The sequence below is a fragment of the Cryptotermes secundus genome, unplaced genomic scaffold, assembly GCF_002891405.2.
Source record: "Cryptotermes secundus unplaced genomic scaffold, Csec_1.0 scaffold131, whole genome shotgun sequence".
Lineage (NCBI taxonomy): Eukaryota > Metazoa > Arthropoda > Insecta > Blattodea > Kalotermitidae > Cryptotermes > Cryptotermes secundus.
The window spans coordinates 1137121-1199078 of record NW_019742552.1 but is presented as its reverse complement, the minus strand read 5'-3'; the positions used below and the strand labels follow the sequence as shown (position 1 = coordinate 1199078).

At 39.1% G+C, this 61958-nt stretch overlaps 1 protein-coding gene across 2 annotated transcripts; it reads left to right on the top strand.

Moving 5' to 3' along the window:
• Positions 1-1752: 1752 nt before the first annotated feature.
• Positions 1753-30428, top strand: LOC111873294 (monocyte to macrophage differentiation factor 2). 2 transcript variants are annotated; one of them, XM_023867890.2, is made up of 6 exons: positions 1753-1856; positions 10450-10602; positions 14851-14938; positions 16714-16871; positions 26846-27098; positions 28919-30428. In XM_023867890.2, the coding sequence occupies exons 2-6, from the start codon at positions 10499-10501 to the stop codon at positions 29117-29119; spliced, it is 804 nt and encodes a 267-aa protein (XP_023723658.1). In that variant the 5' UTR covers positions 1753-1856; positions 10450-10498; the 3' UTR covers positions 29120-30428. The 2 variants fall into 2 exon arrangements, with proteins under 2 accessions (XP_023723658.1, XP_023723657.1); XM_023867889.2 differs by lacking the exon at positions 1753-1856 and adding an exon at positions 9725-9923.
• The last annotated feature ends 31530 nt before the right edge of the window (positions 30429-61958 follow it).

The window sequence follows — 61958 nt, the reverse complement described above, 5'->3', positions numbered from 1 at the left end:
ACGAGAAATTTGTTTCGGCAGGAAACCTCAATACGTCACTTGGGAGACGTAAGTCTAGACGGGAAAACAATATTAAAATTAATATTGGAGCGATAGGTTGTGAAATGTTGAATGGATTTTGGTGAGAGGAATTAATGATGGGATATTTTAACACATTGATTGATTCTTGTCCTACATGCAAGCCATATATTCAGCGATGAATTTCCGAATTCCTTAGGAAACTGAGAATTTACACTGATATATTGGGTTTTCGGACTTTATCCATCGTCCTGGTTTTTAAGATAACTAATAAAAACACGACGTTTCGGAAAATGGATCTGTTTCCGTCCTCAGGTGAAGGAAAACACATATTCTGTTGGGTCCGTTAGAAAGAGCTAGCCTCAATCACTGGATTGAGTGATTTCCTTCACCTGAGGACGGAAACAGATCCAGTTTCCGAAACGTCGTGTTTTTATTAGTTATCTTAAAAACCAGGACGATGGATAAAGTCCGAAAACCCAATATATCAGAATAAATTCTCAGTTTCCTAAGGAATTCGGAAATTCATCGCTGAATATATGGCTTGCATGTAGGACAAGAATCAATCAATGTGTTAAAATATCCCATCATTAATTCCTCTCACCAAAATCCATTCAACATTTCACAACCTATCGCTCCAATATTAATTTTAATATTGTTTTCCCGTCTAGACTTACGTCTCCCAAGTGACGTATTGAGGTTTCCTGCCGAAACAAATTTCTCGTGTCTATGCGTGCTACATTATCCGCTCAGCTCATCCTGCGTCTGTTTAATCATCTTTAACCGTCTCCTCAATAGACAAATGCAATTTATAGATCATGACGCGTGTCAGACTGCACTCATCGCTAGCAATGAAGGGGATACTATATATCGGCCTTGTATCGACGGCCGGAAGTTCGTAAAATGAAATACTTAAAATTTTATTTGATTTTAAATGACGATGTTAGCCGATCAGTATAATAAACACTCGTTATCTAATCCATGTTCTTCCAGCTATGACATTGTGGAACTCTGCATTTAGCTCACAGAGAGTACGTACTGCTTTTGTATGATCCTCAAAGTAATCAGCTATTATTTCCTTAAGCAGATTTAACCGATTAGTCTGCGTAATGCAGACAATGTGTTTTTGTTTGGTAGGAATTAACTCTTTTTTTATTTTTCTTTGGTAAGAACTTTTTTTTTTTTGCTTAGATGCACTTCAGGCTTCGACAGGTTAAACACTAGGCCTAATTAACTCCTTTTCTGATGCAGAGAGATTTGTGATCATGGTCTACTGAAGTTGCATATTAATTTCCTTCAGTTTGCAGAAATCTCGGTTATGCAGGCTAATTTACAAAGTTACGCTGCGCTGCATAGACGGCAAAAGCGTTCGAAGAAATCGCCGTTTAAGATCGATGATTCTTACATCCCTTCTCAGGCGTCAACAATTTTGTTTTGGGAATAATGCCAGATTGTTCATATAAAACAGCCCCACATTTGAATCATTCCTGGGTGGGCATATTCTAAGTTTTAGTTCATCAGTGGGCCTCTTAGTCCAGATATATGCAACTGAAGATAAAAATACCAGGTCCGATATGCAGAAAATTCTCTTAAAATGTTCACAAACACGTCCAAGATTGCAGGACGAATTCGCGAACCATGAGTTTTACCTAAGAGCGATCGTACAACAATTTGCTATGATGCAGACATTGTAATTGTTTTTTCATTGCGAATATATTCTTTTTGCAGGGATTGCAGTTTTCAAACTGAGAATAAATGGGAATTAACTCCGTGGATCAGAATCCCTCTAAACAAGCTGATAGTCATGTAGGCAGCAAGAAATTCGAAGATACTATCAGGTAGGTATACTCGTTAATGCGTGAGAGTGAGAAGAGCTAGGAGAGAGACAAGACAGATGACTCTCGTTTCTTCATGAATGGACGTTTAGTCCAGGGAACTCTACTTACATGGTGCAGTTAAAATGAGGATGAGAGTGACATATCTGTCTTAAATAAATGATCTATATGTTGACATAGACCGCATCTGTGATCTAGCGGTCAGAGTTCCTGGCTACAGATCCAGAGGTCCCGGATTCGATTCCCGGCGCTACCAGATTTTCTGAGAGATAGTGGGTCTGGAACGGGGTCCACTCAGCCTCGTGAGGATAATAGAGGACCTAGTTCAAGGAAATAGCGGCTCCGGTCTAGAAAACCGAGATTAACGGCCGTGGGGATTCTTTGCGCTGACCACGCAACACCCTCCATCCGCAAAAGTTGCCACTAACTTCGCCGACAAGCGGCGGTCGCTAGGTCGGTATATTTCGCTTGCGGACTCAAGCCACGGAGTTTGTTTGTTTGTATGTGTTGATGTAATGAATAATTGACAGATTTGATCATTAATAGGAGAGTGTTCTATCATATCTATTCATGACCTACACTGCTCCTTGATCCCATTTACATTAAATACTGGATTTCATCATTGCTTCATATTTGAGATGTGTTCAAATGAGTGTCTAAGTTATGTGGATCCCTTGTTACTACGGCATGGCGCATCCTCAGGTTGCGGGTGGACGAGGCGCCCTCCAAGTGTGGAGGGAAGCTTCGAATATATTGAATAAGCAGTCGCTGACAGTCGACAAGGGGTGGTCTCCACCTTAGGTGTTGGGCGTGCGGCTAACAACTCCTCACCGTTAAAATAAGCTTGTTATGATAGATCATAACAAGCCTCTGACCTGGACGGATTCCTTAGATAAAGGACCTAAGCAAAAGAAAATGGATGAGATTTAGTACTTGGAATATTAGAAGTATGTATAGGGCAGGTTCGCACAGAGCAGTGGCGGAAGAAATCTCAATATGTAAGTTAGATTTAGCGGGAGTACAGGAAGTCAGAAGGGACGGAGGTGGCATCGAAGAAGTAGGCGAATATACATTTTTCTATTGAAAGGGGAATGAAAATCATGAATTAGATACAGGTGTTTTCGTACATAGAAGAAACGTAGCAGCAGTTAAGGGAGTATAGTTTGTTAGTGATAGGATATCATACATAATACTACGAGGTCGCTGGTGTGAGATCGTTCTAAATGTTCATGCCCCAACAGAAGATAAAATTGACGATATGAAGTTGTACTCTATCGTAAGTAAAGAATGCGAGGTCTAATCCTTCGGAACCCTAAAATGCATTGTGCCGAAGGCGGTTGATTTTAATATGTGTCCCCCATGAACACTTCTGCATTATAAATCCTTTTCTTCTTCGGCACACTCCTTTCATTTGGCCCATTTTCTTGCAGCTAAATTTTATCATGGTGCTTCGCAAATTAGTTTCCCGCTTGAAAACATGGGAAGTTAATGTAATTATATTGTGACATGTCTGCTGAAAGCCGGAATAGCAGAACCAAAGAAGAGTCCGTTGGTAGGGAACGGCTTGGTAAACAAGCTTCCGCGGCAAAGAATACACGAACGCAACAATAGAGGAACTCTTGTTGGCGGTGTTTCATATCGGTCCGTCCGAGTTTATATAAGGAGGGAACATGAAGAAAACACGGGCGATATTTCTCCAGAAGACTTAAGGGTCCCTGACGACGTACTACAACTAAGTGGATGAGACATTCCATTTGCAAATAATGCAAAATGTCACCTTCAGCAGGAATATTACAAGGAGATACCATATCGAAAAGACTGTAGCCAAGGACTTGCCCACACATATATGAGAGCATATTCTCTTTTCAAAAGTGTGAGTTTTAGTACAAATATTAAACTTAAGCTTTATAAAGCTCTGATTAGGTCTGTTATGGCTTATGCCTGTCCCATCTGGGAGTATACGGTGGACGCTCACCTCTTGAAATTGCAGCCTCTGCAGAACAGAGCGCTCCGCACTATTCGAATTCTTGATAAATGGATACAAATCCGCTAATTACACGTGCTTTCAAAGTCCCTGCGTGTATGACTACATGACTAAATTATTCAGGACACAGACAGAAGTAATCCTAAATCATGTAAATCCAAATATACGTGGTACTGGACAAGGAGAAACAATTCATATGAAGTATAGGAGGCTTAAACTAGGCAGCGGCCTGGCCTACGACCGTTCAGCTGGCTAACTGCAGTTTCAGAGTAGTTGCATGAGACATAACCTGCTGCACAAGCCTGCATTGACAGAAACCTCTGCATATCTTATATATAAATATTACTTAGTAAAGTGCGGTGACAAAAAATGCACAGAATCCGTAGTGACTGGACGTCGTGACAGCGTGGATGTACTTGTGCTGAAACTATCGTGCAACAAATTTAACGCCTAATAGAAAGACCGACCCCTCCCGCGTCAAAGAGGAGGCCCCATTTCTACACACGTACATATCTAGGAGAGAACAAGATTCTTTGTCATTGATCTCGAGGACGCTGAATACAGGAATGACTGTGTTGGCGAAGGAGAGCAGTAATTTAACCGACCAGCCGACCGACCTACAGACAGTCTGGACCGTCTGGACTAGGAGGTCGTGAGTTACCGTTTTGGATTTGATGTGAGAGGGTCACCAGCTTCCAAGGACAGACGCTAAGAAACCTACGCTGTTTTGAGATCCGTTACCATACAAAGTCAAAGTCAAAGTCATGTTGCGACTGACAGTCAGTCAGTCTGTCTGTCTTGGTGTCGAGCCCCGGCTGGGGCTCATGACCAGATATTACTTTTTAAGAGAAAGTTACAATCCTGTCCATGTGGGGCGCCCTCTCTAACGAGAGGTCGAGTCTGTCATTTGTCAGTCATAGTCGACAGTATTAGTCCATTGTCACTATGTACACTTATTTACAATTGAAACTTAATATCTAGTACGTATATTATATACAAGGCCTCTTGTCAGTCTAGGCTCAGTACAGCACATTATGTCCTATTTCTAGTAGTATTCGCTACCACAGCAGTCTAGTCACTTGAACGGTCGTATGCCTGACCGCCGCCAAGTTTAAGCCTCTTGTATTTTATATGTCGGGCTTCGCCTTGACCAATGTTGCCATGCAGCGCATAGTGAAGATATTTTATATGCTGTTGTGAAACTTGAAGTGCTCATACTAAAGAAAGAGCTATAATTACTCCAGTTAAGAATTGTGTAAGAGTCCAATAAATCCAATTACCAATCCAAACCTCGTATCTAGACACTAAATATGTAAGAATGTAGTCACAGATGTCTGTGTTATGCGATTCGAAGAGGCTGCTCCCCACCCCCAGATATACAGAAATATCCGCAACAAAGAGAGTAACATAAGCAGAATATGAATATGCCTTATATTAAATAATCTTACATATTCGTGAATACTTCGTTATTATGCTTCTCTTTTGGTAAGCTCCATGAAAAAATTTATGAATACCCAGACAGTTCGCGAATCGCAGTTATGTTACTCATCAGCAGAGCTGGTGTGAGCCAAAATTCCACCCCAAGCGAAAAGAATGATCTCCCCTCCTCCATTTAAAAGCAGATGAACTTTCTCAATACTTTTTCACAATTAATAAGATGAAATTTCCAGACACTGTGACGAAACCCGTCATTAGTGAGGCTTGTCACATCTCATTGACCTTAATTGATGGCCACAAATTCCACAGCTGCTCGGTAGGGCACGGAGAATGTTCTCTGTCTCAAGAACATACATGTGGAGCTCAAAGATGTCATGAGGTTCGACGGACGATAGACGAAGTGACACATTCACAGCATTATTAATACATTCATCATTCAGTTTATTCCTAAACATTACACTCTTTTGTGTTTGCGGTTGCACGATTACAGTTCTATTTTACATTCGCTGGTTGTTGTCTCGAAGTCGGTTAGAGTGTGACTTTATTGTGCTATCACTACGTCATGTGGCTTGTTAAATAATTAAATTAAAGCAGAGAAATTTGAATGATTTTATTTCGGAGTTAACTATTTATAATAAAAGTTAGCAAAATCTTATTCACTGTACTAGATAATATGTAAATTCTGTGAAGGCGCGGCACGAAGCACACCTCAGCATTAAGTTCAAAGTACATTTACATTGGCAGTCGCGCAAATCACGCGTTCTTGCACTGCAGCCTGTAATTAGAGACGAATGCAGGCTCTTCGCCAGGAATTTGCATTCAATCCAGAGTCTTAATTTTCTTTTCGTAATGCCGAAATTTGGCTCTAGCTACCTGGCGATCAGGTGAGAAGACAATATCCAAACCACACTCACTCATACCACTCACTCAACATGTGTCAAGTGAGAATCAGCTGGATTTCCTTCGAATTTTGAATAAAGCAAACAAAAAAAATCCACGATTTTAGTCCGCAAGCGAACTATACCGATCGAGCGACCGCCGATTGTCGGCTAAGTTAGTGCCAACTTTTGCGGATAGAGGGTGTCGCGTGGTCATCGCAACCAATCCCCAAGGCCGATAATTTCGGTCTTCTAGACCGGAGCCGCCATTTCCCTGAAATAGCTCCTCAATTATCTTCACGAGGCTGAGTGGACCCCGTTCCAGACCCACTTCTTCTCAGAAAGAATCTGGTAACGCCGGGAATCGAATCCGGAACCTCTGGATCTGTAGCCAGGAACTCTGACCACCAGACCACAGAGGTGGTCTAACTTCGGAAACCATGTTGGAAGAACTATATCGTTATATTTTAAAACTGGAATTCACAGGCCAATATCATGTTATGTTACCCTTTACGACGCTGTCAGTATTTCAGACAATCTGCCAGACGTGACCAAATACATGGGACTCTGTAAACCACTAGTGAGGCTGGCGGAAAAATATATTTGTCATTCATTTTTTTTTACAAATGCATTAAATATAAGCAATATTTTGCATTTCAAGTAAGTATTTGAACACGGCCAATTACGACCCTCGAAATTTAAAAATTATGATATGTGGAGCCATGTTAATTGTGTTCCTTGTGAACACGGCATGGTGCGTCCTCAGGATGCAGAGGGAAGGGACGATCTCCAGATATCCGACAGTGTTTGGTCCTCCAGCTTGAGGGTTGGGTGTGAGGCTAAAAACTGCGGGGCTCGCTGTAGTGTAGTTGGTTGAGGTACTATGTTACAAGCCGGAAGGTCGCGTGTTCAAGTCTCTATGAGTACACTGGATTTTTTCAATTGACCTAATCCTTCCGGCCGCACTATGGCCCTGGGGTCGACTCAGTCTCTAACAGAAATAAGTAAGTAAAAAAAAAAAGTAAAGCTATCCCTGTAACAGGCCGTGAAGGCCCATAGGGTTGTGAGTCTTTAAGTGTCCCACATTACCTTGACAATCGGCTCAAAGATGGCGGTAAGGTTGTCAGCCTTACGCGCCGGCCGCCCTTCACTCCCCAGGAAAATTATTTAATTAATTCCTGGTACTCATTTCTGTTAGAGGCTGAGTAAACCCCAGGGCCTAGTGCGGCCGGAAGGATTAGGTCAATTGAAAAAATCCAAACGGGGCTTGAACCTGAGACCTTCCGGCTTGTAGCATAGCACCTTAACCACTACGCTACCGCGTACCCCAACAAAAATGAGTACCAGGAAATAATTAAATAATTTTCCTGGGGGGTAAAGCCGGCCGGCGCATAAGGCTGACAACCTAACCGCCATCTTTGAGCCGATTGTCTAGATAATGTGGGAACCTCAACGTCTAACAACCGTATGGGCCTTCACGTCCTGTTACAGGGATAACTTTACTTTACTTTACTTTACTTTTTTTACTTCACAGATAACAGCCTTCTACTATCCTGAAATAATCTATACATTTAGAATGTTCCAGCCTATAAACTACTATTTGGCTCTATGTCCTCTGTACATAATGAAAACTTAAAATCGGTTAAGCGGCTTCCTAGAAAACTGACAACTCACCTTTGTGCTGCTAGCGACTGTATCATTAATTTTCTGAAGATAATATTATGCAGTTTCATTTAGGGGGAAGTTTCCAAAAAAAAAAAAAAAATAATTTAATCAAAATCCCTTGAAGCTGTTTAAGAGAAGATAGCAATTTTGTGTTTGGGGCCTGCTGTGAAGGGCCCCTATTTTTGGAACAAGAATATTCATGTAAAATTTGAGGTTTTCACGGAGGTGACTATGACAAATGCAGTCCTCTGGGATGTGGCACCGTGTACATGTGGTGTTAACCGACGTTCCAGAGAAACGTATCGCCTCCATCTTCAGGGTAGAAGGAAAAATAAGAAAATCTGCACCTGTTCTCACTGTCTCTTCGCATTCGGATTTTCTTATTTTTCCTTCTACCCTGAAGTTGGAGGCGATACATTTCTCCGGAACGTCGGTTAGCACCACATCTACACGGTGCCACATCCCAGAAGACTGCTTTCTTCAGGAATATTCATGTTCACCAGGCACCGACATATGATGAACTAATTCCTAAATATCGGGGATGAATAAAGTCTGTCTAATCATTCAGGTGCTAGCATGGCACACGTACAGATTTACAGAAAGATGGCATCATAGTAAATGTAACTTTTTCCTATTCAGGGGGACTGAAATTGTGTAAATTTGTCAAAATATATTCTTCTTCTTCTCTTCCAATTCAAGAATTAGACTGATGGCCTATTCCGGTTTCTATGAATTCCACCTTATGCATAATCTACCAGGAATTTACTTCCTTTGGGGTTACACCAAAGAGCCTGCTTTGGCAGTTGTTCTACCATAACATAAATTCGTTTTGCATCCCGCACATTTCTCACTTTCACATACTACATGCCTATATCAGGAAAACACACAATGAATATACACATATTGAAACGGAATGCAAAGATATGCGATATGGTCATGTAGTATGGAAATAAGTGTAAGTAACCTAAGTAACGTATGATGGGGAGGGGGGGCGCCTTAGTTCAAGCGGTTAGTCGCTGAGATCTGTGGTGGACAAAGTGGCGCTGGGGTAGGTTTTCTCTGGGTACTTCGGTTTCCCCTGCCAATCTTCATGCCACCAAATTCTCCATCATCATAAACACCCGGGACAGGTACAACAGGCCAATCAGTGGCCACTGTGCCGAGTGGACCCAACTGGACTCACCCCCGAATTAAAAAAAAGGTATGATGAGAATGAAAGGTAATTCATTCATTCATCAGTAATGGCAGTAAAAAATATCATGAGAATATCAACTAAGGGGACACAGGGTAATAGAGCGATGAAATAAGATATTTCAAGGGGAAGGGGGTGTCAATGAAACTTCAGGTTTTGTTGGTGATAACGATGGGCTTTGTCAAACATCTTTCGTTTTTATGCAGATATTTGTTCTCCTCCCCTGATACATTAAGCATTAATTATTGAAATTTTCAAACGTTCTCTTGTATAGTATCTGAAATATTTGTTCAGGTTGTTGCTCTGGGCTGCATCCCGACACATTGATCAGTCCAGAACTGTCCTTCCAAATTAGATGTTGCTATGAGATATGATATGACAATTTAAATATATCACCTCTTGTTAAAAATCTCTGCCTAGAAATAAAATTGTAGTTATTTTGCTTGCTTCTGATGTTATGCTACAATGTTGCGATATTGTACGATAATTGCACGCTTTTGCCACCGTGTTCATCTTTTGCGCGATAATCTGCCGAATTCGATGGGTTTGCTGTGCGTGATTTGGATCTACAATCCTGGGCGCATGTCCAAACTGTTGTCAAATAAACATCTGTGTGTTACGATTTACATTTGATTTGTCGATTGGTCGGAGAAACCTAGTTGACCGCGACCCTGGCTGTCGGGCAAACTCGTAGGCCTCGTAAGCCTCGTAAGCCTCGCAAGGGTTCTGGTTATCGTGTGAGTGAGAGGGGCCGTGTGTTCGGCCTATTCCGTGATCGTCCGTGATTCCGTGCAATCCGTAACGGTCAGTAACTTCAGCGAACGTCAGTTCAGTTCTGGGGAAGGGAAGGTAGTGATCGGAAGTGAACGTGCGGTTTGAATGTGTGGTGGGGGCCGTGGGGGCTGTGGAGCTGGGTAGGTTTATTTTTATAAATATATATATATATGAAAGCATTTTAGTGGATATATTAGGAACTCTAATACGGTGTATTGTAGTACAAATTACGGTGTATCTCGAGGAATCGTCATGCATTAATATTCCGCAATGGACTGGAATCATTACGTTATCACCCTTTCGAAGGTACACCGACAATTTGGTACTATATATGACCGGTTGTTGAATAATCATGATTTTGTAAAAATTAAACACTTTTAATTTTAAGATTTCGTTGTCAAAGCTGCAATGTGTGTTAGACTTTGTAAATAAGTATTCGAATCATTAATTCGTTCATTCATAATGTTTAAGAATTAGCGTCATGACCCACATTTCCACGTCAGAAGTCAAGCTATTGACATTTCGATTACTTAACAGATGGCCGTAGAAGTAGGACAGTTGTAGTTCATAATGAACTGAATCATTTCATAAATTCTGTTGATCTGTTGAAAATATTCTTTTTGATGTATAAGATGATAAAGGGATGTTTTTCTTTTTTTACTTTAGTGAAGAGAATGGAGCCCATTTGTTTGCATGAAAGGTTCTGGAGAAAATCATGACATTTTACACACTGAACCAAGTTAAGGGCATGCCAATATCCAGAATCCAGAACTCTCTTTCTCTTCCATGCCAATGGTTAGACTGGAAGTGGCTCCAGAAGTGAGTATCTTAATTTTCAATTCCCAAGTTTTCCAATATAATCCACCTTTAATTTTGCTGGTCCTATATTCGAATATGAAGTCATGCTTATTTTACTTTTTTATACAACTGGCCATTCATGAAACAAAGCTTAGTCTCTACATAACAGGAAGATAAAGAGGTTTGTTATTTTGGATATGGGATTTAGGTTCCCATTCTGTGTAATTTGATAGGTGTCCGCCTGTGTTTTAGAAGAATGCATCCACTCCATCTTAGGGGTTGAAGATTAATCGCGCAGTAAGTCAGCAATAAGTGGGTGGGAATGCAAATAAAATATACTATCAAGAGAAAGCTCAAAGGTAATTAAATATACTCATTTCTGTTAGAGGCTGAGTTGACCCCAGAGCCATAATGCAGCTGGAAAGATTAGGTAGACTGAAAAAATCCACTTCATTGGGACTCGAACCCATGACCATCCAGCTTGTAGCATGGTGCCTCAACCAACTATGCTACCGCATGCCCCAGTGTATTGTGAATTGACTATGTAAAGCAAAGTGACACTGTAACATGACAGAAATTTGTTTGAAACATTTGATGCCCCAGGTTAAACCATATCTTTATTGCATCTAAGTTGGAATTTTGCAGCCGTTAAGGCTGGTATGAGCATTGGAAACCCAGTCACATTTGTGTGATAATAGCTTATGTAACTCATGATATAAATATCATGCAACAATACTCTTTTTTTTTATGAAGATTTTATGTGCTTTTTGTATTTTCTTATATTTTGATTTTTTTGTGTTATACTTAATTCTGTCCCACATAGTTTTTAGAAATACACTTTCATTGCATTCAGCATATTTATTGACATTACCTGATATGTGATATTTTACATGATGAACATTACCTCACATTATATTACATTGCATTGCATTGCATTGCATTCCATGTATCCAAAGTTAGTCAAATTGACTGTAGGAGTGGAATATGTCATATAAATACAAAACATATTTGGTATACATAATACATATTGTGAAATAACAGACCTGTTTTGTTGCCAAATAACTATTAGAAATCACTCTTCACCATTTCTCTAGTTTCTGTTCCTTTAATATAAATGGTCACCTGAATGACACAGTTGAGTGGGTAGCACCCTGCTTACATTCCTGCGGTTCTGAGCTTAAATTTCAAAGTGGAGATTGCCTATCCTGTCAGGATTCCCTTAGCACTCCAGGCAAAGGCTGGCATAACACCTCTAAGTAGACCATGACTAACTCCTCCCACATCCTTTCCAAGTCACTATTCACTAATCTTATAATATATTGCTATTATAATCTGAGCTATTTAAATTGTCATTAAATAAACCAGAAATAAATTAATAAAAGGTTTTAAATTGTTAAACATATTCACACGATTCATGAGAAGATGCCTTGGACATACTGTACATTTCTTTAAATTTATTATGGTTTGTAGATAACTTACATGAAGCTTATATATGCCTCATTATAACTAGAAGCAAAGAAATCTCTACAAAACCTGGTGAGAATGAGGGTGAAATAGGACTATGCATACTGTGATCTGCCCTGCTAGTATTGAAGAAAAGAAAACATCCAGTCCACACTTGAATTGCAGAACAGTGAGTAGGAGCTATAGGTCATGTGCATGCAGCCACATGCAGTGGAACAGTGTAGCTATGATGTCATCTATGATTCTTGATGTAGTGAGCCCAGTGTGCATAGGTATTTTTTATGCAATATAAGGATGTCAATCTAGCATACATTTTGTATCTTCCTATGGCTCAATAATTATTAGCAATAACTTCCTTTGAAACTGTGGCAGAGATGGTAATGGCAGTACCACATTAAAACTCTGTTATTGAGGATATGTGTAGATAAAACTGGAGAATGCTTGGTACCATTTAGTTCACAGTCCTGTTGTCATCCTATCTTTTATTAAAAACAAATTAAAATATACAAAACTATAATTTACCAGATACTCTGTATGAATATGAAACATGATATCTTACATTAAAGGAAGAAAGTAGACTGAGAACAGAGAGCTGAAGAGAATATTTGGACCTAAGAGAGAGAAAGTAACAGGAGGGTGGAAACAATTACATAATGATGAGCTTCATAAATTGTAATCTTTAAGAAACATTAAAGTAATCAAATCCAGGAAGATGAGGTGAATGAGAGACATAGAACACATGGGAGAGATGATAAATTTCACAGAATATTTGTTAGAAAACTAAGGAAAAGGGATCACCCAAACAAAAATCTGAGGATAGTATTAAAAGAAATATTAAAGAAATAGGATGTGACTGGATCCATCTAGTACAGCAAAGGCTCTAGGGTGAGCTCTTGTGAATGTGGTGATGAATCTTCAAGTTCTGTGAAGGCTGAGGAGTTTCTGGACTACCTAAGCAGTTATTAGGTTGACTGATCCATGGAGCTACATCATGTGAATTCCTACTGTAACATACTTGTTTGATGAAACCATATGCATACAGACTGTGAACTTGTATAGGTATGGACTTACGTATGCTCCTCGTGTAGATGCTTCATCTTTGCCACTACTGTGCTGCATGTTATGTCTCCTTGATGTAGATCCTTCATAAAATGTAGCCAACTTTAATCAAGCATCTAAATTAAAAGGCAAACTTCTGAGAAACAATTTATTTGAAGCTAAAAATGTTTTGGGTTTTCCCAATAAAAGCACTCCTGGCGATGGGTATTATTTGGAATTTTATGTAGAGGCATTACTAAAACTATGAGAAACATTAGTCATGGTTAAAGGTCTCCAAAATATAGAAGCATGTATCACAGTGCTTATGTAAGTTATTTTTGCTATCAGCATATTTCAGCAAACAATAGCTTATTTTAAGGATTTAAGCTAAATCTCTAATATACTTTTATTATGTAAGATTTGAGGTTTTCACGGCGAAGACTATAAAGAAAGCAGTCTTCTGGGATGTGGCACCATGTCGATGTGGTGTTAACTGACTTTTCGGAGGAGGCGATACGTTCCTCCGAAACGTCGGTTAACACCACATTTACACAGTGCCGCATCCCAGAAGACTGCTTTCTTCATACTTTTATTAGACTGAACATTTGTTTATGGTTTATTTAAAGACACTGTCAGTAGCTCAAGAGTAGAGCATTGAATTATAAGACGATTAATGAGTAACAAATTAGAAAATATGTGCAAGGAGTTTATTGTGGCTTAATTTGAGGTGGTATCCTGGCATATTTGTTGAAAGACTGAGGAAAATCATGAGAAACATAAATCAGGATATGTCTCCATTTCAGAATTTGAGCCTGAGGAATCCAGAATATGAAGCAGGACTGCAGTGCACTTGACAGGAACATTTGATGGGCTTCATACTAAAACATATATATTTTATATGGGTATACATAGCATATGAAACATTAAATTACTCAGCCATTTATTTGCAGGTTTTAGTATACATTTCAGGGATTTAATTCTGAGTAAAGGTATTAGATTTTCTCTTTTATATCACATTCACATAGCTTGAGGGCTCTGTGAAGTTGTCATTCAGACTGATAATTGATTTGGTCTGTGGCTGTAAATAGCTAGAGTGTAAATCCTTTTCTGCAGAGACCTAGTGCCCTTGTTGCTCTGCCGGCACAGTCCTGATGTGCCACAATGCCATGCTAATCTGAAGCAAGTGCCAACTCTGCTATTACCTGTAGGATATGTTCATTCAGAATACCTTCTCTTCATTTTAGTTTAGAGGATGGGATTTGTGATACATGACTCCATAGTTTATTTTCTTTACTATCTCATAGTTCTGACAGTAGATACATTAGTGAATACGTTAATATTGTACTTTTATATTCATTATGAATTATAATTGACCGCCTCTGTGGTCTAGTGGTCAGAGTTCCTGCCTATAGATCCATGGAGTTCATGAATTATAAGTAAGAAAATAATTATTTTTTGTTGCCTCAAAGATGCTGTCCTGGGAACGTTAAAGGATACGAAATATCTTAGGCAGTGTGACTGCTTTAGGGATTAGGTTCCTGCTCCCTTGAATAGAAGAAGCAGTAAATAGCTGAGATTTTATAATAGAAATAGTTCAGTGCCACTTTTCTACAGACATTTATCATTGCAGCTTTAAACAGCTCTCTTTTATTCAGGCACATATTACTTTAAGTTCAATATTTGAGGCAGGGATGTTACAGTGTCTTGGTATGAAATTCACAGATTTTGTGAGTACTTAAAGCAAAATATTCTTTGATCTGATTACAGTGTTCGATGGATGAATGAAAAGGCAAGCCCAAATCGGGCGTACATTCCGACACCCATTGAGCACATAGCAAATGTTGTGACACATGGGGTATGTAGATTTTATTGTTATCTGTTCAGATTGTATTTAATTTTTAACTCTTGGAATATAATTAAAAATTTGTAATTAGTTTCACAGATGAGCACTTGAACAAGAGATAAACAGAAGTACTTTTCTCGTAGTTGAGAAACTGAAGGAATGCCATGCCTGATAGCAATAATAGCTGTTCTGTATTTTTATATTTTATTACAATTTGTTTATGTGTTTGTAGGAAGATAGGCTTGGTAGTAAAGTGTTGCTTTTGCTGTGCTTTCCTTACAACAGCAATAACTTTGTTAGAGACAAGTGCACATGAAGTAATAAGAATTATTTCAAACTGATATATAAGATTTGAAGGGTTTGCAGCAAATAAATGTGCTAAAATCATTTAGGATGATCACCAGTGTCAGTGTTGCGTTAAAAACTAATGTTTCAGATATCTACTCCATCATCAGGGTCAGTGTGGTGAGTGACTACAGGTCACTGCTATGCACATGCACACACTCATACATGTGCAGACACACACACACACACACACATAGGCACATGCCTATTGAATCAGTGCCTTGTCCTGTTGGCACACTATGTGGCAGAAGGGCACAATCAAATTTTGTATTCACCCAGCTGATTGTAATCTGTCACCTTGTCACTTAACCTTGTGTCCCTCTTAGTAAATTATTTTGCCTTCTTTTTAGCATTCTTTTTCCTGTGTTTGTCTTCTTGGGATTTCCCTGATCTATGTGTGGTGAAGGGTTCAGACTTAGCAAAGCATAGCTTTATAATGATTATGGCAGTTTGATGTGCACTAAAATGAAAATGGCCTCACAGCTTCAAGCATAAGTGCTCCCCCCCCTCACCCTGCCTTTTAATCAAAAAAATGGTTGGAAGATACAGTTTGTGAACAGATGGGCGGAAGACAGATAGACAGACAGACATGACCTCCCACTTATCCATTCAGTATTTCCTTTTTGTGAAACATCCGTATAATAAACAGCACTACAGTATGCAATAATGTTTCTTGCTCTTTTTTATTTTTGGTGATAAGGACTGTAGACAGTCTTACATCACAGTTTTCCATCCTGTAAGAATGGTGACTAATATACTCTAACATTGTCATATTGTGTACCTTTTGATTGAAGATTTTCAAAGGGATTTGTGTTAATAACCATCACATTGAAAGGGATATTTTGAATACTGTCATAATTTTCCTCAGTAATTAAGATATTATGTAAATGTAAATGTAATGTATGTTGGTGATGTTCAAAGAACAGAGACAGTTGTTATTGACAGGGATATTCAGTAAACTTGACTACCAAACTAGAATTACAAAATGTTGATAAGACTGTTGTAAAATAATATATCAGTTAGTCAGGGAACAAATTTCTTTCAGGCAGAGAAGTAGAGCTTATATTCTAGGCACATAAATAGTGCAGTTGCATATTAATTTTTGTACATACTTTAATATTAGCTATAACTGATTTTGGATTATTTGATTGTTTTATCTGATACAAAGTGTATGTTACGCATGTGTGAATTTCAAATTTTCAAGTGCAAATAAAGAGAACATTTTTATCGAGATTTGAATGTACATCTTTCAGTCTCAGAATCAGAAAATATCTTGTTAACTGCTTTTGCTCTGTGCTCTGGTGTCTGTCATCAAAAGGGTTTGGTATAATATATAGGTAGACAGGTTCTTCTCCTTTTGAGAGTTACATAAATATGGGCCATCTTGAGTTTGAATACTGCATGTGCCTGTCAAGGTATATTAATGTTCACCCTCTTCATAGGTGTGGGTGTTCCCAAGTGTGCTGGCCAGCCTGGAACTTATAGAGAGAGCCATCAGTTGGCCACAGTATTGGTCTGCATTGGTATATGGCTCTGCTCTCATTCTTCTCTTCACAGTCTCCACATTCTTTCATTCTGTGTTCTACTGCAACTCCAATATGTAAGTTTGTACTCTCTGGACAGAATAAGGAATGCAAATGAAAATAATCAATGTTCTTGACTCTGAACATTCTGTATATCAAACACTGCAGCGCTCCTGCTCTTAAACCAGGAGGACAGATTCAATACTCAGCCTTGATGCTATTTATTTTTTGGGATTTTTCATGGTTTCCCTCAGTTCTTCCATGTTGTATTAACATAGATTGCTACCACATACTTTGATGTCCACATCATCCGCGAATCATTTTACCAGTCAAATCTACTTAACTTAGGGCATTGAAAAAGTGTTGTTAAAAATCCAAAATTCAGTCAGTCACTTAGCATGCTACTGTTCATGCAGAACTATTAAAGATAGTGGTTGACAGTTGAATTGCATATCCCTATGATAAATAAGGTATACTGTAGTTTGACAAACACAAAGAAGTCTTCTTATTAGGTATGCCAACTCTGTGATTTTAGTCCGCAAGCGAACTATACCGACCGAGTGACCGCCGCTTGTCGGCGAAGTTTAGTACCAACTTTTGCAGATAGAGGGTGTCATGTGGTCAGCGCAACAAATCCGCACGGCCGGTGATTTCGGTTTTCTAGACCGGAGCTGCTGTTTCCTTGAAATAGCTCCTCAATTATCATCATGAGGCTGAGTGCACCCCATTCCAGACCCACTACTAATGAGAAAAAATCTGGTAGCTCCGGGAATCGAACTCGGACCTCTGGATCTGTAGCCAGGAACGCTGACCACTAGACCACAGAGGCAGTCATTAGGTATGCCAACACATGAACAAATGTTTTGGTATGAGTAAATGTAAATCTGTGTGCAGAGTCATTGAAGGAAAGATTGTGAACATATAATTACATGTGTAGTTCAGACCACTGTATTTCTGAGTTGGGGGCAAAGCTGGTCGCACAGTGTTTCATGTGGCCAGGAGTGCAGAAGATTGCCACACCTGGGCACATGCTTGCCAGTCCTGCCAGTGCTCCAAAGTCTCCCGCCACACATTCACTCCCTTGGGTGACTTTACATTGCTGGCAGCATGTGTGCATAGACCTTGTAGGACTCCTTCCAACATCAGTGGGCTATACATACTGCCTCACTGCAGTTGACCGTTTCACTCAATGGCCAGAAGTCATCCCCATCCCAGATATCACGGACGACACTGTGGTACGCACCCTACTGACTGGCTAGATATCCCGCTTCAGTTGCCTGCAGACCATCACCACCAGCCAGGGACATCAGTTTGAATCTCAACTTTTCCAATCCCTGGCCAGGATGTGTGGCATTCAGCTCTTGTGGATGACCACCCACCACCCCATGGCTAACAGACTCGTGGAACGCTTCCACTGGACACTGAAGGCAGCCATCATGTGCCACATGAATCAACAGTGGACTGAGGTGCTTCCCCTAGCCCTCCTCAGAATCCGCACAGCATTCAAAGAGGACCTGCAAGCATCAGTAGCTGAACTGGTGTAGGGCGAGCCATTAAGAATACCCGGTGAGCTACTAACTCCAACTGCAGACCCAGTGAATCCAGCGCACCTCATCTCTGAGCTCCACCAACATATGGCCTGCCTCAGACACGTTCCAGCAGCACACCATGCCTCCCTGGCTACTTCATGCACAGCGACCTCGAGAAATGCACCCACACCTTTCTTTGGCAGGGCACAATGCGCCGGGCTTTGGAGCCCCCATACAGCGGCCCCTACCAGATCCTGTCATGGAGAGCAAAGACACTGCAACTCCTCGTGCACAGGAGGCACGTCAGTGTGTTAGCCGACAAGGTCAAGCCAGCCTACATCCTAAAAGAGACTGACCGCGAGAACAGCATCAACCCATCAGCTGCAGCAACAATGACCACAGGACCACCTGCCATGCTGCCACAATTCTCTATAAGAACTACATGCTCTGGTCGCCACATCCACATCCCTGCTTGCCTGAACATCTGAGCAACAATCTCCACATTGGGGGGGGGGGGGTTGGGGGAACCNCTCCCGCAATGTACCGAAAGCAGGTGATATTTATACACTACAGCTTACAGCCTGGTTGTCTGCACATCACACAAATGCTACCCAATCAGCGCTCATAACTGCAGCTCCACCACCAACTGGTCTGCCAGCCACCCAGTGGTAACAGTATAAAATTGCAGGCCTCCAACAGGCTAGTATCGGAGAAGAACCGGTGTGGAGGCGGGGTCAAATACCTCCACCGTGACCCAGTGAGTTGTAGGAGGCGACGAAAATGGAAGTCTCACATCTGAGACACTAATATATGGTCGCGAGTGCCAATGGACTTGAGCCCGAGAAAGACTGTGCTGGCAAGGGCCAGCAGCATATATAAAAGACAGACCCGTCCTCTCGTCAGAGAGGGTGCCCCACAAAAACAAGACCGTAACTGTCAAACAGTAGTAAATATCTGGTCATGGGGCTTGACACCAAGACCTATTGACTGACTGACCGACTGTCAGTTTGCAGTGTGAGTTTGACTTTGTTTGATTTGAGGCTAGTATCAGTCTTTCATCAGTCACAGCCATTGTAGCTATGCTGACTTCAAGAAATCACCGCTGCTGTAACTTTCCAGTAACAGCACTAGTAGACAGCCGACTCTGCCGGCGCACACACCGTAGGTCTGCCAGCCAGATTTACTGCTGCTCACCACTATCTGGTCAGCTTTCAATCCCGGAGCGACTGCAAGGAAGAACACCGGGCTACTACGAGGAAGACGCAGGGCAGCAAAGGAAGAACACCAGGCTGCTATAAAGAAGATGCGGCTGAACAAAAAGCCCTTTTAGGGGGCTGCACTTGGCACCATCATCGCAGAACCGGAGCAGCTGCTACAAAAAGAGTCTCTGCCGGTATTCTTTAGACACACTCCAGCTCGTTTGTAATACCCATTCTAAGCGCAACAAACATTTGTTCTTATAGTTTCAAGTGGTTGTCTCAGTGGGTATCGACATCCACACTGGTTTATAATAATCCTTAGAAGACAAGGATTTGGATTTTATATCTTATTTTTCTGAGCTTCGTGTGATGGTAGTTCCTGTCATCATGGCACTGTTGTGGCTGATGCTTCCAGCCAAGATCTTGCTGACTTGGTCTCTGTCTGTCTCAGAAGTGGTAAAAGTGTCTGTTTCTGAAGTTGGAGAAATTATGAGGCAGAGTCAGTACTGCTGTGTGGGGAGCCTTGTGTTCCTCACATTTACAAAGTTTTGCCTTTGTCAAATTTGAGGGAAAATAAAAGCATGTAAAAATATCTGGCATCTCAGTATGTAAGACTACAATTGATAAGATGTTTGCTGCCAACTCAGTTCATGGAAACAGATTCATTCACAAGGAGTATGTGTCCCCTTCCTCAAGCAAGCTCTTCTGTTTCAGCTCAGTATAATGTTCTGTTTTCAATGGGGGGGGGGGGCTACATAGGCATTAAGATGAAGTGGATGCATGTCATGACAGAGCATCTTCAGTTATCATGAATACTCTCATACAAGATTGGTTTCATATTATACTGCAATTATATAGGCTGAACAGTAGGTCAGAAAATGGATACTATAAGTTTGGAAAAGTGCAGATCATTTTAAAAATGGATTCTTTATGTCCTTAATCAGAATCTGTCTGCAATACAAATACATCACATAACCATAATATTTTTTAGTGTTCCAAGGAATATAGCCATGCTGCCATATTATGTATAGAATTTCAACATCAAATTATATAATTTAGTCGGTATAGTTCGCTTGCGGACTAAAACCATGGAGTTTGTTTTATTTCTTGTAATTATATAATTTGAAGCTGATGATGTGGATAGCAGAAGAGCAACCAGAGTACAGTATACTGTTGCTAATCTGGATTAATTAGGGGGAGAGGTCATCTGAATTAAGCGATATTCTGGATTAAAGAAGCAAAAGGTAGCCCTAAGAGACAAAAGAAAAAAAACATAAAATGAATTTAAGGGAAAATTTAATAATATCAGTAGTACTGAAGAAAATAAGTACAAAAAATCGCTGCAGTAATTAATTCCATTGTCAAGCAAATCTTTGATCATTTATTTTATATTTATTATATACTAGCTGTACCCGGCCATGCGTTGCTGTGGCAGATCGAGTGAATTGCTTCCGCTCCGCGAGTACGATGACCTAAGTTTGATCTTCTGCGAGGCATTATTTGGATGAACTAAAGCAGATCGATTGCACTGAAGAAGAAGAAAGAAAGTCATAACAAAAACATATAAAATTGCAAAACATCAAAAAAGGAAAGAACACAAACTGGAAAACAAAGAAACATAAAAAAAAAAGAAATACTAACGAAATATTTCAATTCAAATGCAGATCAATCAACACAGCTCACTCCCACCGCCAATTGCACTGAAAAATAGGGAAAACAGTTAAGAAAACGAAATGAAAAACAATGAAAAATAAACTATACTCATGAAATGAATGACGTATAACACGTTACAGTATATTAATATTGAGTACAATTAATATTTTAACAACCAACCAACCTGTCACAGGTGTGACATATGTCACACATGATTTTAACATCATAAAGTCTTAAAACACATTTTTAGTGAGTGACATATTCTTGATGTCTTTTAAATTGTTGCATTATTTATGTGTACTTTGATAATAAGAATATGTCGCGTGTTACCTATGTAACGTTGTTGTGGTCACGTGTCTCCTCAGATAACTAACACGTACGTCTCGGATTCAGCAAATAAGTTATTGAACGCTCACTTTTACACCAGCGAGTACAATTATTATCACATCCAGTATCACCAAAAAACTCTTTGGAGCTGGACTGTTATAACCTGGTTTCGGACACAATAGAGGGCACTTTCGCCCAGGGTTCGATTTCACTTGTTCTGTGCTCATTGCTGCGGTTATTCCTAGGCAACGATCTGTTGGTATTCGATGGACGACAGAACACCTTGTAGAAGTGTTTGGTTTCATCCGTTGTTATGCAACGGAACCTCTTATCCTCTCATCTCCGGGGAAACGCGTTTGTTGTTTAGGCAATTCCTATGCAACGGCCCACTGTTATTACATTTCCATGGAAGTATACTTTCCGGTTTCATCCATTGTTATGCAATGGAACCTCTTATCCTATGCAACTGTTCTAGCGTTACTATGGAAACGACTGCTGGATTCGGAACATGTGACATGTTTTTACCTGTCACAGGTGTGACATCTATATAATAGGTACATAAAAAAACGCGCGTATTCGAATGCAACGTTGTGCCAAAATTTCAAAGCAATCAGTGAAGAACTTTCGGAGATCTTCAATCAGAGACAAACGAACATTTACATTTTTGTTTATTATATATTTTCATATGTGGTTTCGGCCTTCCCAACTGCCCTTAGCCCAGTCTTAAAGTTCTCTTGCTCCTAAATCCCATGTCTCTTTTAAAGTATGTACTCAGCTATGAACACAGTTTTTAATTTTTCATATTTTGATCTGGATTAACTGTAACTGAATAATGAGGGTTTACTGTAAAAGAATAACAGGAAGTCTGTGTGCTTTGACTATTATACACAACCTATGCTTGACAATTCTGTTTGGGGATATTTTGGTTGACCCTGCTGCAGTGGCATGATATATTGTGCTGTCCACTCCACATGTTTCATCTTTGTGTAATACGAGTATGTAGCTGTTACAAATCATTGCAGTCAGGTTGCAACCACTGTTAAGACTGTGTCATGTACGGGACCGTATGTGATGATCGAGCCACAAACATTTTGCTTAGTATTGTATGGTGTGTGTTATGGTTATTGCATTTCTGCAGTGTTTGTTAATGTGTTAGTCAAAATAGAAAGTGTCATGAAGCAGTCTGATTAAAATGTAATAATTATCGCATGTAACTGTGTTCTTTTGTAAGTGCACATTGTGTAATTGTTCTCTATCTGTAACTGGTTCCTTGCTTAATGTCCACTATATTTTTTGGCAACCCCACAGAAGTTGTTTAAACTCCACATACATCAGCTTGCATGCCCGTTACATCTGCAAGTGGCTAAAATAAGTGTAAGCTTTTGCCCTGTGAGTTGTGAGGCTATTTTACTCAATTTGAATTAATAGGTTTTGACCTGGCATATTGTGATGAATAAGTGTTAGTACTTACTATATAGATTCATTACTGCCATTTATATGTATCAGATTGAACATGTGAGGCATGTGGGTAAAGCAATTTCATGAACAGCACAGTGTGTAACATAGTCTAGGATATTTTTAGATACCCATCAGAAGACTTGTTACTTGAAACTTTGCCAGTTTTTTAACTGCTGATTTATGTAATGTTTGGATCATTTTCTTATTTATTTATACTGTGCTTAAATATATAGAAGCTGAGATACATGCCTAGAGACAAAGTGTCTGAGGAGGATTGTGTGAAAATGGAACTTTTGGAATGTAGGCTATGAAGATACAGAATTGCTCAGTTGTTATGTTGACAGAATGAAATTCTGGATTCTGCAATAATAAAAAAAAAAATAACAGTAGCATACCTATCAGCTGGTCAGTACATTATTTATTTTGTGTCCAAAGTAACTGGGACATTGCTATGGAGAAAATATGTTTTTCATTAGATTACTATACTGCTTTGTAACTTATTTTCGACAGTATCATGATATGCCTTCATGCCGATATTTTCATTTCTACGTTTATTTGTTTTATTTATTCAGCATATTTTAAGAGGTTTTGTGAACTATTCTTCTTATCATATAATTTAGAATTATCTTTTTGTTCCTGTTTCAATCTCAGAACCATTCTTTATATTATGAGCGAAGAATACCAGTGAAAGATGGTCTTGTATGTCATCCAAACGAAGAACATAATTCCCAGTCTTGTTTTACATTTTAATATATAATCATCTCGTGACTATTCCATTTAATGTAGTCCTTACAGAATGATTCCTAGTAAATCAAGACATACTGATCCATTTTTTAATGATGTTCTGATATTAAGGTAGTGGGTTTTCATTCCTTATTTGGCTTGATACATAAACTTCGGAACTAATACAGAATCATAATAATTTGTAAATTGATCTGCAATCCAGAATGTTTAAGAAGTCTTTAGTTGCAAAAGTAGACACACATGAACTTATATGTTGATGTAGGACAAATTTTGGTTGCATATTATGAACTGTTCTTATGATGTGTTCTAGTTGTTAGATTGTTTAACTTTTTTTTCTCAAGTTTATCCTTTTATGGACTTGAACCCATGGGCTGGAGCAGCTTAGGCAATAAATTGACTGGCTCTTAGGCTGGACAACTCAGGTTTAATTTGTGGCACAGGAGGAAGTTTTATCTTTACCACTATATCCATATTGGCTCTGTGGTACACCATAGCTTCATATCAGATGGATACCAGTGACATTTTCTTGAGAGGTAAAGCAGCCAGAGCCATTTGCGTCCATATAGTTCTGAAGTTAAAAATGTGTAGTCTTTTACCTCCACTCCCCCTATACATCTTCATGGTATTTTATGTATGTGCAGGGTTAACTTAATTTGATAGTTTTATGAGTTGAGCTTGTCAAATGTGAAATTTAAGCTGTGAAATAGAAAATGGTAGAAATGTGACTGAGAGTTAAAAATACAGAACTGCCTATGTGATCTTGCTTTTGAAAATTCATACTTTTGATTAATTTTCAACAAAATTTTCCCTTTATTTAATGGTATCATTTAATCATGCAACTTACATCAACATTTGCTTATGAACAGAAATATACTGTCTGATAAAATAGTTTGTCATTATCATTAATTACAATTTACATAAAGATGTTCTTTGTTAAAACCATTTTGCCGTTCCATATAACTGGATCAGTAAGAACTCCCTTGTATGTTTTTCATGAATGGGATAAGGGTCACTTCCAGTTATGATGATAAAAGTTTTCTAATAGTCTGAAGGTCAATTGAAGCCCAGAAACATCTTAAAGTCATACAAGATAGGTTACATAGATTAGTTTCATGAGTTTCACATGAGGAAGCCTTCTCTGTTGCATTCCAGTGACAGCACACATCTTATGACCCCAATTTGAGGATGCCTAGAATGCTAATGGATGGACTTAAATGTAAAACTGTAAAATGTAAAATGTAAAAAGAAAATTTGTCCCTGTGTCTAAGAACCATGTAATGGAAACTTGTAGGGGGTTTTGAGGTGAGTGTAGGATTTATACATTACATACCTGGCTGAAGGCACGTAAAGGCCAATAGAAATACACTACAGGATTTAACAATATGTAATATAACCAGACAGGTTGAAGAATTAAAAGGGTGTGAAGAGGATGGACACATCATTGTAAACAGTTTAATTTTGCTGATTGCAAGCAGTTGGTTATATCTTCTCATAATACTAGCCAGTCTGCACAGTAACAAATACTATTAGTTTGGTAAATATGTTTCTAACTGACTTCTGATACAATCTTGAATTGCACAGCAAGTAGCTAACTCCAAGAAGCAGAATCTTTCATAAGAAACTGAAAGGTATTCAGTCAAGAAATTGCCTCTGTTTTATGGAACCTAATGATTTATTACTGTGGTCACAAGAACCTTCCGTTGGACCCTATCCTGAGCCAGATAAATGAAGCCACATCCTCACACCCCAGTTCTTTAGGATCAATTTTAATATTATCCTTCCACATATCTGATGGGTAAAGGGTGACTGTCTTGTAAGGCTGGCAACCTTACTGCCATCTGTGAGCCGACTGTTTAAAGAAAATGTGAGTCTCGATGTCTCACAACCCTATGGGCCTTCACAGCCTGTTACAGGAATAGCTCTTTACCTTTTTATATGCCTGTGTTTCTCTATTAATTTCATCTCTTCAAGTTTTACTACTAACCTCTTGTGTGCATGTCTCCCATGCATGCCCGTGCCCAACCCATCTCACTTTTTGATTTGATCACCCTAAATATTAATTCACTACTATGAAATTTTACTGTGGCAACTTTAATCTTAAATTTTAACCAGAACAGTGTTGCTTCACATGATTTGTTGTTGATGCTATACAGTCTGTATGCTGACATCATCATTCAATAACCAGCTTAAATAAAAATGAAAAAGAAGACACTGAGGGAACAGTATAACACCATTATATCACAGGTCAATACTTTAAATGCACTGCAGTTTGGAGGTGGAACTGTCAATACATTGAGAGCTACTGATTGCTTTTTTTTTTCTTGTATGATGCTGATATGTTCATCGCAGAATTTGGTTTTGTACAGAACTTTAGCCATTCATTGTAGTAAGTATATAGTAGGATTTGAAGCTTCCACAGTGAATAAATATCCTAAAATTTCTCAGGCAAATTAGCTGTGTTGGTGTTGAACCAAACTCAGATGTTTTGGAGATCTCCTTGGTAGTAGTCAGACGCTGAACCTTATCTGTTTACAAAATCTTTGTGATAGGTTTAGGAGTGGGCTGCAAGTGACACAACGAGACATACATGTTACTCAGTGTGACTCGACATGACCTGACAAGACTTTATGCAACTTGATGTTGATGACAGTTGATGGCAGTAGAAATCCAAACAAGATGTGGAAGTGAGAGGAATTCAGGGACCAGTACTGTCTTGGTGACGCTGCCAAAATTGGGTGGATCCACATCCTAGACAGTATTTCATCGCTGTTTCAAAGCTGTGGCTGATTATGGCAGTGGAACAGTCTGTAAAAAGGCCACACATCTATCTTTTCTCCTTTTTATGGTGGCAAGCTGCCAACATTTAAAATCCTCTGACAACTTACAATATAAACACCCAGTAACATACAATCAAAATCCATTCAGTATTTTCAGAAATGAAATGTGCAGCCAGAGTGGCATGCAGCCTCACCATTATGTGTTCATTTAAATGCATAAATAAGTGCAGTTAATGCTCCATTTGATTCATAGTTTGGAAGTAAGTGTGTATGGAATTATTTTAACATATGTATATTCACCATTCCCAAAGATCTCCATGTCTTTTTAAGTCATGTTAAAGCTGTATCTTCATTCTTTATGCAGGCAGTTGAAGGACATGTTACATCGTGGTGATAGAGCGATGATATATGTCTTCATAGCCGCATCATACTTCCCATGGCTCACCATACAGCCATTTCCTCTAACTGGTTGGACTGCTGAGTTGTGGTGGATAGTATGGGTTCTTGCATCACTTGGTATCCTGTACCAGCAATTGTTCCATGAACGATACAAATGTCTGGAAACTTTCTTTTATCTTCTCATGGGCATTGTACCATCCATAGCTATAATTAGTATGGTAGGTACCAAAAATATTTATAATTCTGATATATCTCAGGCTGTAAGATTGTGTTATCGGGTAGAGTAAGTACACATGCAAAATTTCAAAAAATGAAGGTCTTGTGGTTTCGCCTATTTAAAAGTCCATTGCTTAAAAATGAATCAAACGCAAGTTCTGTACGGACCAAACTGCAAAGTCACAGTTTTCTTGAAGTTTACATCCTGAGACAAGTTATCAGCTTGTGTGTTTCTTGCATTCAAATGGTGTACGGAAATAGTCACGGCCAGGTCTCAACAAAGTTTATCCATAGCTGGATGTTTCCTCAAAATTTTAGGCAACAGGAAGAACCACAATTCAGAATTTGCATGCTAAACACAAAATTTAAATGAAATTGTATGCCATACTTAATTTCTGCATGCCATACTCATATATGACACCCTGGGTTTATTAATCACTCTTCTTCAACTGTAATTTATACAGTATGAGATATATGTGTTTCATTATTCTGTGGAGTGGTCCATTTCCAAAACTGTAGCAAGCGTTTTTAGATATCTTGAGGACATGTCAATAAAATTGCTTCCATTGCACAAGGGACAGCATGTTACAGATAGTTCAGTGCAAGAGTAACTCCTTGTCCCATTTTTTTTTAATTAACTTTAGTAGAGGTTTGTTTGTGTACATTTTTTAAGGGTAGAGTTCTTTACTCCTTTCAGTATGCAAAAATATCGTGGATACTGCAGATCATACATAAATGAGGAACTGAACTTGATTATGTTTATAATGTCATATTGTAGCATCCTCTTGCATGTCTTTTATTATTCAAGAATTGTCACTGATTCACTGTCTCACATGCCACATGTCCTTCTGAAGCTTATTTAACAGTTTCTTACATCACACAATGCTTTCTTTTAAATGAGGTTTAAAAAGATGCATTATTTGATGTAAGTAACTTTTATATAAGTTTTCGAAGGACATGTTGCACATGAAATGGTGAATCAGTGGCATTTGTTGGCTATGTTTAGTCATTTGTGCATATAAGCCAAGTTTCTGACACATAAACATAGGGAAGATATGCAACTGGAAGTGAAAATATCCTGACAAAATGTCATATATCAGTGCTGACATAGTCTGGATTGTAGGATTTGAGGTTCTTGCAGCAGTGGTTATGAAGGGTACTATCTTTGGGATATAACGCCATGCAGTGTGTTGGAAGACAACCAACATTCCAGAGGAACATATCACCTCCACCTTCTGGGTCAAATAAATCCAGCAGTATACCAGCATGAAAGCAGGTGACAGTACATGCTTTCATGCTGGTATCTTGCTCAGTTTATTCGACCATGAAGGTGGAGGTGATATGTTCGTCCAAAATGTCAGTTGATTTTCAACAGATTGCATGGCATTATATCCCACTCTTCATATTCTGGATTTCTAGGCTTAATTATTATTATATACAATCATAAAATGTGTATAAATATTGTTAATAGTTATGCCAGAAGTTCATATTTGTTATAAGAGGCTACAGTGGTAATGTTTAAACAGCTCGAACCAATGTGATATTAGCTTAGGTAGCATGATTAATGATTTGTCCCCTATATTTTATACATATTTTTAATTAATATATTTTACAGTTTCAGTTCTCAAGCTGTTGCATGTAAAATAAAATGAATTCTGAGATTAGGATGTTAGATAAATAAGAATGTTGTTTTATTTCATATATCATTTCCACTCTCTTGAAAAGTTTTCCACAATAAACTTTTTGGTTCAGATCCTGAAGAGGATATTTCTTATTTGATTTTTTATGCAATGTGTCATCAGAAAATGCCTTCTCTTTCCAGCATGATTTCTCGGGTCTGACTGAACTGAAGATTGGAGGGCTCCTCTATATTCTTGGTGTTGTATTTTTTAAAGCAGATGGTAAGATACCTTGTGCACATGCCATCTGGCATATATTTGTTGTCCTGGCAGCTGGTGTTCATTACTATGCCATACTCAACTATCTTTACCCAACAGAGGTGACACAAGGTAGTAACCCTTAAGTTATTGTTGCCAATATGTAAAATAAATTCCATAGCTTTAAAACAATAGTCTTTCACATGAGTGGAGTGAAGATGTTTTTATTAGTGTTATTGTTGAATATTGTTTGTTAAACCTGTACATGAGTGCCTGCAGTTGGGCTTATTTTACTACAAGGGTAATGTTAAATAGTTTATAACATTTGCAGTTGAGTAAATATTTTGTGAGAAGAAGAATCACACATGATGGCGGAGAGTGCACAAGTCATACAGACATGTGTTTTATACATAATTGTAGAGAGAGCAGAAAAAATAATTGTTTTTACTTTCTCAAGGTAAGCCAATATGAATATGAGTTACAGTTTCTGGTTATTAAAAGAATTACAGACATGGAATATTGATAATATATTAACCCTACAGTACCTGCCATTTTAGATTATCAAAGCTTCTGTGATTTCATTCCTAACTGTACTTCAGCTAAAATGGTAGTAGATGTCACAAGCTGTCAAGTACGGCACTTCTTGTAAAGGCTGAAGTTTTGATATGGACATCACATGCACCTGTGTAAGGTTAGAATTTTTGTTACTTTGTACTTGTAGTGTTAAAAATACATATAACTAATTATAAATCACATGAACTTGCAAATATCTGACCATACATTCACCACCATACCTGATCCCTAGCATAAGGTGCAGCTACCATGTTGGTTTAAAATAAGTGATCCTCCTTTGTTCTCCATTATCTACCATTATAAAGCCGTTGTACACATATTAAAAATTGTTTGACTAAAAAGTTTTCTGAAACAGCTTCTGTTCAATAGAAACTAATATATTTACATGAAAGATGAATGTGTTTGAAAATGTGTAAGGCTGATGTACATGTAATTTGAATTTTAAATGGTCATTCAATTTTAAAACTGAGCTCTCTTACATAACTCTGACAGATACTCAAATTTGTAAAAGAGGTAGTTTTTAATAAGTTGATAGTTGAATTTATTTTAAACATGATATGTACTTCCTTGACATTGAATAGGAAGCTGGTTATAATACCAGTTGTAGTAATGAGCATCTAGTACCATACAGAATGATTATGGAGTAGCCTTTCACAATATGTAAATAGCCTTGAACATACTGGGTAGCAGAGGCAATTCATTAGGGAGATCTGAGAACACCTAGTAAAATTAAATGAAGATAACAAATGAAAGAAGTTGTATATCTGTCCTGTATGTATGCTCAGCCACAGTTTCTGTGCTGCATATGTTGCAGCTTAAATCAATAATTTGTAATTCCCACAAAAATATAATGAATTTGAATCCAGGTTTAATCTATAAAGGTATCTATAAGGTATAAAATCTAAAGTCTTTACAACTACAGCGGCCGTTCCAGTACATCTTTTTCACTTAGTGGGGGGTGGAGTCCAACTTGGTCCACTCGGCACAGTGGCCACTGATTGGCCTATTGTAGCCTGCCCCGGGTGATTATGATGATGGAGAATTTGGTGGAATGAAGATTGGCAGGGGAAACCGAAGTACTTGGAGAAAACCCACCCCAATTCCACCTTGTCCACCACAAATCCCACTTGACCAGACCCGGGATCGAACCCGGGACGCTGCAGTGGGAAACCAGCAACTAACCGCTTGAGCTATGGCGCGGCCTTTTCAATATGTTAAAGAACCCTCTTCTCGAGAATGACAGGGTGGCACACATTCGGCCCCCGTCAAAAGAAATATTAAGAGGGATGACACGAACCTGCTTCGTTTATGAATTCCAACAGAGTCTTAACAAACCAATTATGTAGCTGTTGAAGAAACTGGAAAACAACCGGAATGGCAAGATATCGTGGATCAGAGTCCCACCTACAAAAGCTACTGGGCTCAATGGAAATTGCTCGCTGTGAGAAACAGAATACTAGAGTGCAACTGGGAATCTGCCAGTGGAAGAAGTCAAGTAGCCCAGATAATTATTCTTCAGGGCAGGGTGAAGGACGTTCTGAGCGAACTACATGGTGGACCGTCAGAAGGTCACTTGGGTGTTAACAAAACCCTGAATAAGGTTCGGCAGAGCTTCTACTGGTTCCAAGCAAGAGCTGATATTGAGAAATGTTGTCGACAGTATGACACATGTACAGCCAGTCGGGGACTGTGGACCAGGAATCGTGGGCAAATGCACCAGTATAATGTTGGGGGTCCCTTCGAGAGAATAGCCATTGATATCGCAGGGCCCTTCCCACAAAGCGACCAAGGAAACCAATACCTACTGATTGCTATGGACTACTTTATCAAGTGGCCGGAAGTTACGTCATTCCCAATCAGGAGGCGTCAACAATAGCAGAAGTACTGGTTACCAACTTCTTCTCCCGCTTCGGCATACCTCGGGAGTTGCACAGTGACCAAGGTCATAATTTCAAGTCTCATCTGCTACAAGAAGTTTTGAAATGCCTGGGAGTGCGCAAGAAGCACACCACACCCCTGCACCCACAGTGGACGGCATGGTGGAACGCTACATTAAGACCATCGAGGAGCACTTGCAGAAGGTCGTTGCATCCCGCCAGAGGGACTGGGATGAGAGGTTACCCTTCTTTCTCGTAGCATAAAGGGCATCCACTCACAACACTATGGGCTTGACCCCTGCTAGCCTAGTGTTCGGACAAGAACTCTGACTGCCCTGCGACCTGCTTTCTGGGGTACCCCCAGACAAGGAACTACCCACAACCGATTATGCAGCAGACTTGGTGGATCATCTACACGACATCCACAATTATGCCCGACAACACCTGAAGCTCGCCAGTGACTGGATGAAAACTCGGTACAATAAACTGGCCAACTCCGCAGGTTACCACGAGGGCAGCAGAGTTTGGCTTTATTGCCCAACCTGCAGGAAAGGGAAATCACCGAAACTTCAATCCTCGTGGGAAGGCCGTTACAAAGTAGTAACCCGGATAAATGATGTGGTATACAGAATCCAGAAGAACCCTGGTCGAGAATTTGGTAGTACACCTGGACTGACTCGTGCCTTATCATGGAGCTGCTCGAGACGAGCAACCATAAGAAGGAGGTAGATGTAGAGTTGGAGAACGGACAATGGGAAGAAAACGGGACGGGGATGTACCGTTAGGCTGTTTGGGATGAACAACCTTTAGAAGGGAGCAGTGTGACATGTCTAACTGTTGCGGGGCAACAGAAGGTGGAACGAGTTACCACGAAGACAGACCCTTGATAAACGGTCGGTTGCCAGGTTATACAACAGTAAGGAAAGCGGTGTTTCTCCATGCCATGCCAAGTAGGCCCGAAGTGAGCTGAACCGATCTGAAGCATGCTGGTTGCTACGCAGCAATAAACACCTCTTGGCACCGTTGCCCAGCAATACCTGTAAACATGGCGATTACGCAACAGGAAAGCGAGGTGCGTTTTCCGTTGTCTGGCTGAGGGTTTATAAGAGAACTGCACTGCCTAAGGAGTCAGTTGAATTGTAGCAGTCTCCGAGTTCAGTTGTAGCAAGTGAATCGTGAACGTGAAGAATACCAGAACGCATGATTCGAGGTGATGGTGTAAGAAGATTTTGGGAGTGTGATGGTGACACTTGTATAGCTCCTGCATTATTAATACGTGAAGACTACTGAAGATAGTGTGAAGAGATTTGTGAGTAGGGTTTGTAAAGTGTGTAAACCCGTAACAGTGTTATAAATATTTGTAGTTACGATTTGTAGGTTGTTAAATAAACCAAATAACAATCTGCGGCGTCTTCAGTAGCAAAACACATTACCATATTTTAACATATTGGAACAGCCACTGTAGTAAAGACTTTAGATTTTATACAAAATTGTATATTATTAATATTGTATGTATACAATTTAACTTTTAGAACATATATTGTAATAGTGGCTTCTAACTGTATTGATGTAAAGATGTCCCTCTGATGATGGTCTCTGGAGACTGAAACATGCAAGGGCATAAGTACTTGAAATAAGAAAAATCTTCACCAGTCTCCCTAGACAGAACTGTTTAACTTCTCATGATGTCAGGTTGAAAACAAGTTGTACGGTAGATGATTTCAGTGCAATTTTATTACAGAGGACATGTCATAAACCTACATTTCACAAGAAGAGTAAAGCATTTTAATTTGCATGTAGCTAAAGAAAACTCTGTGGCTTGAGTCCACAAGTGAACTATACAGATTGAGTGATCACTGCTTGTCAGTGAAGTTAGTGCCAACTTTAGCGGATAGAGGGTGGCACATGGTCAATGTACCAAATCCCCACGGCCGTTAATTTCGGTTTTATAGACAAGTTCGTGTAGAATCAATACTATACTAATGATCAGGGCTTGAGGTGGGGCAGGATGCGGCGGGATGGCATCCCGGTTTTTTTCTAAATGGCTTAAAAGCATCCCGTTACTTCTTTGGCAGTAAATGCCTATGAATTAAATGTCTGAATTAAAAGGGGAAAACCATCCCGGTTCTATTTTCATTCCACCTCAAGCACTGCTAATGATCATATGAAGTTGATTCATTTCATTTGTTGAAATGCTTATTATCTATTTTGAGGATAATGGGATATATAAACAGAGTTCAATATGAGTATATTAAGCTAATGAAACCCACTAGGGCTTTAGAATACTGATGTGAGAACCTGGTATAAGCTTCATATCACTTTGAAAATCTCTTCCATAATTTTAAAGTCACTTTATCTTGCCTATGAAAATATCTGTTCATAATGTATACTGTCTATATTCAAAAGACTGTATGTTTCAGAATGGCTGTTTCATGTATTTTGCTGTCTAGAAGAGTGGGCTTCAAATGTTCAGTAGTTCATTAAAATTTTTTGGACTTTACTTGTTCAGTAATTTTTCTGAAAGTGACATGAAGTTCTTTCTGAAAATTTCCATGGAAATTTATATGTGTATATATATATGCTGAAAGTAAAAGTAACGTCGCGGTACTTAAATAATTAAGCATTATGCCTTGAAGGCCTATGGGGGGGGGGATGGTGGATGTATATAGCCACATTTTCTTGACTTCAGCACTAGTTGGAGTTGAGTGGTCAGCTTCATGCCCCTGCCGCTTTACCCCTGGGGAAAGTGCCCCTAGTTGGGTGGACCCCAGAGCCAGTCTGGACAATGTAAAGAGAAAATTCTTGACCATACCACGACTCGAATTCTGACCCCTCAGTTGTCCAGCCCTTAGCCAGTCGCTATACTGACCGCGCTACCCAGCTCCGGATATATATATATATATATACTAAGACTAGTAAATGAATGTGAAGCACATATGATTCATGCACTGCTGGATAATATTTGCAAGCAACAAATAACACATGAGATTTTAGGTGCTCACACTAGTGACTATGAAGAACACTACCTTCTGGGATGTTACATTATGTAGTGGTAGAAGTTTATCAGTGTTTCGCAGGAACTTCTGCTTCCATCTTCAGGTTTGTAGAGCAAGCTGCTTGCTTGCCTGGCTTACTTTTACACCATGAAGATGGAGGTAATATGATCCTCTGAGACATCACTGATTTCCTACTAGACTACATGGCGTGACATCAAGGATATTGTGTTCTTTGTATATGAACAGTTACCTAGCCGATTGAGAACTGTAGCATCCAATACAGAGGACACTTTATAACCAATCTGTATGTATGTACTGATGCAAAATGTGATTCAACCAGGTGCTTTTTATTTTCTTAAAAACCAAAGAGATTATGATGTTTATATATTTGTAACCTTGCTTAGGCATGAATTCTCTCATATATATTTAACACAGCTCATTTTATTTCTGTTGGTACCAAACTCTTATTACTCATTTTTGGTGCTTTAATACCATGGAGTAAGGTTACTATGTCAACTCTTGTTGGGCCACAGAGTTAATATAGAACAGTTGGACTCAATATTTTCAAAATATGATCATCAGCATGTTCTAAGTAGGATGTCATTGTCACATTCCAAGTTTAAGATAATTTTGCCATCTTGTTAGTCAATAATAACAGGATTACAGAAATGCCTTTTGTTATCTTAAAACACATTTTCTATAGTGAATTTACATCATACCCAGCTAACAAAATCAGGCATTGAAGTAATATCCATTTCTCTAGGCTGGTTGGTTGTGACTTCAGATCAGATATTTGATATTTATTATTATTATTATTGCAGCATTTTGAGCATCAGATGCTCCTGTTTATAATATCTCTGTGTAATAATATTGCTTCTCTACAAACTGATAAGGGAGTGATAATTGAATTGTTAGAGATGATAAAAGGTAATCTCAGATATATTTATGAGATTTATATATAATTAAAGAAACCACCTTCAAAATCACTTATGTTATATAGAATACTTCACAAAGGTATATTTCAGTGTATGTTAAACAGAAGTTTTTTATTCTCTGTCTTACTTCTATATCAAATTTGATCTCCTGTAATACTGAAAACATTGGAAGTCAAAGAGTAAGAATCATGATGATCAGATGCAAATTGTTCAGGAGGCCTTAGGCTGCATTGTCTCATAGAGTCTTTGGATTGGATTGGAATGAAGGTACTCCCTGTTAAATGAGAGTTTAAAAAATGTGATTCAATTTTAATGTCCTTAACTAATTTAGACTGATTTCAATTACTAGCTTTTGTCTTATTACAAATTGCTTGCTAGTCAACTGAGAGAGATGGGATGAGGGGAAGTAGTTGTGTGGGTAGTGGTGGAATGTGAGGAAGGAAATGGAAATTTGGTCTAGCCATGCAGCCTCTTCAGTGCATCTACTGCTATCACCCTCTGAGGGGTTAAGGGAACCTTAAGTGCAGTATTTCCTTGTTCAATATATGTGATTTCACCCTCTGCAATACATTTGGAATTCAACTGTCATGTAACTCGAAGAGCACCTATACTGAAAACGCTTTGGAATTCGTAACTAGTTGTGTGAACTTACACATGAATGTGACATATGACACATAGCAGTTGACTTATAGCCAATCTTAATTACATGAATACTTAAATTGTTAGTAACTGAGAGAATACTGTCAGCTCCATCTGTTCTTCCATTACTGCAGATGCAGTAAGTTATATATTTTACTTACTTGTGTGTATTATAATCCTAATAGCTAGGCTATCCTGGTTCTTCCTTATATGAAATATATATATATATTAATGTAGTTCACTTTTAGTAATCTTGGATCATATTTATAGATCTCAGATTCCATATTTTGATGTTTAGATATATTTCTGATAAATGTTACAGTGTTGTACAGTGTTAATCTTGTGAAGTGTTAATACATGGTCCAATTGCAAACAGCTTAATTGCAGTATTTTGAACTGCATCAAAAGTAGAAACATAATAGAAATATTTATTTTCTAATGCAGTTATATACCATAAAATCTGTCTTCATTTCAGTCAGAGAAATTATAAACAAGTCTAATTTGTTTAATATTTGATGCAGTTGAAAATTTGGTACTGAAGCTGGTTGTTTTCATAGTACAAGGCCATTTTATCTCTTAGATGTCTGTGATTTTATGAGATAGTACTTTAATTAATAATAGCTTTTAGTCTGATGCACTGATAATCAAAAAGTTGCATATCTATAGGACTTCCATTGTGAACAATAAGGCTGTAATTTACATATTACATAAACCTCTTGGCAGATGAGCATAGGGACTAAAACCTACAAGTATTACCTGTGTGTAACTCTTGATACAAGATATTTCACTTTGCCCATAGTGTTTGTTGCAATCACTATATAATGTTCAAAGTAAATTTAAATTTTTGCAGTGAGGGTTCTATTGCAGAATAAATTGATTTTTCAATTGTCAGCTGAAAATAATGCCATAATTGGGAAAATTATTACCGTAAATCTGTTATTTGTAACTATGAATGTGTACAGTTATCAGTATATTGTCATACATATCTCTGGCAGTGAAGGAAGTTCAGTTCTTTCTCATATTTCTGTTCTGATGATATCCATCTCTAAGTTTCGAAGTTTTATACAGCATTATTTTTCCACTATTCCAAGTATGACTGTCTCCTATACTGCATATATGGAATTCTGTTCCAGTATAAAATCCAAAACCCCTGCTTGCTAAGGTCTTATGTCATTATCCCCAGTGCACTAATAACTGCATGTGCATTCAATAGTGTTTATATTCTTAGGTTCTCCTTCAGTTTCTCTCCATCCTCCTTCCATACAACATTCTTGTTAGCTGATTATGTAATGTCAGTGTAGAAGAACTGTTCCTGATTTGTGTTTTTTTGTAAGAGAAGGATAATACATTTGTTGGGTGCAGATGATCATGTATTATTTGCAGAAACAGAAGATAGTTTATAAAGAGTACTTATTTACTTAAATTAATGATATAAGAATGTGATACGCAGATACATATGATAATAATATGAAAAGAAAAGCCTCTGAAGTGGAAGGGAACATAGAGTGTAGGCTTGTGTCAGATAACAGGCCAGTGGAACAAGGATACAGAGAGGAAAGGAAAACATAAGGTACGTATAATTTGAATAATTTATGAACACTTTGGCAAAATAATATCCAAGGGGATACATACATGGTTAGACTCAAACTTAAATACTCACATGCATCATAAACCTGGACTCAGTAACAGTTCAGGAGATTACTACATACAAGATGGACTAGAAAGATCTTGTAGATAGAATGTGTGACAACATATTGTGAATATATTGTGATGCTCATCCCTCTCATCCCATCTCTGGTTTGTAGAAATGATCTTCACATTCTCCACTGTATTCACAAAGCTATCCACATGCCATTTGACTGGATGCAGAGGGGTGCCAGGTGTATTGCAGACTCCAAAACATTGTAATGCTTCCAGCAGGGGTTGTGACTCGTTCTGGCCTTGGGTGCAGTACAGCTCCTTGGAACCCTGAAGTAGTAGAAGAAGGTGGTTGTCAGAATGTGAGCCACAGTAAATGCCTCTTGGTTAGGGATGGTACTTAGTGTAGTAGTTCTTGGCAATCAGGAGGTTCTGATTTCCCATTTGGATTTCTAGAAAGGGTTCTGTAATGTTGATGGTGACCCTCTCAGCTGGTGCATCAGGCCCTGGATCTGAGTTCAGGGGGCCTCGACTTGCTGCTTAAGTATCACACCTATGGCACCACCTGTCTCATTGTCGCTTCTTACGTGTAGCCAGTGTACTACTATCTGACTTTGTGTTGGGGTTTGTTGACATCTAGAGGCTCTTCTGTAGGTTCTATAGGGAGTTCTCCCAGGACTTCATTCACCTTGCTGTGAGCAGAACTATGTGTGCTGTCTTGAACCTTCCACTGACTAACTCCCAGTGATGCTCCAGCATACCATCCCTCACCAGGGAGTTCCACTGAGCTTAGTAATTCTTCTAGGTAGGACTGCAGTAAGTCATATGCTTGCCCTTGGGTTGCTCTTCATCCTCCATTTCCAATAGAATCAGACCCATACTGACGGTATCTTCTGACATGATCAGTGTCTCCCCACTGCCAACATATGAGTTGTCCATTTGTGTGACACTTGGTTGCTGGTGACCATGTTCTAATTGGGGGTTCCAGTTATTTGCTCCCACAACTTAGCTGGTGGTCTAACTGCTATCTTCGCAGCCTCTGTCAGGGTCAGGTTAACAGTTTCATTGAGAGACCTCTCACCACCCAAGAGGAGGTGCTGTTTTATGTCAAGGGTGTTGATAAACACATAGACTGTTTCCCTCTGGATGAAGTCCTCAGGAAACCTGACAAGGGTCTGGTGGGTCAATTGCTTGATGGTGGCTGCAAACTCTTGTAGTAACTCACTGCTCAGACGAGTCCTGCTTTAAGTCATGACCAGTAGGCTGCCACCAGCTGGTAGTCTCCATAACAGCCCTATAGAGCCTCTATGATATCCTTGTATGTTGCTCTCGCAGGGACACTCTGTAGGTTGTTGGCAACTTGCCCCTGCAGAATGGTGAGTAGCTGTGTGGCCTTCTGGGATTCCCAACCAGTATGATCAGCCATGCCCTCACACTGTCAGTGAAACACTGTCCAAGGCAACATGGTTCCATCAAACTCTGTGGTCGCTTCACCATAATGATGCTGGTCCCTGCATTCAGAATGCCTCCATGTCTTGTTCAGACTTCTGCTGCTGACAGTCGCATCTTGGACTCCCAAAACATGTCTTTCAGGTTATGTTGAGTTGCCTGCAGCTCCATGCTGAATTCCTGACAAAGATTCTGGGCCTGCCAGCTAACCGCTGTCATGATGCACTTCAACTCATGGTCTATGTGCCCATTGGTCTTTCTTTGAACTTGCTCTGGCCGACCATTGTCTCACTTATTTGTTCTTTCATTCATTTTTGGCCAGCACTCAATTTGTCTCAACTGGCCCCTCCTTTTTTGAAGTCCTTCTTGGCTGGCACTTATGTCCTTTTGAGCTCTTTTAACTGCCCCAATATCACTTGCAATGCTGGATCCATCTTCAATCTGACTTCTGACACCAGTTGTGATGTGCATTGTGTTTTGATATTTTCTCATTGTCAGTAGCCACTGAAGATCTTGAAGTTGGCTGTCACTGCAGTATTCTCTTCATATGTCATGTTGCCTGTGCTGTGAGCGCTGAACTAAGTTCTCATAATACACACTGTTACACATCTTTCTCTGCACATGACCACTAAATGCTTCTAGTTGACAATCAGACTGCACTGCTCAACTCATGAATTTCACAACACTTTTATGCAGATGAAGTAATTCTGGAAACTTCTTGCATATTCTCAGTCAACCTTGGTATTTGGCAGTTTTCAGAACCTTCAAGAATGGGAAGGAGCCTCTGGTGTTTCTTGAAAGAAAGAATGTCGCACACATATGCTCCCATGTTGAGCTCAAGTACAAGTCACATTAGTGTTCCAATGTCATGATTCTTTTATTCCAGTCTGGTCTTCCTCCAAAATTAATATTACTCTTTTGGTTTGTGTTCTGTTTTTCATATCCTACTACAGAAAACATATATTGACAATCCAAGTACTGAAAGGCAGTACTGAAAAAATATAAAATACAGGTTTCAGGAAGCTCTTATGAATAAGTATTTTTCATGAAGAAGTCAGCTGAAGACAGAATACTGTTGGCAGATCAGCCTACCAGCAAAATTGTACTTCCTACAACCAGTGCTGTATTGGTGCATTATGTGAATATAATCCATTATGCTGTCATGAATTTATTTTGTAGAATGATGTAACATTCCACTGCTATAGCAGACTAATTTTCAAGTTTTATTTCACAACTTTTCTCAGTAATGTAAGTGGATGTTAATTTCAAAGATTCTGTAAAGTAACTACTACCAGTTTGTTTCATGTCACCAATTTGTGTAGGTTATATTAACATCAATAAATGCACATATAGTACTTGTAATTTTCACTTCACACTCATATTGGAATCTTTGATGGCCCTTTTTGCTTATGCCAATTTATAATTGAATCTACAGAAAAAGAGAACATGTCCACAATTCAGTTTTTGGATATGTTATTTTTCCAAACTAAGTGATTCAGTTTTATCTACAAAGTTCATCTACTCTACAAACCAACTGAAATTGACACACCCTCATTCCCACAATAGATGGAATAAACCAACCAACATTTATCAGAATCTTTACTGTTAACTGTTGCTTATCTATCCTATATCTTTATTTATGCAGCTTTTTGATCATTATGTACCAACAGTTTCATGATTCAGTGTGTTGCACACATGTTCTATGTTAATAGTAGCTCATAGAAAATGATTATATATTGAGTTTAATAAATAAAAAAAAGAGAACATACAAGACATTCATGTATCATGACACTAGATATGGAATGAGCTAAAGCTTATTCACAGTGTTCTTAGTAGTTTTTAAAAGTGATTTCATTTTTTCACTATTTACTGGAAACCAAATTCATTAGATAATTCTTTTCTGTTGAGGCAAAAAAGGATAGAGTCTTAAAAACATTGCCAAACACATTATACGTTATGTTCCTTATTGAGATGAATGCAATATGTGGGGTTGTGATGGCGTTTTTTTATGATCATTGTCAAGCCATCATCAGCAACCTTTATAAGATTTAATAGGGTTCCTAGAGATGGGTAGGTTTCTTATAAGCCATTGATTGATTATTGTTTATAAATTAATAATGTCTTTAATCAGGACTTGAAAAGTAATGCCAAATCTTGCCTAAATGAAAAGTAACTCAGCCATTCAAAACTATGAGAAAGGAAACCTTAAACATTTCAGCAATGTTAGAAATAAAGTTTTTTTTTTTCTTTAAACGTTATTGATCCTACGTGAAAGTAACTTTTCACATCAGAACTATCAAAGACTTAAATCATATTAATTCATTAAGTATTGTAAATGTAGCTGTCAAACGTTCTAGATTTACTATGCTCTGCTGTAGTTAATATGGCCAAATGTTGCTATTTAGTTATTTGTTTATGAAGTTTTGTAGTCAGAAAGTGTGCAGTATTTTAAGTGTGATATGACACATTAAGTTATAATTCATGTTCTTAATACAATTTCTTTTTCAATCCTTTGGATGAACACACTGGTACTGGTATTGGACATACTTCCAGTTGCATCAAGGACTGCAGTGTCCATTGTGTGCCCCTAGTCTTGTTAGAGCCCTTCAAAGAACCATGATCATAATGCTGTAGTCAGAGCTATGTTGATTAAGGCCCTGCTCATATCTATTGGCTCTGACCGTTCATAACTGAGTACGTTTGTTCTACATGTAGCTAGAGCTGGGCACTGATATGAAGATTTCCTCCTCCTGGACATGGTGCTTCCTGGGAAGCCCAAAGATGCCACCTCAGTGTACAGTAACATCAACATTGTCATCACCCTACACTGTTTCTTGTCCATGGCCAAACAGGCTTTATCATCTCCCTTAGTGGCTTAACAGCCAACAAAATTGCTTGGTTATCTGATCATGTATAGATGTGCCCACTTGTATAGGCCCATTCTGTATGTTCTTGCACAGGCTAAAATCTGCCTGGAATACTGTGGCATGCACAGTAAGTGAAAAGGATAACCTCTTCTGTGGTCATTCCCCACACATACTGTTTTAATGCCAGACTAGTCCTTTGAACCAAAGGGTCATATGCCAAGTGATATCCAATGTTCACCTCTTAGGATCTCCATTTTGAATTGTCTCCAGAAGCAGTTATTAGTATATTTTTATCCTGACCCATATGAAAAGGAGGGTTAAATCCATTAGATGGGATCCAGGCATTACATACATCTGAACATGTATCAGGCCAAATATACATATACATACATACATACATACATCTGCGTTTCAGGATATTCATAAGTGCCATCTGCACTGAATATGAAACATGTCACAGGCTTTACAAACAACAATACATCTTTACAATTCCAACATGCCATATCACAATAACAAACAAACATAAATGCAGACAACATGCATCTAAATAAATACATAAAATACAGATTATATTTTCACTTAATGTTTATATTGATGCCTACTGTGGGACATCCATTAGTCAGCATGCACTCCCCTTCTATTCCTTAGCTGTTGATCCTGACAGAAGAGCAAAAATTCATCAACAGTATTCGATGGATTATGTATTACGACATCCCTTATTTCTATTATAAACTGTTTTTTATCATGTACTAAATCAGTTAAATAATCAGGCAGGCTGTTAAATATTTTTATACTCGTGCAATGGACACCTTTCTGCCTCATTGCGAGATGTGATTGTAGGACATGTAAATTTCTTTCATGTCTTGTCAGTCTCTCATAAATTGAATAATTAAAAGTAAAATATTCCAAGTTATTTATCATAAAAGTCATCAAGGATAAAATATGTTAGGAAACCAATGTTAATGTATTTAACTTTATAAATGCTGGCCTACATGACTCTCTATGTTTCATCCCCATTATTATTCTAATAGTCTTCTTTTGTAAGAGAAAGATCTTCTTGGCCTCTGATGAATTACCCCAAAAAACTATTCCATATCATGAGTGAATGAAAGTATGCATGATATATCATTTTAAGTGTTGTAACATTACTATATGTTGTCATAATTCTTATTGCATAACATGCCTTTCCCAATCTGGGTAACAATGATTCAGCCTGTGTCTTCCAATTCAAGAAATGTCTATACCCCTGACCCTGTAAGCCCAGGACATCAACTTTGTTTCTGCCACCAAATAAAGGGGTTGTACTAATAGAATCAGTGTGCAGGTGACCAAGTTATGTCCTGACCAACCTTTGGCCACCATGCAGTTGCCATATACATAAGCACAGACATAGCTACCTGTATAAAGCCAGTCCACAGTCTTTAAAACCTCAGGTCTTACCAAAGGTCCTACAACATAACCAGAAAGAATGGTAAGCTTCACTAATCTTTTGTTTCTCATACTCCCTCCAAAGCAGTTTTGCATCCAGGATAGCCACCGAACATACTTCACCGACCTGGTATGAGATCACTCTGTATAGTAGAATAGGTTTAGTTAACCTGTCTACCTTCTTGCTGTTTGTGAAAAGCACAAGTTCCATCTTATCAGGATTGGCAGACTACTCCTTGGCCCTGGACCATGTATTATGTTCAAAGACTGCTGAGTAATCTCTTAGACAGTACTTGAGTACCTCCCAGTTATCAGTGAGGTCAGTCATTACCATAGGCTTGTATGTACAGACTTCTTTCCATTGAGCCATGCAAGAGGTCTATCCACCACCAGGATCTGTAGTAGAGGACACAGAACTCCACCTTGCAGGCATCCTCAGTCAACAGACATCCTCTTCATGCAGCCCATTTGGGTCATTGCAGTCTACTGATCTGTAGACATGATGCAGATCCATTGTGCCCATCATGTTCCTCCCCATGCTCTTCAGCAGCCTTACGTGTGGACTTGATATGCTATTGTCAGATGATTCCTACTTCCTACATCCAAAAATTCTCCCAGAATGACAAACCAATTTTCAGGTGCCTCTCAATGGCTGGAGAGCTGTCAGCACAGAGCTACCAATCTGGTGTGCTTCCTGATGGGAATGAAATGGTTTTATATATATATATATATCAGCATCTTCATTGGTTTCAAAAGTTCATCTCTTCCTGCTTATCTGCAAAATCAAAGAGGGTGTGCTTGTGACCTGAATCATAGGGTACAGTCTATTATTTCCTGTCTTCTTGCAGCGTGGAAGATAGTTCCTAGGTATTATAGCAATGCCTTAGCCCTAATATTGACATCAGAGCTTTCTTACACAACAAAGTGGAAGTTAACATCACTTCCAAGAATTAGAGGCATTCACCTCTGCCTGCTATAGTTAATCCCTTCTCCCAATTCTGTAGAAGAAAGAGGTTCTGCTGAGTCATAGGGAAGGTATGCGGAAAACATCACCACCGACCTGCCCACCTCATTGACTCTGTATACTCAATCAGGATTGCTACCACATTCATGCTACTGCTGGTACTGCTATTGCACCTATACCTGATGTATAAACATATGCTTGGGATATGTATATGGAGATATATGAGAGGCAGTCAGATGAGAACGGGTCAGAAACCAAAACATATTAAAGAACATTTCTTACCTCAAAAGTAATCTCCAAAACTGTTAATACATTTATCCCACTGGGAGATAAGACGGTCAGTCCCATCCTTGAAAAAGTTTGTGGGCTGTCTAAGGAACCACATCTTTATCCAGCCACATGTCTTCGTCCAACACAAACCGATGTCCATGAATGTCTCTCTTCAGGTCTCCAAAAACGTGAAATCACATGGGGTGAGATCTGAGCTGTAGGGGGGATGTTGAAGCACTTCCCAAACATATCTCTGTAGCGTATTCCTCACGGAGTTGGTAGTGTCAGGGTGCGCATTATCATGAAGAAGGTTAATGCTGTCGATAGCATTCCAGGGCATTTTGACTTTATGGCACGTCTCGGTTTCTGCAAAGTGTCTTCATAGTGCTGTGCACTGATTGTGGCCCCATGCTCGAGAAATTCGACAAGCAGAGGCCCTTGCAGTTGAACGTTATCATCACTTTACCGGAACTTGTGTGTACGGCTTTGAATTTCTTCGGTGGGGAGAATTCACGTGTTTCCACTGTTGGCCCTGCCATTTGCTCTCGGGTTCGAAATGGTGGCACCGAGTTTCGTCCCCAGTGGCTATACAGGACAGAACAGCATACTCTTCCTCATGGTATCGTTACAAGTGACCCAGTGACGCAACCATTCTCTGAGTCTTCTGTAACTCCGTGAGTTGATGTGGAACCTACGGCACGCAGATTTTGCGGTACAGTAAGTGTTTTGTCACAATGGCGTGTACGGAACCATGACTTATTCCCATTAAAAGACCAAGTTCTTCCACAGTGATCCGTCGGTTTGCCCGGATATGACCATCAAACGCAGCAATAACATCAGGGAATCTCTTATGTCACGCCAGCACACGCGAACGTGACATGCTGTGTTCGCCATAAACAACAGACATGCGACTATGAATTTCTCGTCCTCCTACTCCTTCAGCAGTCAAAATGCGCACTACACGTCGCTGTTCTTCTTTACCCGCCTCCCTTACTGATGTTGGACGACCACACACATAGCGCTAACCTTACTTCCAGCACAATAAACAAGCGACTAGTGTGCAAGGGCACGTTGTCACTGTGCTTTCCCGCGTCCCCATCAGATGTTGGTACCGTAAGCAGATTCCAGTATTGCCAATTTGCGCGCCGTGTGAGTTATGCGTGGTGACCCGTTTTCATTTGACTGCCCCTTATAGTAACATACCAACCCTCAACTATCTCCTGAATTTTTCACCTATCTTTAAAGGCCCTGGGTTCTTATATTAGGGCTACATTTGTCTGTTCCACGGTTAGGCTTCTTTTATACTTGCACGCCACATGCCACATGCCAGGCGTGTGTATTAACATTGTTTAAATGGGACCATTTTATACTTACCTGCTCGCGTCGAGCGGTCACTTTCTGCCGCCTGGCATGGGACTGAGGCGTATCGGGACAGGCGTGCGGCCATCACCGCCTAGCGTGTCCCGCCACGCGGGTGGGACCAATACCATACGGGAGTTTTTATAGTTGACGCTTCACGCCAAGCGGTTCGGTTCAGTTCAGTTCAGCTTAGCTTGTAGTCTTGCAAAATGCTAGCTTGGAGAATGGATGCAATTGATACAGAGGTGCTGATTAGTGAAGTGCAATCTAGATCTATGTTATGAACCCAGGATCGTCGAATGTTTTGGGGCTCATCCTAAAATAATTGAAGAACTTTATTTCATCTTCTCGTAAGTCAGCGTACAGGGTTATGAAAACTCCTTTCAAGTCTTTGGATATTGAGAGGATGAACACTGAAACGCATTTTCTTCTTTTCTTTTCTTACCATCTTCTCGTAAAGGTATGCAGCAGCGACCGCTTTAGTTGCGAACCCTGCCATGGCACACGCTCGACTGACAAAACTATAAAATGGAAATTTTATGCTTATACGCCACACGCCTGACTTCAAGCATGTGGCATGTGGCGTGTGGCATGCAAGTATAAAAGAAAGTCTTCAACTCAGTATGTGAGTGACTGCTTTAGCGTGATGCAAGTTAGTCTGTAGGAAGGAGGGCCCCACCTTCTCCATACCTCTATAAGACAGCATAGGAGCCACCCACGGCATGTTATAATGTGGCTTGAAATTCAGAGCCTTGATAAGGCATCATCCACTCCCAAAACAAGCTGTACCCTTTTAGAAAATCCCATCCTGTGGTTGTAGACCCACCACAGGCTCCATACATGGATTTTGCCATTGGAATCTCCTAAGAATGGTGACTTTCTTTGCAGCAAATACACACGTTTCTAAAGTGCAGCGCTTAGAAAGTTCTCCGCAATAACAGCAATATCCCAAGGCGTAGAGCGGTCAGCAACCAGAAGCCACAGAAGATCGTTAAAATGCAAATGTTCGGAATACTGGATAAGGCGAAGCCCGACGGAACACGAGGCTTAAATTTTGCGGCGGTGAAGCTTATGATCATTGAGGTGACTAAATTGCCGGTGTAGCGTGAGCTAATGAAAATAAGGCAGAATCTGTTGTGGACTGACAGGGGGCTTATATGTATTGCAAAAAAAGCCACGTGCAGTATATATGTATAGTTGTAAAGATCGTGACATGCAATTTAGAGGAGGAAGGACGAAATATAGAAAGTAATTGACTGTGACAAGTGAGAAGGGATAGACCCGTCTTGACATCATAAAGGATTCTTATTGAAGGCCAAACAGTGAAGCTTACTTCAAGACTAAGATCTGGTCATGAGCGCCTGAATGGGCTCTAAGAGAAAGTGACTGGCCAACGGTCAATCGTAAAATGACTGAAACGAAGCAAGAAGTAGAGAGGAATTTTGTAGAAACGAAGCGGTAGGATATGTGGAAGACGAAGGCGAATAGTTGTCATAACCATGGTGGGCCTTTGGTAAGGCACTGGAGTATGGTTTAGAAGTTACGTGGTTCGAAGAGATGACTATTTTAGTGAAAAAAAAAAAAAGTAAGAAATTTGTGCATGTAGGAAGCAAGTCGTACTATATGAGGAAGGTGGTGAAGGTAACAAATTTGCATAGACCTGGTGGTACATGGGTAAGACATTGGCGTAGTATTGGGAAGGTACCGGGTTCGACACCACGGTGTCTTTTATCAATAGAAATTAAAAAAGTGAATAAATAAATACGATTTTTTCTGCAGCTATAAACCAAGTCGTAGAATATGAGGAGGATCGCGGAAAGCTACAGTGTAGATGTCCTGGTGGACTAGAGGAAAGGCACCGGCGTTGTAATTTAAAGGTCCGTGGTTCGAGACCAGAAGAATTTTTGTAATGAGATTTTTATGGAATTATATAGCGAGATGTAACATAAGAGGAAGATTAAAGGTAAATACTTTCCGTGGCATCGGTGGCTCATTGGTAAAACACCGGCGTAGTGATTGTAAGTTCCGATTTTCGGAACCAAAGCAGTTTTGTAAAACAAAAATGGAGTAACAAGATTTTTTCTGGAATTACGACTCGAGTTGTAACATAAGAGGAAGATTTATGAAAGAACCTCTCTGTGGTGCTGGTGGCCTATTGGTTATGCACCGGTGTAGTGAATAGACTTTTCGAGATTCGGAACCAGCGAAAGTTTTATAAAATACAAGTGGAGTTAATAAGATTTTTCTGTAATTATAACAACAGATGTGACATAAGAGGAAGAAAAAGAGAAGAAATCCTCGTGGTAAGCGTGGCCTAAGGGTAAGACAGCGGCGTAGTAAATAGGAGTTAGAAGGTTCGAGACCAAGGAAAATTTTATGATGTAGAAAGTGAGTTAATATGATTTTTCTGGAATTATGACCGAAGATGAAGCTTAAGAGGAAGATTAAAGAAAATAAATTTCAGTGTTGCTGGTGGTCTAGGGGTAAGACATCAGCTTAGTGTTCAGAAGGTCCCTGGTTCAAAACCAGTAGGATTTTTGTGAAAAAGAAAATGGAAAGATGTTAGGAGATAGGGTAAGGGAGGAGGGAGGGACCGGGGTGAGGGAATATTTTTGCTTTTTGCGGCCGCTCATTAAAACACTCAACCTAAGCGGGTTTTATTAAAATCCACATGGGATCAAAAAGAAAAAAATTTCGGCCCACCATCCGCCCACCAACCACCCGCCCTTAGGGGGTGACTTTGACTTATTCATTTGAGACCAAATTCTATGAGCGAGAGTTAGCAAGAAAGTATTTAAACCTGTAGCGCATCCTGTTGACTAAAACCTCATAGAAAGCCACGAAATGTAGTTTACTGGCTTGTGCAAACCGCTCCTCTGAGGAATTCATTTTATAGGATAGGGCAGAAGGTACTGAGGATGGAAGCGTGGGACCCCACCCTCACCCACCCTTATAATCACGCAGAAGGTTAATCGCTTGAAACCAGGCTACTTCAGCGAGATTTAACAAGAAATTATTTTAAACTGCAGCGCCATCTGTTGAACATTACAACAACATCTGTTCAACAGATGGCGCTGCACTTTTATTTCATACTTTCTTAACTCTCGCGTATTTAGTTTGGTCTCAAGTATTTAACTTTCTGCGTGACCCCAACAGCAGTCGTGGGTACGGTCCCACGTTTCGCCATCTGTGGATTAATGTTCAACAGATGGCGCTTTTTATTATTTCATATGAATGTGAATACTAGGGAAACGTCCCATGCTTCGCCATCTGTGGAGTAATCTTCAAAAGAGGGCGCTACGTTCTTATTTCATATGAATACTATGGAAGGGTGGAACTCCACCCTCACCCGCTCTTGGGGTCACGCAGAAAGTTAATCACTTGAGATCGAGCTGTGTCAGTGAGGATTAACAAGAAAATATTTAAAACTGTAGCGCCATCTGTTGAACATTATTCCACAAGTCTTTAACTTTCTTCAGAGGAGCGGTTTGCAGAACCCCTAAAGATACTAAGATGCTACATTTTAACGACACTTCTCGAATTTTCATGAGGTTTTAGTCGACACTTATTTTATATTTAATTGTTGAGACCAAGCTCATTCCGCGAGGGCTAACAAGAAAATATAAAATTACTGTAGCGCAGTCTGTGGACTTTAAACCTCATGGAAAGCCAGTAAGCTATAGTAATTTTATATTTTCTTGTTAGCCCTCGCGGAATGAGCTTGGTCTCAACAATTAAATATAAAATAAGTGTCGACTAAAACCTCATGAAAATTCGAGAAGTGTCGTTAAAATGTAGCATCTTAGTATCTTTAGGGGTTCTGCAAACCGCTCCTCTGAAGAAAGTTAAAGACTTGTGGAATAATGTTCAACAGATGGCGCTACAGTTTTAAATATTTTCTTGTTAATCCTCACTGACACAGCTCGATCTCAAGTGATTAACTTTCTGCGTGACCCCAAGAGCGGGTGAGGGTGGAGTTCCACCCTTCCATAGTATTCATATGAAATAAGAACGTAGCGCCCTCTTTTGAAGATTACTCCACAGATGGCGAAGCATGGGACGTTTCCCTAGTATTCACATTCATATGAAATAATAAAAAGCGCCATCTGTTGAACATTACTCCACAGATGGCGAAACGTGGGACCGTACCCACGACTGCTGTTGGGGTCACGCAGAAAGTTAAATACTTGAGACCAAACTAAATACGCGAGAGTTAAGCAAGTATGAAATAAAAGTGCAGCGCCATCTGTTGAACAGATGTTGTTGTAATGTTCAACAGATGGCGCTGCAGTTTAAAATAATTTCTTGTTAAATCTCGCTGAAGTAGCCTGGTTTCAAGCGATTAACCTTCTGCGTGATTATAAGGGTTGGTGAGGGTGGGGTCCCACGCTTCCATCCTCAGTACCTTCTGCCCTATCCTATAAAATGAATTCCTCAGAGGAGCGGTTTGCACAGGCCAGTAAACTACATTTCGTGGCTTTCCATGAGGTTTTAGTCAACAGAATGCGCTACAGGTTTAAATACTTTCTTGCTAACTCTCACTCATAGAATTTGGTCTCAAATGAATAAGTCAAAGTTACCCCCTAAGGGCGGGTGGTTGGTGGGCGGATGGTGGGCCAAAGTTTTTTTCTTTTTGATCCCATGTGGATTTTAATAAAACCCGCTTAGGTTGAGTGTTTTAATGAGCGGCCGCAAAAAGCAAAAATATTCCCTCACCCCGGTCCCTCCCTCCTCCCTTACCCTATCTCCTAACATCTTTCCATTTTCTTTTTCACAAAAATCCTACTGGTTTTGAACCAGGGACCTTCTGAACACTAAGCTGATGTCTTACCCCTAGACCACCAGCAACACTGAAATTTATTTTCTTTAATCTTCCTCTTAAGCTTCATCTTCGGTCATAATTCCAGAAAAATCATATTAACTCACTTTCTACATCATAAAATTTTCCTTGGTCTCGAACCTTCTAACTCCTATTTACTACGCCGCTGTCTTACCCTTAGGCCACGCTTACCACGAGGATTTCTTCTCTTTTTCTTCCTCTTATGTCACATCTGTTGTTATAATTACAGAAAAATCTTATTAACTCCACTTGTATTTTATAAAACTTTCGCTGGTTCCGAATCTCGAAAAGTCTATTCACTACACCGGTGCATAACCAATAGGCCACCAGCACCACAGAGAGGTTCTTTCATAAATCTTCCTCTTATGTTACAACTCGAGTCGTAATTCCAGAAAAAATCTTGTTACTCCATTTTTGTTTTACAAAACTGCTTTGGTTCCGAAAATCGGAACTTACAATCACTACGCCGGTGTTTTACCAATGAGCCACCGATGCCACGGAAAGTATTTACCTTTAATCTTCCTCTTATGTTACATCTCGCTATATAATTCCATAAAAATCTCATTACAAAAATTCTTCTGGTCTCGAACCACGGACCTTTAAATTACAACGCCGGTGCCTTTCCTCTAGTCCACCAGGACATCTACACTGTAGCTTTCCGCGATCCTCCTCATATTCTACGACTTGGTTTATAGCTGCAGAAAAAATCGTATTTATTTATTCACTTTTTTAATTTCTATTGATAAAAGACACCGTGGTGTCGAACCCGGTACCTTCCCAATACTACGCCAATGTCTTACCCATGTACCACCAGGTCTATGCAAATTTGTTACCTTCACCACCTTCCTCATATAGTACGACTTGCTTCCTACATGCACAAATTTCTTACGTTTTTTTTTTTTTACTAAAATAGTCATCTCTTCGAACCACGTAACTTCTAAACCATACTCCAGTGCCTTACCAAAGGCCCACCATGGTTATGACAACTATTCGCCTTCGTCTTCCACATATCCTACCGCTTCGTTTCTACAAAATTCCTCTCTACTTCTTGCTTCGTTTCAGTCATTTTACGATTGACCGTTGGCCAGTCACTTTCTCTTAGAGCCCATTCAGGCGCTCATGACCAGATCTTAGTCTTGAAGTAAGCTTCACTGTTTGGCCTTCAATAAGAATCCTTTATGATGTCAAGACGGGTCTATCCCTTCTCACTTGTCACAGTCAATTACTTTCTATATTTCGTCCTTCCTCCTCTAAATTGCATGTCACGATCTTTACAACTATACATATATACTGCACGTGGCTTTTTTTGCAATACATATAAGCCCCCTGTCAGTCCACAACAGATTCTGCCTTATTTTCATTAGCTCACGCTACACCGGCAATTTAGTCACCTCAATGATCATAAGCTTCACCGCCGCAAAATTTAAGCCTCGTGTTCCGTCGGGCTTCGCCTTATCCAGTATTCCGAACATTTGCATTTTAACGATCTTCTGTGGCTTCTGGTTGCTGACCGCTCTACGCCTTGGGATATTGCTGTTATTGCGGAGAACTTTCTAAGCGCTGCACTTTAGAAACATGGGTATTTGCTGCAAATCCCAAGGCAGGCATACGACATAGCAGACATAAATAATGCTCTGTGGGCAGTACATTTCATCTTAGAGCTTAATCGCTCACTTTTCAATGAAGGACATCTAATAAATGTTGTGACGGCATTGGCTTCGATCATTTCTGTATCTAATCCTCTTACCGGAAAATATATAGATGTCGTACATGACTCACGAAGGGCGTTCTTCGTCCGTTCAATATGAGATGACACCCAACCGATCGAACTGTCTTGACATACGTGTAAAATTTCATTTTTGTTCCAGCGCTCACACTGCGTCTCAATCGCATCCAGACTTCGCTGCAGCGTTCAGAGAACATACCCTTGTTTGCTCTCAATCGCATATACATAGGTACCACCAGCAAACAATAGTATTTTTGAGGGGGGAGGGGAGATTAATTTATACCTACGCTGTACAACGCGTGGCACTACTTTTCCCTTGGCGCAAACGTTTTGCCTTTGACCGAAACTCTGAATTTTCTCCCGGAAAACATGTGCTAGCAGACTTCATTATACTAACGGAAATTTGAATTTATACGCACTGTTTTATGGACCCTGGCCGCAGAGAAATCTCCACTGCGTCTTACAGCCACCCACCTGTACATTGAGGCCATGAAATTCATTATTGCCCACAGGTACCGAGTTCTACATTGATAGCATTCATCAGGACCAAGTTTATTGACTCCCTGCAAACAGCCGCTCAGTGCCCGAAGAAATTACCATCTCATGCAACCCGCGACCTCACTGCATTGTTCACACAGAACTCATTGCCACTTATTCTCAACTACATGACGCCTGTGCTAGCTTCCCAGGCCTCGTCATGTGGGACTTGTGGTGGACACAATGTGGCACTTGGACAGATTTTCTCCAAGTACTTTGATTTCCCCTGCCAATCTAGTTCCACCAACTGCTCTACAATCACCATCATCTAGGACTGGTACAATAAGCTACAACTAGCCAATGTACCAAATGGTATCACTCCAATAAAAATAATAATAAAAGAATCCTGTCCACACCTTGCTCCCTTGGCTCCATTTCTCCCAACATCCATCTAAATATTCTATTTGTACCCCAAACAAATACTTCAATTTATCCTACCAAAATACCCTTTGTATTCCTCTCCCGTGACTGACATGCCTTGGTTCTTTACTGTTGATATCTTCAAGTAATTAAATTTCAATCGAGAAATGTGTGGGACATTGTTTTCTGACACACATGGGTCTTGTTTATGTGTAGGTAAGAATGAAGAGGTATTACATTATAATTGACTTGCAAAGTTCAGGTTACCCATCTCAGTTGGAAACTCTGAGAAGCAGAATCAGTATCAGGATTGAATGTGGGTGGGACTATTTATATAATTTTTTTATCTATTTCATTTTCATTACATTGTTATTCACTTTTGTTGTTATAGGTGTATTACTTCTCTTACTTTTGCCATATAATCCTACCTGTACTGACCTGGTGAACATAAACATAAGATTTTCAATAGAAATTGCATTTTTTTTAAGAAATATTATTAATTTTTGCTATATAATCCTATCCAATACTGAACTCGATGATGAATAGATACCTGATTTTCAGTATTTATTAAATTTTTTTGTAAGATATGGTACTTCTGACATATAAACCTTTCCATTACTGAACTGGAATATGAATAATACCAGATTTTCAGTATTCATTACATTTTTTTGTAAGATATGGTACTTTTACCATATAAACCTTTGGCACTGATAGTTTACCAAAAATTCTTGCTGTTAGACATACATTTGTTCATGTTCTTCCTCTAAATGGGACTTACTGAACTGTTTAGAATAATGCAAACAAAATACTTTGTATTGTAATCATGTGTGTGTAAGTATAAAAAGTATAGGGTTATACAAATAAAAAGATATAACAATTTCAGAAGAAATGTATTTATAAGTAACATTAAGAATAATCTATCATATCATATATCATGCCTAGGAAAGAGCTAACCTCAGTCACTGGATTGTCCTTGACTGAAAATTAGCTCTTTCTAACGGGAGTAAGAGTAGGTGTCTTCCATCCCCTCACCTGAGGATGGAAACATATCCAGTTTCCAAAATGTTGTGCTCTTTAGAATACTGGGTGATGGACAAAGTCCAGAAATCCAGTAATCCTGAGTGTTATATAACATCATCAGAACTCATTAGAAACAATTATATGTGTAGGATTTGAGGTTCTCACAACAGTGGTCATTATATCCCAGAAGATAGAACTGACCATATTCCTGTTACCAACAATCCAGGATTTGATGTCCTTTGGTGTGAGTGCATTTGGTAATGACTAGTTCACTATGGATGAGATGTTGTAAACTGTCATAATGATAATAAAAAGTAGAAACAACTGAATTTCTTGGCCTTCAAAGTTGATAATAACTGAAACTTGGAAAAACATACTGAATATATTATCCTTATACTAAGTTCAGCATGCTTCTCTGAGGACAGTCACATCATACATGAAAACTGAAACTCGAAACTTCAAGTAACACCCATCATTTACTTTCATTCCAGCATGTCATGTGGAGTAATTTTCTGGGGAAATCCAAGAGACAGTAAAAAGTATTTTACATCAAAAACAAAATCATTAGTATAACAGCAGGCATTAAAAGGAGCATCTCCTGTAAGAAATTATTTAAGAAATATATTCTTCCACTAGCTAGTAAATTATTGCTCTCATTATTTTTTGTTGTGGATAACAAGGACAATTTTAAAACAAATGCAGATACACATATCATGTTTTTGGACATTATCCATTGTTTCGCCTATATTTAAACAGTTTAAACGGTTTTTAAATACAGATAAGACAATGGATAATGTCCAAAAACATGATACTTGTAGCAATGTACCATCGTCATATACTTTTAGATCTTAAATGAAGATACACACATTCAAGGACAAAGATACAACATCCAAGTCAGCAAACTCTAACATCACTAAATATTGTAACATGGATGGCCATAGCGTTTCTAGGCAACGACCAGTAAACAACCTTCTGTTGAGTGCATTGCAACAGTAAGTTTATAGCTCGTTGCTAAGTGACACTCAACGTGCCAATGGACTGATATCATGTCACGTGTTTTCTGTGCAGTCTGTCATCAACAATAGAACTGTTTCCCATGCGGTCTGTGCTGCGGCTATATAATGAGACCTGTGAGCCATAAGTTCAAAGTATAAGTGAGTGGCAGTGAGGGACACAGCTCTAAGCTCTGGGTAGGAGACAGCCATGTAAAGTTCGTCAGCTTGTGAAGATTTAAAGTGTGATTAGAAGACTTTATTCATAATGTAATATTTAGAGTGATCTGAAGTGCTGGGTCCTGCGTTTTAATTGTTACCAGGAGAGGACCAGTGTAGTATGTAAATCTGTGACAGCACTGTATTTAAATGTGATCAAGAGAAACTGTAATCAAAGTGCTAATAAATTCAATCATGCGAAATAGAACCTGTCATTTCGTCACGCATATAACCCTGCATGCGACATTTTGGTGTCAGAAGCTGGCGGCTTGGATCGTGTTGGATTCCCAGCAGTGGTTACCACCCTAAATACGTGACAATATCAAAAAGGGGTCTGCTGTACTGGAATTAGGTTATTCAGTAACCGTCCTCCTGCAATCACAACATACCATTGTTCAAGCCAGCACTAAAAGAATATCTCCTATTTTACTCCTCCTCTGTATGGAAATTTACTTCAGTGATGGTCTTTTGATATAATTATTTTGATGTAGTACCCTCTTATCAGCAATGTCTGCATATGTATTTATATTCATATTTGTAATGGAAAGGGAGCATGTGGTAACATGGTTGAGGCACTGCGCTACAAGCTGGAAGGTCATGGGTTCAGTCCCCAATGAAATCACTGGATTTTTCAATTGACCTAATCCTTCCAGGGCACTATGACCATGGGATCGACTCAGCTTCTAATAGAAATTAATACCAGCAATCTTCCTGGAGGGTAAAAAGACAGCTGGCTTGGTAAGGCTAACAACCTCACTACCGTCTACAAAATGTGGGAGCACTGCTGATGTCTCACAACCCTATGGGCCTCCACTGCCTGTTACAGGGACAGCATTTTTCATTTGTATTGGAAATGTACTTGGATTACGATATATTCTACTTGTACATCCTTGGCGTAGGCATAGGGCAGATCTATGGAATGCAAATAAATTCTGCTTTATAGTTACTGACATACAGGCACATCTGAAAATTTGATAGTGATTACAAATTTTATTGCTTAAACACTGCAGTCATTGATTATACTTCAAAATTTATCCACTTTGCAGTATCATACTCATCTAAAAGTCTATGTAGATTTGACAGCTGACCTTGTTCACTAAATTATTTTTAGTTTGTTCAAGCTCCTTTCATATTATTCAACAGCAACAGTGTAACCGTTCATCATAATTTGGTGGACTATTTTGTATTAATTAAATATATATTAAGTTAATATCAAGTAAATACAAAGAGAATCAGGCAGATAGCCAACTCTTACTCGTACATGCTGAAGGGACATAGTTCAAGTTTTGCTATGTGGACAGGAAATAACATCTGGTACTTTCCTGGAATTCTGGCAGTTTCAGCAAAGTCGCAAAGTCTTTGAGAATTTCAGAGCTGACAGCTTGGAACAGATATAACTTAGAAGTAGGAGGGCCGGAGCCTCATCCCCTGATCGTAATGCATCAAGTCGCTGTCAACCTTAGCGTCAGGTCAGCAACTGCCAGTCACATAGCAAAGCTACCTGATTGGAAATTCACAAATTTAGGGAAACTCCTGGCTTGAAAACTTAACCAATGGCAAAGTGGAGGAGTGGATTTCTCCTGGAGTGTGTGGTTTGTGGACCTCAGTATTCAGAGAGAGTGCATTCCACTTCAGAGAGTCTTCATCCAACTTTCGGCAAAGTCGGACACAAATTACAACTACGTCCCTTCAGTAGAAGTATTATAAGTAAATTTCTAAATAAGTGTTACTAATAGTTTCTTTTGTATTCAGTGAGCTGGAGTGAATTAAATAATTACTAAGTGCAAAAATCTGAAGTGGTGAGTGTGATTGCAAGGAAAGATTCTTCCTGCCATGCCCGAGCCAGACCCGTATAAGACCCCGGGATAAGAACTTATCTCTACCAATTATAGAACAGAACCCAGATACTCCCATCTTTCCTTACTTGCGAGACACTTAATGGTAGTACCGAAACCGAACTCTTGCTTACCAGCACCAACAACCAAAATCTTCCTCCCTTCCCACCTAATTTCTCGCCATCCACGAGGAGGAGGGCAGTAACTCCAGCGGAGGTGCCTAGAAAGAGGTGCAGGTGAATCGCAGCACAAGGAAGGAGAGGACCCGGATAAGTGGAGACGAACGTAAAGGGCCAACAAAGTGAGCAGTTAGAGAAGGCAAGGAAAAAAAAGTGAATATTGTTTGTTTGGATGACAGCCCTTAAGGGCATAGTCCTGTATCATCTCGCAGAAGTCAAGCGGTAGTGCTAATTCCACATGGGGCAGTAAATTTTGTGTTCAATGCTTGAAGTTCTTCACTTCTAAAGAGAATCATAAAGCTTCAAGATCCTTGTTTTATTACATGTCACAGTCAAACTGTTTGTGACTCTTTACACTTTATTAAATTACTTGTTTGATAATGCAGAACCAGGTGAAATTCAAAATCCAATGAGACTGCTCATTGACTTACATCAGCTTTCAGAGCATCAAAATTTCTCTCACCTGCATTTGAAAATCTTTTGTGAGGACTGAGCAAACTTTTATTTCTTGGTTGTACATTTCCTTTATTTCCTGTCTTTGATGGGAAAATCGTGGGAATCTCCAATTCTTCTACAATTTTTGTAATGCAAATTGGAGATTCCTCAGCCAGATATTCTGATAATACTCTTCAATGCACCCTTCCATCTAACATTTCTGATGTTTGTAACAATGTTACATTCTTGGATTTCAGCGTTCTGTTAACTTATCGGTATGGGTATGGAGTTATGATTTAGTAAAGATCATTATGAACTGTTAATCCTTTTACTTGTTCCCTTAATGACACATCATCATACGTATATTCAATACAATCGAGCTCCTGCACATTTTAGTCACTAGGTGAGACTATCTTAATGACATAACTTGAATGTTGGTTTTCCAGAAGTGGTCCAAATGCCTGACTTCTGAGATCTCAAGAACTCAGTCCTCTAGATTATTTTTGGGGGTCACAAGAAAAGATTAGTGTCAAAAAGGCCTAACTCAAAGACACAATTTCTGACGCTGCAGATAAGGTAAAGGACAACCCTGATATTTTTTTTTAAGTACAATCAGTTCATTGACACACCAAGCTCAAAGTGTACAGAAGTTGAAGGTGCACAGCTTGAATATTTATACCAGTGAATACTGTGTATATCAGCAGTTTTATAATAAATTTGCATCTGTACAGAACCAGATTTTAACATTATACTACTTGTGCTCAGGCAGTTAGTCTCCAGCTTTCCACCATGGTGACCCACATCTGATGCCATGTCAGGTAATGTGGGATTTGTGGACAATGTGGCAACAGGGCAGTCCTCTCCAAGTGTTGCCAATTCTCACTCCACCAACAGCTCCACATTCATTAAATCATTCTATCAACACTATACAGTCTCAAGACTGACAAAGAAAGCAAACTATACCAATGGAGCAACTACCAATGCCAGCAAAGTTTAGTGCCAACTTTTGCAGATAGAGGGTGTCACATGGTCAGAGCAACAAATCCCCACGGCTGTTAATTTCGGTTTTCTAGACTGGAGCCGCTCCTCAATTATCATCACAAGTTTGAGTGGACCCCGTTCTAGACCCACTACTTCTCAGAAAAATCTTTTAGTGCCAGGAATCGAACCCAGACCTCTGGATCTGTAGCCAGGAACGCTGACCACTAGACCACAGAGGCAGTCTCTCAAGACTGACAGCTTTATTAAATGACCTACCTAAAAAAACGATGCTGAAAAAAACCACAACTCCTTACCTGTTGCAAATACTAAACACTGTCATAGCACCTTTATCTCAGAATGACTTGATTAACATCAACTGGGCCACTTTCTCCCAGGATACATTGTACTTGTGACAGAACACCTTAGATTTCTGTTATTTATGATTGCAACACTTCGACAGCACTTGCCTTAGAAGACTAGCATGTTTCCAAGTGACCTTTAAAGGTTGGCTGTAATGTGTTTAATAACACTTTCCAAACAGCTGGTGAAACTTGTAGAAAAATGCAAGAGCCCTATTATTCAGAGAAGCAGCTTATACCTGAGATTAAGATATGTATATGGCACAAATCGGTCACATCCATGAACTCCAATGAATTTACCTGTCATATTGCCTTCACTGTCATACCCTTGGCCTCTTGAATTTTTTATACTGATCCTACCCAACAGTAATTTATGGAGAATTTTTGATGCCCATCCATTACTATTCAAATGCATAAATGAAATCTATAAAACTCTATTTTCCCTTCCTTCAGCAGTACTGACATACCAAATTATTCCACTCATCTGTTCTTGGTAGGTAAAATTAGGGGTACAGTTGCATAAAGAAAAAATAATTTGCTCTTCTAATTTTGAAATGTTTTCACTTCATTGCTCAGCAAGACAAGAAACTCGCTGTCTTTTTTGTCACACAGTACACAGAAGTTGTGCTGTGTTACGGTAACCAGTCAGTTCCATAATATCAAGATAGGTTTATACATTTGGATTTTCAGTTTTATGTTGCAAATAATTTATACAAAACAGAATGTCTTGCAAATTACTTTGGACAACTTATGACATTTTGCCTTTCTGACTCAAATGATTATTGAATCTTACTGTCAATAAAGCACCCACCTTCCATTCTTTTTTACTTAAAAATCAGTGTAATAATCTTAATCAGTTCTCATTACTTTCCATGTGTCGATTCAAGATCTTCACAGTCAGAATATTCTCTGGATTTTATAGTACATTATTTTGTTTGCCAAAGAGAATGCATGGAAAGCAAAATGACGGTTTACAGTCCCAATTTATTAAATTTCTACTCAGACGTGACATGCAAACAAGTAAATAATCCATAACTAAAGTAACGCTCATATTGTCAGGTGTTTGGTGGTTTTAAGTTATTATTTTCAAGTACTGAACATTCACAAGAAGCTTCTTGAATTTCAGAGTTGTATGTTTTAGTTTAATAGCAGTATTTACTGGTTACTGAAGTCTGCATACTGCAAATGGGCTCCTTTCACTGATAATTTCTGCATCTTTAATTCACCATTTCTGCTATCGCTGTGACACTGTGAATGCCTTTTTCTGCTTTCTTTTTCTAAATTCAGCACTGGATGCTGTTTTAATGCAATTTTAAATCCTGAAGGGGGTACTACTGTCTCTCCTTCCATTTCATTACATTATAAATAATTCAGAGTGCAACACTTTCACATCAATACCATCCATTCTGATTGAGAGCATTCCTTCTTAGCCCCCTTAAAAGTCTGTGAACAGAAATACTGTTCATCAAGTTACAGCCAGAAATAAGTATTTTCAGCTTGCTGCCAATATTTATGGTGGCCAATCAATTACATCAAATTGGTGGTTTCAATAAACATTTAAAACGATGTTCACCTTCCTAATTATCTGACCTTCGGTCAATGCTTGCGAAAAATGTAGATCAGCACTTGTGCTGATGAAAACTATACATAACTTGCTCCTCTAATATGAACAACATGCTTGATTCATTGGCAAATATGTGGTCTGAACTCATTACACTCAGCTGAACTCTGAGGTTATTTTTTTCTTTCACCACTCTAAAACATCACAAAATATAATTTACAGACAATTTTGCATCATCTCATTCCTATCAGCCATTATTCAACAGAATTCCGTTTTCCTTCACTGCTGTGTGCCCATGAAGGTATGTTACAGTCAACCAGAAGTTTTAAGCATAAATTCTGATCACGTTACTTGACTTACCACAAAATTAATAGACATGTGCCATGCACAGTAACATTTTCTCAAAATAAAAACGTGCATTTATAAAAGGTAACATCAAACGTTCAGCTGTGGCAGCTGCCTATGTAGCTTACTCCCTAGTCTGAGGTCTGATCATCCTGTATTACATTTTGTATGTACTAATTTTAAGTTGGGTTTTACATGTCTCAATCCCTTGTATCCAGAGGGAAAATGTTTTGTTTTTTTTAATTAAGACGAAGACAGGTCTTTGTGTGTACAGATCTCTGAACACAGGTCTTAACTGGTTCAAGTTGAGGGAAATTAAGAACAGGACTTAACCAGTAGCCCTATCAAACAATATTTGTAATTTAAAATATTCATGCCACTTAGATATTTCACTACATTATGTAGCATTTTCAAAATCAGCTTTATTGTTTTCTAATGTGACAATTATAATCAGGTACTTCCTTTCATCTAACTGTAAATAAAATTCAGAATTTCATTTAGCGCTTGAATACACCAAATGAGTAACAGTTCAGGAGTAATACTGAAATATGCACAATAACTTCCAGAATGCTTCTGCACATATAATTTTGAAATACAGCTT

Bases quoted from the DNA above. Each gene is read 5' to 3' on its own strand.
- LOC111873294 (XM_023867890.2), top strand. From the start codon at position 10,499: ATGACATTTTACACACTGAACCAAGTTAAGGGCATGCCAATATCCAGA. The intron at 16,872-26,845 runs GTAAGTTTGTAC...TTCTTTATGCAG, and splicing joins TTCTACTGCAACTCCAATAT to GCAGTTGAAGGACATGTTAC. The intron at 27,099-28,918 runs GTAGGTACCAAA...TTCTCTTTCCAG, and splicing joins CCATAGCTATAATTAGTATG to CATGATTTCTCGGGTCTGAC.